We start from the raw sequence: 72,089 nt of genomic DNA, 5'->3' as shown, positions 1-72,089 counted from the left end.
CAAGCTGCTGTGGAGAAGTAAGCTGATGTAATCCCATCCACGATATCCAGAGCGAGAATCAGGTTCAGCTGTAACAGGAGCAGAATAACATCCCCAAATAATCCCCTTCCAAGAACGAGACGAGGCTACGTTTTGAAGGGTCAAGATGAACTGAGGACTGGAACACCCAGCCTGCTTTTTATTAGAAAAGGACACACACAGGACACTCCCAGGGGGAGGATAAAAACAACCAATTATACACATGGTAACACCCCCACGTCTCCTCCCCTCAGATAACCACATAACACAATTATAACGTACAATATTTTACCCCAGTTCTGGATGTACCCCAAAAACAGGGGGTACACCTTTAAGTCCAGCACCGCTTGAGAGGTCTTGGTTAGGGGAACAATCTGTCCAAAAATCAGCCCGTTTGGATGAATGGTTCGGGAGATACAGAGTTCCAAAGTTTTGACCGACCGCACAGACCAACTAGCCGAAAAGAGTTCCATGAGTTTTGGCCTTGCGGTCGGTCTCTGTTCGCACGGTAAAAAGGTACGAAAATCTTGCCATCCATTCGAATCGCGGGGTTCGCTGAAATCCCCATAGTTGATTGAGTATAACTACCGAATGGTGGGACGTTCGGTAGTTTCCGTACGAACTTATGGAGGTCTGGAGGACTCAGCGGTGTTCGCCTGTTTGCGTATCCGTTTTTAGTTCCATGCGGTTACAGGCAAACACCGCTGTTCGTACACAAGATGGCCGCGAACACGTGTAAAGTCCCGAAATGGCGGCCACCTATATTTTACATACGGAATTCGTATGGAATCAGAAGAACAGAGGAATGAAACGAATAGATGATTAAGTTGTAATTCCCTTGTTTGCTTCACATCCACCAGAGATTTGTAAGGATCTGTTACAATGGGGAGATGTGGAGATGTGGAGATGTATATATGGGAGATGGGGGGATGTGGAGATGTATATATGGGGAGATGTGGAGATGTATATATGGGGAGATGGGGAGATGTGGAGATGTATATATGGGGAGATGGGGAGATGTGGAGATGTATATATGGGGAGATGTGGAGATGTATATATGGGGAGATGTGGAGATGTATATATGGGGAGATGGGGAGATGTGGAGATGTATATATGGGGAGATGTGGAGATGTATATATGGGGAGATGTGGAGATGTATATATGGGAGATGGGGGGATGTGGAGATGTATATATGGGGAGATGGGGAGATGTGGAGATGTATATATGGGGAGATGTGGAGATGTATATATGGGGAGATGTGGAGATGTATATATGGGGAGATGGGGAGATGTGGAGATGTATATATGGGGAGATGTGGAGATGTATATATGGGGAGATGGGGAGATGTGGAGATGTATATATGGGGAGATGTATATATGGGGAGATGGGGAGATGTGGAGATGTATATATGGGGAGATGGGGAGATGTATATATGGGGAGATGGGGAGATGTATATATGGGGAGATGGGGAGATGTATAGATGGGGAGATGGGGAGATGTATATATGGGGAGATGGGGAGATGTGGAAATGTATATATGGGGAGATGTGGAGATGTATATATGGGGAGATGGGGAGATGTATATATGGGGAGATGGGGAGATGTGGAGATGTATATATGGGGAGATGGGGAAATGTGGAGATGTATATATGGGGAGATGGGAGATGTGGAGATGTATATACGGGGAGATGGGGAGATGTGGAGATGTATATATGGGGAGATGTGGAGATGTATATATGGGGAGATGGGGAGATGTGGAGATGTATATATGGGGAGATGTATATATGGGGAGATGTGGAGATGTATATATGGGGAGATGGGGAGATGTGGAGATGTGGAGATGTATATATGGGGAGATGTGGAGATGTATATATGGGGAGATGGGGAGATGTATATATGGGGAGATGGGGAGATGTATATATGGGGAGATGGGGAGATGTATATATGGGGAGATGGGGAGATGTATACATGGGGAGATGGGGAAATGTTGATATGTATATATGGGGAGATGGGGAGATGTGGAGATGTATATATGGGGAGATGTGGAGATGTATATATGGGAGATGGGGGGATGTGGAGATGTATATATGGGGAGATGGGGAGATGTGGAGATGTATATATGGGGAGATGTGGAGATGTATATATGGGGAGATGGGGAGATGTGGAGATGTATATATGGGGAGATGTGGAGATGTATATATGGGGAGATGTGGAGATGTATATATGGGGAGATGGGGAGATGTGGAGATGTATATATGGGGAGATGTGGAGATGTATATATGGGGAGATGTGGAGATGTATATATGGGGAGATGTGGAGATGTATATATGGGGAGATGGGGAGATGTGGAGATGTATATATGGGGAGATGGGGAGATGTGGAGATGTATATATGGGAGATGGGGAGATGTGGAGATGTATATATGGTGTTACAAATCGCTATTTGTAACTGGCCCTTTAAATGAGAAATTGCCCTGCTTCCCTGGATTGTGGAGAAGCATGTTTGCCAGCCTCCTGCCTCATGACTATGGCCCCTGGAAGATTGTGCCCCTGAAAACTTATTAACATTTATTGGGTGTGTATGGCCCTTTAAGAACCGTCTGGGGACATATTGTGACTTTGCTGAACAATGCCCCTTTAAGACTATGTCCCCAGACCGGTAAAATAACTTGTTCCTGGCTTTCCCCCACTTGGTTCAGTAAATAGGGCTTACTGAACCAAGTACCACACAGGCAGACCACCCAGAAGTTAAAGTGTGCAGGCAATTTACCTCCCAGGCTGTGAGGTTACTGCCGGTCAATTGCACGTGGCGGCGGCCATCTTGGTTTCCTCGAATGCGGTCAGCGGTGTATGCTAAAGATTCTGTGGAACTGAAATCGGCTACACATTTTGCCGAACACCGCTGACCCTTACCTTCTCCCATACGGAACTTGCAGCTCCAGAGACTAAGTCCCGTTCGAAATGGGACTTAGTCGTTTTTTCGCATGAAATTGACCGACCGCACAGCCCAAATCTATGGAACTGTTTTGGGCAGGAAATTTTGTGCTTGCGGTCGGTCATAAAGGACTTCCAGCTAACTTTTGATGCACTGGAGGGATTTGGCTGATTTTTGGAAGGGTTTATGTTTGATGTATGCTGAGTCTGAATGCAACTTTTATTGAAATTGGATGTATGGTTTTAAAGTTACAGTGTGTGTGTAAAAACTGTATTTTTTATTGTATGTAATAATTGGTTTAACTGTTTATCTGAGGGGAGGGAACCTGTGGGCTGTACTATGCTGTTATTGGTTAATTTCATCCTCCCCCTGGGAGTGTCCTGTGTGTACCTTATCCTAATAAAAAGCAGGCTGGGTGTTCCAGTCCTCAGACCTCTTCTGACCCTCAATACGTAGCCTTGTCTCGTTATTGGAGGGAACTGCTATATCACACTGGGGATTGCTATGCTCTGCATATTCCCCTGAGCTCTTAATCACTTAGCTCTTTTAAGAGCTTGTTCCTGTTACGCTCTCCTGGAGGAGAGGTCTTCCCCACACGGTCCTGGAGGACAGAAGCCGATCCAGGGTGGACGGAAGACGGCGCGGCTCCAGTTAAGCTACGGCGGTTGTGGAGCCTGCGGTGGTTGTGGTGTCGTCTGCAGTGCTTGGAGTCCTCTGAGAGCGCTAGGAGCATCCATCAACGGAGGGTACTCGGTCGGAGTACACGGAGCTCCGTTACATATGGGGAGATGGGGAGATGTGGAGATGTATATATGGGGAGATGGGGAGATGGGGAGATGGGGAGATGTGATACCGGAGAAACTGACGGAAGCCAAGCACAGAGAGATGGACACACGTTTCTTCAGGAAGGAAGAGATTCTTTATTGGATCACCGATCGGGACTCAGAGGGACTAATGTCACCAAAATACAGCAAGTTCTGAGCCCCGGACAATAGTGCAGGCTCCTTATATAGGCACATAACTCCTCCCATATTAAGCTCCACCCGCACATTCTCTTGACCAATCAAAACAAATAAGAATTAACTTCCTGCTTGACCGCATGGCCTGTCCAGCACAATGGAGGAGGGGAATACTATATCCTGTATTCTTGCACATGCTCCGTACACTACTGATCGTATCTTGCCTCATGCAACCAACTGATCGATACGTCAGCATATGCACGTACACATGCCACGTGGTAATCTCGGCCTACTAAATTTATTTTTACCGAGATTCCACCACATTCCCCCCTTTGATGCCTCTTGATATTTCACAATTACTTGAGGCATCACTTAACCTTAGTTTGCATACACCGCAAGTTACCTTGAACCAGACCAGACTTATCTATGATGTGAATCTTCAACACTCATCTTCCTGCATTGGTTCTCCCTGATCTAGAGCCTTATATTTATAAATTGCCATTATCTGTGCAGCAGCCTTCCTCTCTGCTATATTTTCTATCAGGCTTCGCACAGACCTAACTACTAAGGGTATAAGACACGGCAGGAGTAGACACAACATTAAAATTAATAGGACTCCACCTACCACTGCCTTAAGCCCTCCAAACCACTCATACCAGCTACCAAACCAACTACTTGGATTATACCCTTTCCATACCTGAGTAGGCACATGCGCTAGTTTAACCATATGGCTAGTAAGCTCAGCTATTGCTTGCCCTTCGTCATCTATTTGAAGACAGCAATTGCTCAGGTTAAACTTCCCACATACACCTCCCTCTACTGCCAAAAGGTAATCCAAGGCTAATCTATTTTGGTATACTGCTGTCCTCATCCTGGTATTGTGCTTCACTAGAAGATTGAGTGCTTGTGATGTCTCGTTAGTAATAATCTCAACCACTGCCTGTAATCTTATAATACGGTTGAGCATATAAATTGGGGTTCTATAACCAAAAGTACCATCCTCTGCCCACGTGGCTGGACCATAGTAATCTATAATACGCTGGGGAGGCCATTCATTATCTTCCCAGGCGCCTATCTCTATGGGTCCCCTTTTCTTCCTATGATTCACATCATACACTTTAACACCTAAAGTCTCACCTGTTTCAATAGGTAACAAGAAGAAGGATGGTTTGAGCATACCCAACACACATGCCCCTTCCCAGTCCTGTGGCAACTCCGAATAGGCTTTCTTACCTCAGATCCAGTACAAATTTGCTGGGGCTCTCCAGTTAGATGTGATGGATAAATCAAACCACACATCCTTTAAATTGGCGTATCTAGCAAACGGGTTAAATGGTTCTGAGACATTTGAAGCCGACCACCAAGTTGTATTCTTCGTATCATCATCATAAGCTTTTTGCCCTAGACAAGTTAATTCTCCTACAGAAGTATTATACATTCCTTTCCTCGCTATGCAAACATAACCTATGATGGAGGTCTTTAATCTCCACTCAGATTTACCTCTAACACTCATATGATAATCGTCTTGTGTAGATATTAATTGGTCAACTGCCTCAGAACCGGACATTACCTCCTTTGCTTCCCAAGGCCATTGGTCTCCCATGTTAGTACCTCCACACACATAGCAGTTGGTAACATTAAGACTACCGGCAATACTTTCAGCTAAATCAATGAACAGGTTTTTAGCATTATGGGGATCTTATTATCTATGCTCATCTCTTCATAAAAGGAATGGTGTAACGGAGCTCCGTGTACTCCGACCGAGTACCCTCCGTTGATGGATGCTCCTAGCGCTCTCAGAGGACTCCAAGCACTGCAGACGACACCACAACCACCGCAGGCTCCACAACCGCCGTAGCTTAACTGGAGCCGCGCCGTCTTCCTTCCACCCTGGATCGGCTTCTGTCCTCCAGGACCGTGTGGGGAAGACCTCTCCTCCAGGAGAGCATAACAGGAACAAGCTCTTACAAGAGCTAAGTGATTAAGAGCTCAGGGGAATATGCAGCGCATAGCAATCCCCAGTGTGATATAGCAGTTCCCTCCAATAACGAGACACGGCTACGTATTGAGGGTCAGAAGAGGTCTGAGGACTGGAACACCCAGCCTGCTTTTTATTAGGATAAGGTACACACAGGTCACTCCCAGGGGGAGGATGAAATTAACCAATAACAGCATAGTACAGCCCACAGGTTCCCTCCCCTCAGATAAACAGTTAAACCAATTATTACATACAATAAAAATACAGTTTTCACATACACACTGTAACTTTAAAACCATACATTCAATTTCAATAAAAGTTACATATTCAGACTCAGCATACATCAAACATAAACACTTCCAAAAATCAGCCAAATCCCTCCAGTGGATCAAAAGTTAGCTGGAAGTCCTTTATGACCGACCGCAAGCACAATTTCCTGCCCAAAACAGTTCCATAGATTTGGGCTGTGCGGCCGGTCAATTTCATGCGAAAAAAACGACTAAGTCCCATTTCGAACGGGACTTAGTCTCTGGAGCTGCAAGTTCCGTATGGAAGAAGGTAAGGGTCAGCGGTGTTCGGCAGAATGTGTAGCCGATTTCAGTTCCACAGAATCTTTAGCATACACCGCTGACCGCATTCGAGGAAACCAAGATGGCCGCCGCCACGTGCAATTGACCGGCAGTAACCTCACAGCCTGGGAGGTAAATTGCCTGCACACTTTAGCTTCTGGGTGGTCCGCCTGTGTGGTACTCGGTTCAGTAAGCCCTATTTACTGAACCAAGTGGGAGAGAGCCAGGAACAAGTTATTTTACCGGTCTGGGGACATAGTCTTAAAGGGGCATTGTTCACCAAAGTCACAATATGTCCCCAGACGGTTCTTAAAGGGCCATACACACCCAATAAATGTTAATAAGTTTTCAGGGGCACAATCTTCCAGGGGCCATAGTCATGAGGCAGGAGGCTGGCAAACATGCTTCTCCACAATCCAGGGAAGCAGGGCAATTTCTCATTTAAAGGGCCAGTTACAAATAGCGATTTGTAACACATCTCCCCTTTGGGGGGAAGACTAACCAGGCACCTGACCTTCTGTCGGTCAGTGCCTCCGTTAGTCGATCCACCAACCCACAATAAACAGATGTCCGAGTAGCCCCCCCACAACATCAAAGTACAGGAACAGCCCACCCACAACACACAGTCACTGCACCTGGGTATTTGGCTGTGGTAATGAGGCCACATGCCGAGGGTACTTGAAGGGCAGAGGCCAACTGCACTCTGCCCAGATGCCAGCTCTTCTGCTGGGGTAGCCTGCAGGACATCAGGCTCTGGACCAGGGAAAAAGGTAGGGCAGAGGCCGACTGCACTCTGCCCAGCTGCCAGCTCTTCTGCTGGGGTAGCCTGCAGGACATCAGGCTCTGGACCAGGGAAAAAGGTAGGGCAGAGGCCGACTGCACTCTGCCCAGCTGCCAGCTCTTCGGCTGGTGTAGCCTGCGGGACATCCGGCTCTGGACCAGGGACAAAGGTAGGGCAGAGGCCGACTGCACTCTGCCCAGCTGCCAGCTCATCTGCTGGGATGCTTGGGACATAGTCCGGCTCAGTAGCCAAGGGAACATGGACGTCAGTAGGGGTTAACATTGCCTCTGTTAACTCTGGTGCCACGCTAGGAGTTACCTGGGGAGGGGAATTTGTACTTACCCCCTCCTCTGGGTGTCCCGGTGAGGGTAGTTGGGGATCTGGAAAGGCTGTCCAGCATCCCTGTAGGTCAGGCACAGAGACCACGGTCCCATCTGCGCCATCTGGGAGATTGGTGTCTCCCCTTGTTAGGGTCAGCTGCCGCTGGGGAGAGGGGGTGCTGTGCTCCTTTCCCGGAAGCACAGGCTGCCGCTGGGGAGGGAGACCGCCTGTCTCCACTCCCGTAACATTGTCCTGCTGCTGGAGAGAGGGACCAACTGTCTCCGCTCTCTGTAGGACATACTGCTGCTGGGGGGGAAGGATGACACCTTCGGCCTCCTGTAACTCACACTGCTGCTGGGGAGGAAGGACGACACCTTCAGCTCCCTGGGGTTCACACTGCCGCTGGGGGGTAAGGATGACACCTTCGGCCCCCTGGGGTACACACTGCTGCTGGAGAGGGAGACCGCCTGTCTCCACTCCCTTACCATTGTCCTGTTGCTGTAGAGAGGGACCAACTGTCTCTGCTCTCTGTAGGACACACTGCTGCTGGGGGGGAAGGACGGCACCTTCGGCTCCCTGACACTCACTCTGGGGTTGGGGATCTTCCCAGTAAACCTCTACGATATCCTTCCAGCTGAAGGGCTCTAGACCTGGTTCTGCTTGTCGGGTAGGTTGGGGCTGCACGGAGCTGAGCAGGTGTAGGTAGTCTTGCTCCAGCTCCCACTCCCTTGTTACCAGGTGGGTCATGTCTTCTCTCACCTCGCGTTCGTCAGCCCAGACATACATGCCCATCCGGTAATCGTAGATGTCCCAAAACCTAAACTCCTCTGTGCTGCCGAAATCAAGCTCCTCCGCCATGGCATCCTGAAGTAGGCCAGGACCATCGTAATCATCCCCCTCCGGTAAGTCGTGCTCGGCTGTCCAGGGGGTAAGTCGGATGGTATGCCACCAGAGGGCCTGGTATGCGTTGTCTAGCCCGATCTCTCGCCATACCAGGGTCTCCAGTCTTGCCACCCACTCATCTAGGGGTTGCTCTCCCAATAGACCCATTCGCATTGCCACACGCTTCTGTAGCCGCTGCTCATCACTGGGGAGCCTCTCACCTCGCCGCCACTGGGCATCTTCCAGGGCATCATACCAGAGTTCCCTTCTGGCTGCATCCCTGTAATCTGCGGCCTCCTTCTCCTCCTCATCATGGAACGCTGTCCGCAAACCAGCTGATTCCATCCTGTTGTAGCCAGGGGCGCTGCCCAATGGCTAGCGTTGCCCTCAATTGTAACTCCAAACGTTACCAGTGTCTCTGAGCTGCTTCTCCTCGCACTAGGACGCCATCCCACGCCCCCGATGAGACTGGAGCTCCGTGTACTCCGACCGAGTACCCTCCGTTGATGGATGCTCCTAGCGCTCTCAGAGGACTCCAAGCACTGCAGACGACACCACAACCACCGCAGGCTCCACAACCGCCGTAGCTTAACTGGAGCCGCGCCGTCTTCCTTCCACCCTGGATCGGCTTCTGTCCTCCAGGACCGTGTGGGGAAGACCTCTCCTCCAGGAGAGCATAACAGGAACAAGCTCTTACAAGAGCTAAGTGATTAAAGGGACACTATAGTCACCTGAACAACTTTAGCTTAATGAAGCAGTTTTGGTGTATAGAACATGCCCCTGCAGCCTCACTGCTCAATCCTCTGCCATTTGTGAACCCTGGTCACACCTCCCTGCATGTGACTTGCACAGCCTTTCATAAACACTTCCTGTAAAGAGAGCCCTATTTAGGCTTTCTTTATTGCAAGTTCTGTTTAATAAAGATTTTCTTATCCCCTTCTATGTTAATAGCTTGCTAGACCCTGCAAGAGCCTCCTGTATGTGATTAAAGTTCAATTTAGAGATTGAGATACAATTATTTAAGGTAAATTACATCTGTTTGAAAGTGAAACCAGTTTTTTTTATGCAGGCTCTGTCAATCATAGCCAGGGGAGGTGTGGCTAGGGCTGCATAAACAGAAACAAAGTGATTTAACTCCTAAATGACAGTGATTTGAGCAGTGAAATTGCAGGGGAATGATCTATACACTAAAACTGCTTTATTGAGCTAAAGTAATTTAGGTGACTATAGTGTTCCTTTAAGAGCTCAGGGGAATATGCAGCGCATAGCAATCCCCAGTGTGATATAGCAGTTCCCTCCAATAACGAGACACGGCTACGTATTGAGGGTCAGAAGAGGTCTGAGGACTGGAACACCCAGCCTGCTTTTTATTAGGATAAGGTACACACAGGTCACTCCCAGGGGGAGGATGAAATTAACCAATAACAGCATAGTACAGCCCACAGGTTCCCTCCCCTCAGATAAACAGTTAAACCAATTATTACATACAATAAAAATACAGTTTTCACATACACACTGTAACTTTAAAACCATACATTCAATTTCAATAAAAGTTACATATTCAGACTCAGCATACATCAAACATAAACACTTCCAAAAATCAGCCAAATCCCTCCAGTGGATCAAAAGTTAGCTGGAAGTCCTTTATGACCGACCGCAAGCACAATTTCCTGCCCAAAACAGTTCCATAGATTTGGGCTGTGCGGCCGGTCAATTTCATGCGAAAAAAACGACTTTCGAACGGGACTTAGTCTCTGGAGCTGCAAGTTCCGTATGGAAGAAGGTAAGGGTCAGCGGTGTTCGGCAGAATGTGTAGCCGATTTCAGTTCCACAGAATCTTTAGCATACACCGCTGACCGCATTCGAGGAAACCAAGATGGCCGCCGCCACGTGCAATTGACCAGCAGTAACCTCACAGCCTGGGAGGTAAATTGCCTGCACACTTTAGCTTCTGGGTGGTCCGCCTGTGTGGTACTCGGTTCAGTAAGCCCTATTTACTGAACCAAGTGGGAGAGAGCCAGGAACAAGTTATTTTACCGGTCTGGGGACATAGTCTTAAAGGGGCATTGTTCACCAAAGTCACAATATGTCCCCAGACGGTTCTTAAAGGGCCATACACACCCAATAAATGTTAATAAGTTTTCAGGGGCACAATCTTCCAGGGGCCATAGTCATGAGGCAGGAGGCTGGCAAACATGCTTCTCCACAATCCAGGGAAGCAGGGCAATTTCTCATTTAAAGGGCCAGTTACAAATAGCGATTTGTAACAAATGGTATACTTGATGAGTTTGGGAGGATACCGTATCAGTCTCTATCCCTATAAACAATACTGTCCCAGGATCTAAACCCGTCCCATATATTTGAAACCCAAATAAATTACCATATTTATCTAAGAACTTGTCGGGGTTATTTATAAGTATATGGACTGGATTGCAATCCATAGACTTACAATATGGACTAGTAGGCAACTGTTACAAATCGCTATTTGTAACTGGCCCTTTAAATGAGAAATTGCCCTGCTTCCCTGGATTGTGGAGAAGCATGTTTGCCAGCCTCCTGCCTCATGACTATGGCCCCTGGAAGATTGTGCCCCTGAAAACTTATTAACATTTATTGGGTGTGTATGGCCCTTTAAGAACCGTCTGGGGACATATTGTGACTTTGCTGAACAATACCCCTTTAAGACTATGTCCCCAGACCTGTAAAATAACTTGCCCCTGGCTCTCTCCCACTTGGTTCAGTAAATAGGGCTTACTGAACCAAGTACCACACAGGCGGACCACCCAGAAGTTAAAGTGTGCAGGCAATTTACCTCCCAGGCTGTGAGGTTACTGCCGGTTAATTGCCGAGCGCTGGGTGGCCGCCATTCGGCAGCCGAACACGTGGCGGCGGCCATTTTGGTCATTCGAATGCGGTCAGCGGTGTATGCTAAAGATTCTGTGGAACTAAAATCGGCTACACATTTTGCCGAACACCGCTGACCCTTACCTTCTTCCATACTGAACTTGCAGCTCCAGAGACTAAGTCCCGTTCGAAATGGGACTTAGTCGTTTTTTCGCATGAAATTGACCGACCGCACAGCCCAAATCTATGGAACTGTTTTGGGCAGGAAATTGTGCTTGCGGTCGGTCATAAAGGGACTTCCAGCTAACTTTTGATCCACTGGAGGGATTTGGCTGATTTTTGGAAGGGTTTATGTTTGATGTATGCTGAGTCTGAATGCAACTTTTATTGAAATTGGATGTATGGTTTTAAAGTTACAGTGTGTGTGTAAAAACTGTATTTTTTATTGTATGTAATAATTGGTTTAACTGTTTATCTGAGGGGAGGGAACCTGTGGGCTGTACTATGCTGTTATTGGTTAATTTCATCCTCCCCCTGGGAGTGTCCTGTGTGTACCTTATCCTAATAAAAAGCAGGCTGGGTGTTCCAGTCCTCAGACCTCTTCTGACCCTCAATACGTAGCCTTGTCTTGTTATTGGAGGGAACTGCTATATCACACTGGGGATTGCTATGCGCTGCATATTCCCCTGAGCTCTTAATCACTTAGCTCTTTTAAGAGCTTGTTCCGGATACGCTCTCCAGGAGGAGAGATCTTCCCCACACGGTCCTGAATGCTGAAGGTTCATTCCAGGGTGGAAGGAAGACGGCGCGGCTCCAGTTAAGCTACGGCGGTTGTGGAGCCTGCGGTGGTTGTGGTGTCGTCTGCAGTGCTTGGAGTCCTCTGAGAGCGCTAGGAGCATCCATCAACGGAGGGTACTCGGTCGGGGTACACGGAGCTCCGTTACAGCAACTTACTCACAATCATGTCCTCGTCTACTGTCTGTCCCCAAGTTGCCCACCCCACACAAGACCAATATGGGCAAAAGTTATAATCTCTATTTGGGCATCTAGGACTCACATATTTATTTTTACTACTGGGACAAATATATTTATCGTTAGACCCATACGTTCTCTCCCATCTAAGATCCCCACATACATTCCACGGCTTTCTACCACTTGATATCGCCTTAAACGCATCAAATAGCAGAACACCCGAAGAATGTACGGGTTCTAATACCGACTTATTAATTAGGGTCCCCTGAGGATCTCCATTTCTGAGAGTCAACCAAGTTGTACGAGGTTGATACTCTGGACTGAAGCACTTAGGTTCTCCTACTCCTAAATGGCACACACTATATTCTATATTTAAGTATCTACATCTTGATACATCTCCTTTACACTCGTATTGCGAATGCCAAATTAGGGTTTGGGAAATATGGTTACCTGTTCTTGTAGTCTTAATGCATACCTCACAGCTAGGAGTGTCGGTACCTCTACCTTCCTGAATATAAAAATACACATATAAAAACATTATCAGAAACACATCTTTCGTCGTCATCCTCAGTCTTCGTCCGTGCGAGGGCACCTCAGCTTCCAGGGTGTAAGGGCTGCAGGGAATGGAGTTCTGCTCGTCTTCACAGGGGTCCCTTCGGGACTTTTCCTGGCTTATACACTCGTTGGTGAGCGGACAGGCTTTATTATGGCCTTCTCACTCACTTACCAAATCTCTGAAACAATAAAATTTGTAATCCACAAGGTTCCTCGTCACTCCGACTGAGTCGTGCGCTTTAACCGGATCTTGCAGGGATTCTCTGGATCTGCTGTAGCGTGCCAAGAATCGACTGCTGCTGGTTTAACCCTGGAGTGATGTATCCACGGAGTCACTTCGGCTACTTTTATCGCTGTAGGGGTAGACAAAAGAACAACATAAGGACCTCTCCACTTGGGCCCTAATGGTACATTATTCCACTCTTTAATCCACACTTGGTCTCCTGGGTGGTAACTATGAACTGGGGGATAAATATTCACAGGTAATCTATCTTGTACCCATTTCTGTACCTCCTCCATAGTCTTACCCAACTCTACAACCTGCTGCCGGGTAATTCCTTCTCCCAACTGACTCAAATCCCCCCTTAAGTTACCAAGTACGGGAGGTGGTCGCCCATACATGATTTCAAAAGGAGAGAGGCCCATCCTTCTGGTAGGTGTACTGCGGATTCGCAATAGAGCTATGGGCAAGAGAACGTTCCACTTAAGTTGGGTTTCCTGACACATTTTAGCCAACTGATTCTTAATAGTTCTATTCATTCTCTCTACCTTACCAGAATTCTGGGGTCTATATGCCGTATGAAGCCTCCACTTTATACCAAGCATATGAGTCAGTTGTTGTAGGCACTGATGAACAAAAGCTGGACCATTGTCTGATCCTATAGAGCAGGGTAGTCCATATCGGGGTATTATTTCTCGTAGCAGGAATCTCACAACTTCCCCTGCTTTCTCTGTACAAGTAGGTACACACAACTACCAGCAGGTAGCGATGTCCACCAGATTTAGGCATTACTGTATAGTCAATTTGTAAATCGGACATGGGGAGTCCCCCCATAAACTGGACTCCTGGTGGCTTTACTGGTCCTTGCCTTGCATTATTTTTAGCACACGTTACACATCTTCGTACAATGGCCTGAGTCAAGTTGGACAATCTTGGTATGTAGAAATGTTTTCTGAGGGATTCTTCTGTACTATCTCTCCCAGAATGTGTCCCGTTGTGATAGTTTTGGACTGTTACAAATCGCTATTTGTAACTGGTCCTTTAAATGGAAAATTGCCCTGCTTCCCTGGATTGTGGAGAAGCCTATTTCCCAGCCTCCTTCCTCATGACTATGGCCCCTGGAAGATTGTGCCCCTGAAAATGTATTAACTTTTATTGGGTGTGTATGGCCCTTTAAGAACCGTCTGGGGACATATTGTGACTTTGCTGAACAATGCCCCTTTAAGACTATGTCCCCAGACCTGTAAAATAACTTGTTCCTGGCTCTCTCCCACTTGGTTCAGTAAATGGGGCTTACTGAACCAAGTACCACACAGGCGGACCACCCAGAAGTTAAAGTGTGCAGGCAATTTACCTCCCAGGCTGTGAGGTTACTGCAGGTTAATTGCCGAGCGCTGGGTGGCCGCCATTCGGCAGCCGAACACGTGGCGGCGGCCATTTTGGTCATATGAATGCGGTCAGCGGTGTATGCTAAAGATTCTGTGGAACTAAAATCGGCTACACATTTTGCCGAACACCGCTGACCCTTACCTTCCCCATACTGAACTTGCAGCTCCAGAGACTAAGTCCCGTTCGAAATGGGACTTAGTCGTTTTTTTCGCATGAAATTGACCGACCGCACAGCCCAAATCTATGGAACTGTTTTGGGCAGGAAAATGTGCTTGCGGTCGGTCATAAAGGGACTTCCAGCTAACTTTTGATCCACTGGAGGGATTTGGCTGATTTTTGGAAGTGTTTATGTTTGATGTATGCTGAGTCTGAATATGCAACTTTTATTGAAATTGAATGTATGGTTTTAAAGTTACAGTGTGTATGTGAAAACTGTATTTTTATTGTATGTAATAATTGGTTTAACTGTTTATCTGAGGGGAGGGAACCTGTGGGCTGTACTATGCTGTTATTGGTTAATTTCATCCTCCCCCTGGGAGTGTCCTGTGTGTACCTTATCCTAATAAAAGCCAGGCTGGGTGTTCCAGCATCTCAGACCTCTTCTGACCCTCAATACGTAGCCTTGTCTCGTTATTGGAGGGAACTGCTATATCACACTGGGGATTGCTATGCTCTGCATATTCCCCTGAGCTCTTAATCACTTAGCTCTTTTAAGAGCTTGTTCCAGATACGCTCTCCTGGAGGAGAGGTCTTCCCCACACGGTCCTGGAGGACAGAAGCCGATCCAGGGTGGAAGGAAGACGGCGCGGCTCCAGTTAAGCTACGGCGGTTGTGGAGCCTGCGGTGGTTGTGGTGTCGTCTGCAGTGCTTGGAGTCCTCTGAGAGCGCTAGGAGCATCCATCAACGGAGGGTACTCGGTCGGAGTACACGGAGCTCCGTTACATGGACCATTTCTACCACTAGTGATGCTGGAATGACTATTCTTCCATCTTCTAACTGATACCATTTGTTCTCCAAATACTTTCCAGGTTCAGTCTTTAACCACTCCTCTTCTTGAGCTGTATAAACTGGAGTCCATTGAGACAGTGGAGTTGGTATAAGAGCAGCTATATGCCCCACATACTCCTGTCTTCCCGATTTAGCGGCACGCTTAGCTGCACTATCTGCCATCCGATTTCCTTTGGTTACATCACCATCTCCTCTCAGATGCGCTCGACAATGTATAATACCGACTTCTTTCGGCTCCCACACTGCTTCCAATAGTTGTAGGATTTCAGCTGCGTACTTGATTTCTTTGCCTTCTGAATTCAATAGTCCTCTTTCTTTATACAAAGCTCCGTGGGCATGAGTGGTTAAAAACGCATACTTGGAGTCCGTGTAGATGTTCACTCTTAAACCTTCAGCCAATTGTAACGCTCGTGTCAGTGCTATCAATTCTGCCTTTTGTGCTGATGTTCCTTTTGCCAGTGGCCGAGCTTCTATCACCTTGTCTATCGTCGTTACTGCATATCCTGCATAGCGGATCCCTTCTTTCACATAACTACTGCCGTCGGTGTAATATTGAACATCGGGGTTCTGGATGGGAAAATCACGAAGATCTGGTCTACTTGAAAATACTTCATCCATTACTTCCAAACAATCATGTTGACTTTCAGTAGGTTGTGGCAAAAGGATAGCTGGATTTAAGGTATTTACAGTCTCTAAATGCACTCTTGGGTTTTCACACAACATTGCTTGATACTTGGTCATACGGCTGTTGCTAAACCAATGATTTCCTTTGTAATCCAACAACGTCTGTACTGCATGTGGGACTCGTACATAAAGTTCTTGACCCAGAGTGAGTTTATCGGCTTCAGCTACTAGCAGGGCGGCTGCAGCTACGGCTCTTAGACAAGGTGGAAGTCCGCTGGCCACTGCATCCAGTTGTTTAGACATGTAGGCAACAGGTCTTTGCCATGATCCCAAGTACTGTGTCAATACTCCCACAGCCATTCTTCTTTGCTCATGTACATACAGGTAGAATGGTCGTGTGTGATCAGGTAGACCTAATGCTGGGGCACTCATCAAAGCCTTCTTCACATCTTCAAATGCTGTTTGCTGTTCTTGAGTCCATAAGAAGGGGTCGTGCTCTGTACCTTTGATAGCTGCATACAGAGGTTTTGCCAGTATCGCGTAGCTGGGAATCCATATCCTACAGAAGCCTGCTGCCCCCAAGAATTCTCGCACTTGTCTTCTGTTCTTGGGTATCGGTATTTGACATACAGCTTCTTTTCTCTCTGGTCCCATAATTCTTTGACCTTCAGAGATATGGAATCCCAGATATTTGACAATTGGCAAACACAGCTGAGCCTTCTTTCTAGACACCTTGTATCCTGCCTTCCAGAGAATGTGTAGTAGATCGTGCGTTGCTTGCTGACATATTTCCTTTGCTATCAACAAGTCATCTACATATTGTAACAATACATACTCTCCTGGGATGGACTCGAAATCCAATAGATCTTGACTTAGAGCTGAACCAAATAGGGTAGGTGAATTTTTAAACCCTTGGGGCAGTCTTGTCCAGGTCATTTGGCGTTTTGAGCCCGTTACAGCGTTTTCCCATTGGAAAGCGAAGATACATTGACTTTCTGCGGCAATTTGGAGGCAAAAGAAGGCATCTTTGAGGTCTAGGACTGTAAAGTAAGTAGCCCCGCCCGGAATTAAAGCAAGCAGGTTATATGGATTGGGCACAACTGGATGTATACTAACAACCGCATCATTGACTGCTCTCAAGTCCTGTACAGGTCGATACTCATCTGTACCGGGCTTTTGAACAGGCAGCAATGGGGTGTTCCAGGGGGAAGTACAGAATTTTAGGATACCATACCGTATGAACTTATCCAGATAGGATTGGATGTTCTTCTTAGCCTTCTGCGGGATGTGATATTGCCGTAGGCTCACTGGATAAACCCCAAGTTTTAGTTCGATTTTAATAGGTGGAATATTGCGGGCCAGTCCTGGTGGGTTGTTCTCTGCCCAAACTCCTGGTATGTTGAATAAGGACTCATCACTCCTAGGGTTTTGGCTAGTCAACGCTGCATAAAGTCGCCACTCTTCTTCCTTTGGTACGGATAATGTCATAATACCTGAAGGTCCATTAAACTTTAAGGATGTTGTTCCATTTGGTAGGAACGTAATCTGCGCTTGTAACTTAGATAGCATATCACGTCCCAGCAATTGGACTGGACATTCAGGCATATAAAGGAATTGATGTTTTACTACGTGGCCTCCCAATGTACAGAGTCGACTTTTAAGAACCGGTTTTGCAGCACTTCTTCCAGTTGCTCCTATTACAGTAATAGTTCTTCCAGATGGAGGAGCAACTAGGTCAGTCACCACCGAATGTTCAGCACCAGTGTCGATCATGAACGTACTCCTTTTCCCCCCTATTGATACATCGACCATAGGCTCCGCTCGACCAAGGGGTATGGAGCCCGGTCGCTATCAATAGTCCTCCATGACCGTGTCAGCCAATCCTACAAAGTCCCTACCTTCTCTATCGCGGGACCTTTGCGCTGCTGGATAGTACCTATCTTCCCTTACACTTCCTCTGTTCCCATTACTCCCTCTATTACCATTGCTCCCTCCGGGGCCTCCTCTACCTCTCGCTCTGCCTCTAAAGTTTCCGTAACCTGCCCTGGGTAGGTCTCTCTCGTACTGCTCTCTTTGCGGACACTCATTTCTCCAATGCCCTTCTTCCTTGCAATACGCGCACTGATTCCTACTCAAAGGCTCCCTATTCCATCTACTATCGCCTCTATCTGGGCCCCGTCTATCTACGCCTGCGATCGCTACCGCTAGCATATCAGCCTTTTTACGCATCTTGCGCTCTTCCTCTTTCTTTGTCTCTGTTTCCCTGTTCATGTATACTTTATTTGCTACCTCCATTAGTTGGGTGATAGACATTCCCGCAAACCCTTCTAACTTTTGTAGCTTGCGCTTAATATCTCCGTAAGCTTGGCTGACAAAGGCGGAGTTTACCATTCGGGAATTATCAGCGTCTTCCGGATTAAAGGGGGTATACAAGCGGTATGCCTCCAATAATCGGTCATAAAAGACACTGGGCGCTTCATCACTTTTCTGAATCACCTCAACTGTCTTCGACATATTAATAGCTTTCTTTCCTCCGGCTTTCATGCCAGCAATTATAGCGTCTCTATAGGCTTTGAGTTGAACCATATCTGCGCCATTAACATTCCAATCGGGATCGGTATTAGGGTAATGTGTTGCGGCCCATGCTGCCGGATTGGCTTGATTTAAAGCACGGGCTCTATCCTCCAGCGCTTTAATGGCCGCTTGGTTAATCCTTGTCCTTTCCTCATTATTAAACAATGTCATTAATAACTGCTGGCAATCAGCCCATGTCGGATTATGTGTCTGAACTATCGAGGTGAACAGATCGGTCATAGCTTGTGGTTTCTCAGTGTACGAGGAATTGTGGGTCTTCCAATTCAAGAGATCGGTAGTCGTGAACGGGACATATACGAAGACTGGGTCAGCATGTGCCATTTGACCTGCGGCATCGAGATAGGCTGACCCAGGATTCAGACGAAGAGGCATCTGATAATGCTTAAGTTGTTGGGTACCGGTCAGTTGTCTGGTTAGTATAGGGCTACGTGAAGGGGCGTCAGTTATGGGTTCCAGTCGGGGGGAAATAAGGCATGAGGATGTGGGAGCTTGATTTTGGGAAAAGCTAGTAAATAGAATACTCCCAGCCGAGCTAGAAGAAGCTTGACCGGAAGTTTGAAGTGGCGCCAAATCAGGATATTCAGATCTAACGGGGGTTGGTTCTGGTTCCGGTAGGGGAGTTTTAATACGAGGGGGGGTGGATTCTGTACTGGAGGAGGAAGCGGAAGTGGATGAGGGCAATGAGGGGAGGGGTATAGAACTTCCTGCACTCGCGTCACCTCTTCCTATAGGGAAGTAAGGGGGCGGCAAAGGGATCTCGGACTCAGGGGGCGTGTCCAAAATGGGCCTAACCACAGTCCTAGTGGACAAACAAGTCCTGGCCACCATGAGGCGACATTGCTCCTCGTGGCATATCTGAATCCATTTTGGCGAGTCGTTTACGGCCTGTTTCCAACAATCAATATATGGAAACTGTCCGTAAAGTTCAGGCCTACCTGACACAGCCACGTGTACACGCTGTATCAGGGTTGGATCCAAACTACCACGTGGCGGCCATGCCGCAACCAAAATAGGCCACTCCCTAGTGCACAAAGTGACCAAACGTACAGGAGACATTTTAACCCCAAAATCACATGTTTTAAATCCCTTTTTAAAATGCTTTACCATACAACCTAAGGGATCCAAAATCGTTGACTCCGACGCGCCCATACTTATCAATGGAACGTCGTTGACAACGAATATTATGTACGCTTTCTATTCAACAGTCACACCCGTTTCCTCTGGCAACAGCACCACGTGGTACGGTTACCAAGTGAAACGTACACAATAACACAATAAACACTCAGGGAATTCCCGTACACACACAGCTGTTACACCAGTCACTAAATAATCAATATTATGCCCTTTGGCGAAACTATACAGTCACCCACGCTATAATTCTCTATATATGAATTACCCGTTGTAACAGATCCTTCCAACTTAGTCTTTTCTTTTGTTCGGTTCATGCCTCTGTTCGCCTGATTTCGTGCGAAGTCCGTATGTGAAATATAGGTGGCCGCCATTTCGGGACTTTACACGTGTTCGCGGCCATCTTGTGTACGAACAGCGGTGTTTGCCTGTAACCGCATGGAACTAAAAACGGATACGCAAACAGGCGAACACCGCTGAGTCCTCCAGACCTCCATAAGTTCGCACAGAACTACCGAACACTCCACCATTCGGTAGTTACACTCAGTCATCTATGGGGATTTCAGCGAACCCCGCGATTCGGATGGATGACAAGATTTTCATACCGTTTTACCGTGCGAACAGAGACCGACCGCAAGGCCAAAACTCATGGAACTATTTTCGGCTAGTTGGTCTGTGCGGTCGGTCAAAACTTTGAAACTCTGTAACTCCCGAACCGTTCATCCAATCGGGCTGATTTTTGGACAGAGTGTTCCCCTAACGAAGATCTCTCAAGCGGTGCCGGATTTAAAGGTGTACCCCCTGTTTTTGGGGTACATCCAGAACTGGGGTAAAATATTGTATGTTCTAATTGTGTTATGTGGTTATCTGAGGGGAGGAGACGTGGGGGTGTTACCCTGTGCATAATTGGTTGTTTTCATCCTCCCCCTGGGAGTGTCCTGTGTGTACCCTTTTCTAATAAAAAGCAGGCTGGGTGTCCCAGTCCTCAGTTCATCTTGACCCTTCATAACGTAGCCTCGTCTCGTTCTTGAAAGGGGATTGTTTGGGAAGGTTATTCTGTTCCTGTTGCAGCTGAACCTGATTTTCGCTCTGGATATCGTGGATGGGATTACATCAGCCTACTTCTCCACAGCAGCTTGCAGGGAAAAAGGACGTCTCCAACGGCAGAAACCCTCTCTCTATCTGGGTAGCCGTTACATTGGTGGCAGCGGTGGGATGGTCCTTTTATCCAAAGAGCAAGTGCTGAATGGAGTCTCAGTATGCCAAGCTGAAAAGACCCACACTAAAGGATTTATTGGAGAATCGTGGTAGGAGTGCCAGCAACAGACCACGGAGGGAGCTGATAGCTGACCTGCTGGAGCTGGACGAGATGGATAGGTCCATGGAGGTAACGGAACCCAGGGCACCCATCAGTGAGGACGATGTGATTACGGCAATTGTGCAGCGGAGATTAGCGTTGTATCCAGTCACGTCTACGGAGCTAATAACCCAACTGCTCCGGGAAACAAGGGAAGAGATCCAAACCAAGAGGGATCAAGAAATGGAACTGGTAAGAGCCAGACAGCTCACTACACAGACAGTTCCTACCCCGCTACCCACTACTACAGTAAAGAAAATTCCCTTCAATGCATTTAAAACCTTTGCGGAAAATGAAGAGGAAATTGATGGGTATTTGGCGGACTTTGAAAGACAGTGCTCGCTACATCAAATACCGCCAGGGCAATGGGTCACTATCCTGGCGGGAAAACTATCAGGAAAAGCTAGTGAGGCTTTTCGAGCGCTCACTACAGAGGAGATCACGCAGTACCAAACAGTAAAAGAGGCACTGCTCACCAGGTATGCGGTAACCCCAGAAGCCTACCGTCGCCGCTTCCGGGAGTCCAAAAAGAAAGCTGTGGACTCCCACATGGAATGGGCCAACCGACTACAAAGAGTGGCATCACATTGGGTCCAAGGGTGTAAGGCCAACACCGGAGAGGAGATATTGCAATTGTTCTTAATGGAACATTTCTTCCAAAATTTGGCTGCGGACCTACAAGACTGGGTACGAGACCGGCGCCCCGCTAATTTAAATGAGGCGGCTCGGCTGGCCGATGAATACGCCGAGACAAGGAGAGTAAGCCAGGGTACTCCACGACCAGCTCATAAGATAGAGCCACGTACCCCAGCCGCTGTCTCACGCCCAGAGTTTCGAGCTCCAGTCCCACCAGGACCACCCCGTCCTCAGGGACCTACCAACTACCCCCGAGATTTGTCGAAAGTGACGTGCCATCACTGCGGCAACCTCGGACATATTGCTCGATATTGTCCCCTAAGATCCAATAGCAACAATTGGAGACGCACAACTCCCAACGCAGAGGCCCCTGCATCACGACCCTCTGCGGCTCACTGTGTGGAAGCTGAAATGGGCCCTGAGGAATGCCTGGGGATTTTGTATGAAGCAGATCCCATACAAGCTGCTTCGCCAGATAACCGACAGCATCATCGGCAGGAAGTTCGGGTGAATGGACAAACAGCACAAGGCCTAAGAGACACCGGGGCTACCATCACGTTGATCCAAAAACACCTAGTAAAGCCAGAGAATGTGTCTACCCGCACTGTTGCTGTTCGGGTCGCAGGGGGCGCTGTTTTTCGCTTGCCCACTGCCCGAGTACACTTAGACTGGGGAGTCGGATCGGGGAAAACCACAGTTGGCATTATGGACAACTTGCCTGCCGAGGTCGTCTTGGGAAATGACATTGGCCCCTTGACCTCAGCATATTTGCCCACACCTGCTGCCGCTTGTCCCGTAACCACCCGCTCACAGGCCCGTGTCACAGATGACCCTAATACAGGCCGGGAGACCCAGGTAAGCCAAGCACCCACATGTAACCCCACTACAACAAGCAGGCCCATAGCTTGGGACACCCCAGAGGAGTTTGGGAGGGAAACTAGAGAGGACCCCACCCTCCAAAAGTATCGAGAATTAGCAGACAGTAGGGAGGGCAAACAGGAACGTTTCCTATGGGATGGGGACAGGTTGTACAGACTGACGGAAGGGAAAAAGAGAGGCTGTCCCCCTTCGCAGAAGCGCCAACTAGTGGTACCCAGAAAGTACCGGTTGGAGCTTCTCCGAATCGGCCACGACATTCCGTTGGCAGGGCATCTAGGGGGTAACCGTACCACCTTCCGGATCACCCAGACCTTCTTTTGGCCGGGGATCTCAAAGGATGTACGACGTTACTGCAGCACTTGTGACGTATGCCAACGGGTAGGGAAGAGAGGAGATCACCCTAAAGCTCGACTGTTACCTATGCCTGTGATCGAGGAACCATTTAGCAGGGTGGCAGTCGACCTAGTGGGACCCCTACCTAACCCCAGTCCCTCTGGTAAGAAATACATCCTTACCGTAGTGGACTATGCTACTCGCTACCCGGAAGCTGTCGCTCTGACGAATATCCAGGCTGACACTGTCGCCAGTGCTCTAGTCGGGATATTCACCCGAGTGGGATTTCCTCAGGAAATCTTGTCCGATAGAGGGACCCAGTTTACCGCAGACCTAACCCAGCAGCTATGGAAGGTTTGTAGTATTAAACCCCTACTTAGTTCCCCGTACCACCCTCAGACTAACGGTCTCTGTGAACGTTTTAACGGTACCCTAAAGCAATTGCTACGGACCTTTACAGCGGAATACAAAGATTGGGAACGATTCTTGCCGCACCTCCTGTTCGCTTATCGGGAGGTGCCACAGGAATCCACAGGGTTCTCTCCCTTTGAACTGCTCTATGGCCGGAGAGTACGAGGCCCTCTCGACCTCATCCGAGAGCACTGGGAGGGAGAGACAGAACATGAGGGTGTCCCCATCGTGCCATATGTACTAGAAATGCGGGACCGTATGGAACAGTTAGCCCGGATGGCACGGGACCATCTCCATGCGGCCCAGGGCCGGCAGAAACGTTGGTACGATCAGGGCGCCCGCCAGCGAACGTTCCAAGTAGGCCAGAAGGTGCTGGTGCTTAGACCTGTCAAAGGGAATAAGCTCCAGACCTCCTGGCAGGGCCCTTACAAAGTGGTAGCACAGGTATGTGACACCACCTATGTAATTGCCAGCAGCAAAGATGAAAGGATCCAGAAGTCCTTTCACGTAAATTTATTAAAAGAATATCAAGAAAGGCCCGAGGATATAGCAGCCATATGTATACCAGCCACTGAAGACCCTGACAGCTTACCCATACCCGACCTTTTAGCTAACTCGGAACCTAAGACCCTGCTCAATACCATACAGCTAGGGGAGCGGTTAACCCCCGCTGAAAAGGGACAGATCCGACAACTGCTGACTGAAAAGAGGTTGACGTTTTCCCAAGAGCCCGGATACACCCCCTTAGCAACTCACTATGTAGAGACCCCAGGTCAAACTCCTCTCCGGCAAACTCCCTATAGGATCCCTGAGGCAGTAAAAGATGAGATGAGGAAGGAAATCCAGGAGATGCTAAGACTAGGAGTGATAGAGCCATCTGACAGCCCGTGGGCCTCACCGGTGGTCCTAGTCCCCAAAAAGGATGGGACTACCCGGTTCTGTGTCGATTATCGACGTCTCAATGACAAAACCCTGACAGACGCATATCCCATGCCCCGAGTAGACGAGCTATTAGATCGTATTGCCAGGGGACGTTATCTGACCACCATCGATTTGTGTAAAGGGTATTGGCAGATTCCCCTGGCCAAGGAGGCTATCCCTAAGTCGGCCTTTGTCACCCCATTTGGCTTGTACCAATTTAAGGTCCTCTCATTTGGGATGAAAAACGCCCCGGCTACATTTCAGCGCTTAGTGGACCGCCTCCTTGATGGCTTCCAGGATTTCGCCTGCGCGTACCTGGATGACATTGCGATTTATAACGAAACCTGGGGAGAGCACTTAAGGCATGTAGAGGCCGTACTGGATCAGATTCGGGCCGCAGGGTTGACTCTGAAACCAGAAAAGTGTAACTTCGGCATGGCAGAAGTCCAGTACCTGGGACATCGAGTGGGATGTGGGAAGCAGCGCCCAGAACCCGCTAAAATTGAAGCTGTAGCTAACTGGCCCACACCCCACACCAAAACTCAAGTATTAGCATTTTTGGGGACCGCAGGATATTATAGGAGGTTTGTCCCTGACTATAGTACCATCGCAAAACCATTAACAGACCTAACCAAAAAGAACTTGCCTAGGATAGTCCTGTGGTCTCCCGCCTGTGAAACAGCCTTTCAGGCCCTAAAGAATGCTCTGATTCATGCACCTGTCCTGTTTGCCCCCGTCCCTAACAAAAGATTTGTCGTTCATACAGATGCATCCATGTATGGACTGGGGGCAGTTCTAAGCCAGGTCGGAGAAGATGGAGGCGAGCACCCTGTCGCGTATCTCAGTAGGAAACTGTTACCTAGAGAAGTGAGCTACGCGGCAGTGGAAAAGGAATGCTTAGCCCTGGTCTGGGCATTAAAGAAACTCACCGCATATTTGTACGGACAGGAATTTACACTAATCACCGACCATAACCCCCTGGTGTGGTTAAACAGAGTAGCTGGAGATAATGGACGCTTGTTGAGATGGAGCCTAGCACTGCAACCCTACAACTTTTCCATTCAATACCGCCCGGGCAGGTTTAACGGGAATGCCGATGGTCTGTCCAGACAAACAGAACTATTACCCTAACAAGGGACCGGACAGCCCCAAGTTGACCCGAAAAGGATCAATCCGGGTCTGCCGGAGTGTTCCACAAAAGGGGAGCAGTGTAACAGATCCTTCCAACTTAGTCTTTTCTTTTGTTCGGTTCATGCCTCTGTTCGCCTGATTTCGTGCGAAGTCCGTATGTGAAATATAGGTGGCCGCCATTTCGGGACTTTACACGTGTTCGCGGCCATCTTGTGTACGAACAGCGGTGTTTGCCTGTAACCGCATGGAACTAAAAACGGATACGCAAACAGGCGAACACCGCTGAGTCCTCCAGACCTCCATAAGTTCGCACAGAAACTACCGAACACTCCACCATTCGGTAGTTACACTCAGTCATCTATGGGGATTTCAGCGAACCCCGCGATTCGGATGGATGACAAGATTTTCATACCGTTTTACCGTGCGAACAGAGACCGACCGCAAGGCCAAAACTCATGGAACTATTTTCGGCTAGTTGGTCTGTGCGGTCGGTCAAAACTTTGAAACTCTGTAACTCCCGAACCGTTCATCCAATCGGGCTGATTTTTGGACAGAGTGTTCCCCTAACGAAGATCTCTCAAGCGGTGCCGGATTTAAAGGTGTACCCCCTGTTTTTGGGGTACATCCAGAACTGGGGTAAAATATTGTATGTTCTAATTGTGTTATGTGGTTATCTGAGGGGAGGAGACGTGGGGGTGTTACCCTGTGCATAATTGGTTGTTTTCATCCTCCCCCTGGGAGTGTCCTGTGTGTACCCTTTTCTAATAAAAAGCAGGCTGGGTGTCCCAGTCCTCAGTTCATCTTGACCCTTCATAACGTAGCCTCGTCTCGTTCTTGAAAGGGGATTGTTTGGGAAGGTTATTCTGTTCCTGTTGCAGCTGAACCTGATTTTCGCTCTGGATATCGTGGATGGGATTACATCAGCCTACTTCTCCACAGCAGCTTGCAGGGAAAAAGGACGTCTCCAACGGCAGAAACCCTCTCTCTATCTGGGTAGCCGTTACACCCGTCTATAACACACCCCAGTAACATCGTCTTTTACAAATAGCGGTTACAGTACGGTTAGCATAGGTCAAAGCACAATTTAAGGTCACAATACAATTATTAGTGGTTATGGTGTTAAACATGCAATAGACGACAATGATTAGTACTTATATACAGTGTCAGTAAATATACAGGGTTATGGTACCGTGCACTATGATACAGCAACACACTATTAACACTCTCGCTAGACGGCTGAGCTCGCGCTATCTAACAAGATATACACTTTACTAACAATCTTTAACACATATACAATCCCAACTAAACTATTGGCCAGTACCTTGAATGGACTACCTAAAACTATGTACACCCGTTTTGGTTAGCCACACTGCCCAAGAACCACATATAGCAAACTAGAGGGCGGAATTTACAACAGAACCCTCTTAGTCTATTTACTTTATCAAAAATCTAGTGGGTTCCAAATTTACACGCCTTCCCACTTAGCCAAGATAGGTTGAGATCTAGCGAACCGAATTTACACAGGCGCCGCTTAGTCTCCCGGTCCCTCCGACCTAGCGAACGTAATATACACCCTAGAACGCTAGTCTAGACAAGACACCGGTGTCCGGCTAGGGCTATTTACACAGGACCCCGCCTGACTCCAAACCAAATCAAACGGTCTTACTAAAGAGCGTTCGATTGAGCGGTGCGCCTTCGCTCCTTCCCTCCGACAGAGGGGGCAGATTCCATACACAGATTGAAACCCCTTTTGGGCCTACCGCACAATCGGTATACCCCTAGTGGGTCTGCCGTCTAAAACAGCAGTTGTCTTACCTCCTCGTTCCTGAACCTGAGTTCACACTCATCGACGGGGACACCCCAGCACTTCTTACGTAGAGGCCGATGATCTCCTGGACAACAGACCAGTGGCGCCGAGACGAAGGGAGGTCCACGCAGAAGTTCAGGGGTGCAGCCGTAGAGAACGTGGGCAAAGATAGACCGTCTCACGCCTCTGCCTCTCAGCTACCGTTGAACGATGAGCTTCCCGGCCAATGCACCAAATGATACCGGAGAAACTGACGGAAGCCAAGCACAGAGAGATGGACACAGGTTTCTTCAGGAAGGAAGAGATTCTTTATTGGATCACCGTTCGGGACTCAGAGGGACTAATGTCACCAAAATACAGCAAGTTCTGAGCCCCGGACAATAGTGCAGGCTCCTTATATAGGCACATAACTCCTCCCATATTAAGCTCCACCCGCACATTCTCTTGACCAATCAAAACAAATAAGAATTAACTTCCTGCTTGACCGCATGGCCTGTCCAGCACAATGGAGGAGGGGAATACTATATCCTGTATTCTTGCACATGCTCTGTACACTACTGATCGTATCTTGCCTCGTGCAACCAACTGATCGATCCGTCAGCATATGCACGTACACATGCCACGTGGTAATCTCGGCCTACTAAATTTATTTTTACCGAGATTCCACCACAGATGTATATATGGGGAGATGTGGAGATGTGTATATATGGGGAGATGGGGAGATGTAGAGATGTATATATGGGGAGATGTGGAGATGTATATATGGGGAGATGGGGAGATGTAGAGATGTATATATGGGGAGATGGGGAGATGTTGTAACGGCTACCCAGGTAGAGTGAGGGTATCTGCCGTTGAAGACGTCCTTTTTCCCTGCAAGCTGCTGTGGAGAAGTAAGCTGATGTAATCCCATCCACGATATCCAGAGCGAGAATCAGGTTCAGCTGTAACAGGAGCAGAATAACATCCCCAAATAATCCCCTTCCAAGAACGAGACGAGGCTACGTTTTGAAGGGTCAAGATGAACTGAGGACTGGAACACCCAGCCTGCTTTTTATTAGGAAAAGGCACACACAGGACACTCCCAGGGGGAGGATAAAAACAACCAATTATACACAGGGTAACACCCCCACGTCTCCTCCCCTCAGATAACCACATAACACAATTGTAGCGAAAGCCACTTCGCCACTGTGGTTTGGAGGGGGCTGCTTGCCCGCCTCTTACCCTGTGACTACGGTCCCTGGGCGATTTGGCCCTTTATGCACGGTATTTGGGCATACTGTGGGTTATTGGGCTGCCCCAGGATTATGGGCCCTCTCATCAGCCCATACGAAACTTAAACCCCATGGCGTTTGAACTGTGTTTGTGGCATCTAAACGCTGTTTGGATATGTTGAGCGCTTAGATCCAAGCCATCTGGGGATGGGTTGAATGTGGGGGTTCTGTTTAGTATAACAGGAGTTATGTATTTTTATGTCTTTTGGTGGTTGCTGGTAACATGTGCTTAATGGAGGCTGTGTTTGTCCCTGGATATAATTAAATCAGCTTCTCCATTGTCTCCAGGATAGAGGATTCTGGGGAACTAGTTTGAGCTTCTAAAAACCATGCTTCCAGAAGGTCAAATGCACATTTGTACTAACTTTTGAACCCCTGGTCCAATTCGTATGATTTTTGAGTATGTTGTTCCCCCGAATGGATTGATTGTGTATATGTATTTTTATGCGAATGTGATGTATATTTTGGGAGTTATGAATGTTGTGTAAAAACTGTATTTTCCCTACCTAGGATAATTGTATTTTCCTGTGTGTACAGATAATTAGTTTACAGGTAGAGGGGAGGGCTATGTGTGGGATGTAACTATTGTGTGATTGGTTAATGTACGTTACTGTGTGTGTCCCTCCCCTTCATGGGAGCACCTAATAAAAAGGGCTGCAAGCTAGCAGCCAGAGAGTTCTATTTTTTACCCTCAACTTGAGTCCTGTCTCTTATTGGGGGAATCTGCTACAAGGGATTGCTATGCTAGGCATATTCCCTTGCTATAATCACTGAGCTCTTGTAAGAGCTTGTTCCTGCTTCGTTCTGAAGGGAGATAGCTGCAGCCTGCGGTGCTTATGGTGTCTGGTGGAGTGCTTGGAGTCCTCTGGAAGCGCTAGGAGCATCTTTCAACGGAGGTACCCAGTCGGGGTGCCAGTGGATCCGTTACATTGGTGGCAAGTGGTGGGATGGCGTTCTAGTGCGAGGAGAAGCAGCTCAGAGACACCGGTAACGTGTGGAGTTGTGCAGCGTCCCTATCTTCAGCAACATAATGGAACCAGCAGTGGCTACAGCAAGCATGGCGTATAGCTACTCCGTACTAGAGTTTGGCACGATGGTAGGGTTGCGCCTGAAGTTTTACGGACCCAATCCAGAGGAGAAATACGTGCGGTTCGTGTGGGACATGGTGACCCAGAACCTACAACACAGGGCGTTGAGGGAAGGCCAGTGGGCACGTTGGGAGAAACTCCAGCCACAGGTAGAGTGGGACGAGGAAGAAACCGAGGTGGCCGGTGGAGATGGGACCGAGGTCTCTCTACCGGCCCTACAGGGATGCTGGGCACCCGGCCCAGATCCCCAGCGGCAGTATGTTTTACAGGGAGGGGAGACAGTCGGTCTCACTCCCCAGTGGCAGAATGTGTTATTGGAGGAAGAGACAACCGGTCTCCCTCCCCAACAGCGACCAGAGGTACCCGAGGTAGAGGACCTCATAGACTGGTCCTGGGAGGTCCCCCTGCAGGCAGGTGGAGATGGGACCGAGATCTCTCCAACGGCCCTACAGGGATGCTGGGCAACCGGCCCAGATCCCCAACTAGAGCTGGAGTTACAGAAAGTGGAGAGCATCGACCTCCCCCCCCAGCAGCAGCCGGAGTACCAGGGGGAGGTAAGTGATATTTCTCCTCCCCAGTCAACTCCTTTGTTCCCTGACCCCCCAGCAGAAGAGCTGGCAACTGGGCAGAGCGCCGCTGGCCTCTGTCCTCCCTTGTTTCCTTCCCCTGAGCCTGACTTTCTACAGGCTGCCTCAGCGGAAGAGCTGGCAACTGGGCAGAGCGCCGCTGGCCTCTGTCCTTCCTTTTTTCCTTACCCTGAGACTACCCCAGCTCTGACCCCGGAGCAGAGCACATCGGGCATCTGGCCCCCAAGTACTCACAGCCATTTGCCCAGCAAGGCCGAGGGTGCCACAGTTTCACCCCACAACTTGGGACCTACAGGCCAGTATGACTTATTGTTGGGGGGCTATTCTGTGAATTCTTTATTGTGGGGGGGCTACACTGCTAAATTTGTTTTGTGGGTTAGACCCTCTGTGAACTATGTACCGTGGGTGGGCCATTCTGTGAATTCTTTATTGTGGGGGGGGCTACACTGCTAAATTTGTTTTGTGGGTGGGCTACTCTGCTAATTTTGTTTTATGGGTGGGCTGCCCGACTAATCTAGGTACTGACCGGCAGAAGGTCAGGTACCTGGTTAGTCTACCCCCGAATGGGAAGATATGTAGCGAAAGCCACTTCGCCACTGTGGTTTGGAGGGGGCTGCTTGCCCGCCTCTTACCCTGTGACTACGGTCCCTGGGCGATTTGGCCCTTTATGCACGGTATTTGGGCATACTGTGGGTTATTGGGCTGCCCCAGGATTATGGGCCCTCTCATCAGCCCATACGAAACTTAAACCCCATGGCGTTTGAACTGTGTTTGTGGCATCTAAACGCTGTTTGGATATGTTGAGCGCTCAGATCCAAGCCATCTGGGGATGGGTTGAATGTGTGGGTTCTGTTTAGTATAACAGGAGTTATGTATTTTTATGTCTTTTGGTGGTTGCTGGTAACATGTGCTTAATGGAGGCTGTGTTTGTCCCTGGATATAATTAAATCAGCTTCTCCATTGTCTCCAGGATAGAGGATTCTGGGGAACTAGTTTGAGCTTCTAAAAACCATGCTTCCAGAAGGTCAAATGCACATTTGTACTAACTTTTGAACCCCTGGTCCAATTCGTATGATTTTTGAGTATGTTGTTCCCCCGAATGGATTGATTGTGTATATGTATTTTTATGCGAATGTGATGTATATTTTGGGAGTTATGAATGTTGTGTAAAAACTGTATTTTCCCTACCTAGGATAATTGTATTTTCCTGTGTGTACAGATAATTAGTTTACAGGTAGAGGGGAGGGCTATGTGTGGGATGTAACTATTGTGTTATTGGTTAATGTACGTTACTGTGTGTGTCCCTCCCCTTCATGGGAGCACCTAATAAAAAGGGCTGCAAGCTAGCAGCCAGAGAGTTCTATTTTTTACCCTCAACTTGAGTCCTGTCTCTTATTGGGGAAATCTGCTACAAGGGATTGCTATGCTAGGCATATTCCCTTGCTATAATCACTGAGCTCTTGTAAGAGCTTGTTCCTGCTTCGTTCTGAAGGGAGATAGCTGCAGCCTGCGGTGCTTATGGTGTCTGGTGGAGTGCTTGGAGTCCTCTGGAAGCGCTAGGAGCATCTTTCAACGGAGGTACCCAGTCGGGGTGCCAGTGGATCCGTTACAACAATTATAACGTACAATATTTTACCCCAGTTCTGGATGTACCCCAAAAACAGGGGGTACACCTTTAAGTCCAGCACCGCTTGAGAGGTCTTGGTTAGGGGAACAATCTGTCCAAAAATCAGCCCGTTTGGATGAATGGTTCGGGAGATACAGAGTTCCAAAGTTTTGACCGACCGCACAGACCAACTAGCCGAAAATAGTTCCATGAGTTTTGGCCTTGCGGTCGGTCTCTGTTCGCACGGTAAAAAGGTACGAAAATCTTGCCATCCATTCGAATCGTGGGGTTCGCTGAAATCCCCATAGACGATTGAGTATAACTACCGAACGGTGGGACGTTCGGTAGTTTCCGTACGAACTTATGGAGGTCTGGAGGACTCAGCGGTGTTCGCCTGTTTGCGTATCCGTTTTTAGTTCCATGCGGTTACAGGCAAACACCGCTGTTCGTGCACAAGATGGCCGCGCACACGTGTAAAGTCCCGAAATGGCGGCCACCTATATTTTACACACGGAATTCGTACGGAATCATACGAACAGAGGAATGAAACGAATAGATGATTAAGTTGTAATTCCCTTGCTTGCTTCACATCCACCAGAGATTTGTAAGGATCTGTTACACTGCTCCCCTTTTGTGGAACACTCCGGCAGACCCGGATTGATCCTTTTCGGGTCAACTTGGGGCTGTCCGGTCCCTTGTTAGGGCAATAGTTCTGTTTGCCTGGACAGTCCATCGGCATTCCCATTAAACCTGCCAGGGCGGTATTGAATGGAGAAGTTGTAGGGTTGCAGTGCTAGGCTCCATCTCAATAAACGTCCATTATCTCCAGCTACTCTATTCAGCCATACCAGGGGGTTATGGTCGGTGATTAGTGTAAATTCTTGTCCGTACAAATATGGGGTGAGTTTCTTTAGTGCCCAGACCAGGGCTAAGCATTCCTTTTCCACTGCCGCGTAACTCACTTCTCTAGGTAACAGTTTTCTACTGAGATACGCGACAGGGTGCTCGCCTCCATCTTCTCCGACCTGGCTTAGAACTGCCCCCAGTCCATACATGTATATACACCTTTAAGTCCAGCACCGCTTGAGAGGTCTTGGTTAGGGGAACAATCTGTCCAAAAATCAGCCCGTTTGGATGAATGGTTCGGGAGATACAGAGTTCCAAAGTTTTGACCGACCGCACAGAGCAACTAGCCGAAAATAGTTCCATGAGTTTTGGCCTTGCGGTCGGTCTCTGTTCGCACGGTAAAAAGGTACGAAAATCTTGCCATCCATTCGAATCGTGGGGTTCGCTGAAATCCCCATAGACGATTGAGTATAACTACCGAACGGTGGGACGTTCGGTAGTTTCCGTACGAACTTATGGAGGTCTGGAGGACTCAGCGGTGTTCGCCTGTTTGCGTATCCGTTTTTAGTTCCATGCGGTTACAGGCAAACACCGCTGTTCGTGCACAAGATGGCCGCGCACACGTGTAAAGTCCCGAAATGGCGGCCACCTATATTTTACACACGGAATTCGTACGGAATCATACGAACAGAGGAATGAAACGAATAGATGATTAAGTTGTAATTCCCTTGCTTGCTTCACAGCCACCAGAGACTTGTAAGGATCTGTTACAGATGTATATATGGGGAGATGGGGAGATGTATATATGGGGAGATGTATATATGGGGAGATGGGGAGATGTGGAGATGTATATATGGGGAGATGGGGAGATGTGGAGATGTATATATGGGGAGATGTGGAGATGTATATATGGGGAGATGGGGAGATGTGGAGATGTATATATGGGGAGATGTATATATGGGGAGATGTGGAGATGTATATATGGGGAGATGGGGAGATGTGGAGATGTATATATGGGGAGATGTGGAGATGTATATATGGGGAGATGTATATATGGGGAGATGTATATATGGGGAGATGGGGAAATGGGGAGATGTATATATGGGGAGATGGGGAGATGTATAGATGGGGAGATGTATATATGGGGAGATGGGGAGATGTGGAGATGTATATATGGGGAGATGTGGAGATGTATATATGGGGAGATGTATCTATGGGGAGATGTATATATGGGGAGATGGGGAGATGTATATATGGGGAGATGGGGAGATGTATATATGGGGAGATGGGGAGATGTGGAGATGTATATATGGGGAGATGGGGAGATGTATATATGGGGAGATGGGGAGATGTGGAGATGTATATATGGGGAGATGTGGAGATGTATATATGGGGAGATGGGGAGATGTATATATGGGGAGATGTGGAGATGTATATATGGGGAGATGTGGAGATGTATATATGGGGAGATGGGGAGATGTGGAGATGTATATATGGGGAGATGGCGAGATGTGGAGATGTATATATGGGGAGATGTGGAGATGTATATATGGGGAGATGGGGAGATGTGGAGATGTATATATGGGGAGATGTGGAGATGTATATATGGGGAGATGTGGAGATGTATATATGGGGAGATGGGGAGATGTGGAGATGTATATATGGGGAGATGGGGAGATGTGGAGATGTATATATGGGGAGATGTGGAGATGTATATATGGGGAGATGGGGAGATGTGGAGATGTATATATGGGGAGATGGGGAGATGTGGAGATGTATATATGGAGAGATGTGGAGATGTATATATGGAGAGATGGGGAGATGTATATATGGGGAGATGGAGAGATGTGGAGATGTATATATGGGGAGATGTGGAGATGTATATATGGGGAGATGTGGAGATGTATATATGGGGAGATGGGGAGATGTGGAGATGTATATATGGGGAGATGGGGAGATGTGGAGATGTATATATGGGGAGATGGGGGAGATGTGGAGATGTATATATGGGGAGATGTGGAGATGGGGGAGATGGGGAGATGTGGAGATGTATATATTGGTAGATGGGGAGATGTGGAGATGTATATATGGGGAGATGGGGAGATGTATATATGGGGAGATGGGGAGATGCATATATGGGGAGATGTGGAGATGTATATATGGGGAGATGGGGAGATGCGGAGATGTATATATGGGGAGATGGGGAGATGTGGAGATGTATATGTGGGGAGATGGGGAGATGTGGAGATGTATATATGGGGAGATGTGGATATGTATATATGGGGAGATGTATATATGGGGAGATGGGGAGATGTGGAGATGTATATATGGGGAGATGTGGAGATGTATATATGGGGAGATGGGGAGATGTGGAGATGTATATATGGGGAGATGTGGAGATGTATATATGGGGAGATGGGGAGATGTATATATGGGGAGATGGGGAGATGTAGAGATGTATATATGGGGAGATGTAGAGATGTATATATGGGGAGATGGGGAGATGTATATATGGGGAGATGGGGAGATGTAGAGATGTATATATGGAGAGATGTAGAGATGTATATATGGGGAGATGGGGAGATGTAGAGATGTATATGTAACGGCTACCCAGGTATTGAGAGGGTATCTGCCGCTGGAGACGTCCTTTTCCCTGCAAGCTGCTGTGGAGAAGTAAAGCTGGTACAATCCCATCCACGATATCCAGAGAGAGTCAGGTTCAGCTGTAAACAGGAGCAGAGTAATCTTCCCAAATAATCCCCTTCCAAGAACGAGACGAGGCTACGTTTTGAAGGGTCAAGATGAACTGAGGACTGGAACACCCAGCCTGCTTTTTATAAAGAACAGATACATACAGGACACTCCCAGGGGGAGGATGAAAACAACCAATAATACGTATGGTAACACCCCCACGTCTCCTCCCCTCAGATAACCACATAACATAATTAAAATGTCCACATTTTTACACAAGTTCTGGATGTACCCCAAAAACAGGGGGTACAGCTTTAAATCCGGTAGCGCTGGATAGCTCTCCTTCAGGGGAACAATATGTCCAAAAATCAGCCCATTCGGATGTATAGTTCGGGAGATACAGAGTTCCAAAGTTTTGACCGACCGCACAGACCAACTAGCCGAAATTAGTTCCATGAGTTTTGGCCTTGCGGTCGGTCTCCGTTCGCACGGTAAAAAGATCCGAAAACCTGGTCATCCATACGAATCTCGGTGGTCGCTGAAATCCCCATAGATGGTTAAGCATAACTACCGAATGGTGGGACGTTCGGTAGTTTTAGTACGAATTTACGGAGGTCTGGAGGACTCAGCGGTATTCGCCTGTTTGGGTATCCGTTTTCAGTTCCATGCGTTTACAGGCAAATACCGCTGTTCGTGCACAAGATGGCCGCGAACACGTGTAAAAGTCCCGAAATGGCGGCCACCTATACTTTACACACGGAATTCGTACTGAATCATGCGAACGGTTTATTCTTTCGAATCCTCTTATATTTTACACTGTGGATTCACTTAAATCATGCGAACAGGAGACAATGAAATGAATAGAGGTTTAAACTGTAATTCCCTTGTTTGCTTCACAGTTACCAGGGACTTGTAAGGATCCGTTACACTGCTCCCCTTTTTGTGGAACACTCCGGCAGACCCGGATTGATCCTTTTCGGGTCAACTTGGGGCTGTCCGGTCTGCTGCAACGGTAAAAGTTCAGTTTGCCTGGATAATCCATCAGCGTTTCCATTGAAGCGGCCTGGGCGATACTGAATGCAGAAATTATATGGCTGTAGTGCTAAGCTCCATCTTAGTAAGCGTCCATTGTCTCCAGCTACTCGGTTCAGCCATACCAGGGGGTTATGATCGGTGATCAGGGTAAACTCCTGTCCATATAAGTAGGGTGTAAGTTTCTTTAGGGCCCAAACTAGGGCTAAACATTCTTTTTCCACTGCCGCGTAACTCACTTCTCTGGGCAATAGTTTTCTGCTGAGATACGCGACAGGGTGTTCTCCCCCATCTTCTCCGATCTGGCTCAGAACTGCCCCCAGTCCATACATGGATGCTGTAACGGAGCTCCGTGTACCCCGACCGAGTACCCTCCGTTGATGGATGCTCCTAGCGCTCTCAGAGGACTCCAAGCACTGCAGACGACACCACAACCACCGCAGACTCCACAACCGCCGTAGCTTAACTGGAGCCGCGCCGTCTTCCTTCCACCCTGGATCGGCTTCTGTCCTCCAGGACCGTGTGGGGAAGACCTCTCCTCCAGGAGAGCGTATCTGGAACAAGCTCTTAAAAGAGCTAAGTGATTAAGAGCTCAGGGGAATATGCAGAGCATAGCAATCCCCAGTGTGATATAGCAGTTCCCTCCAATAACGAGACACGGCTACGTATTGAGGGTCAGAAGAGGTCTGAGGACTGGAACACCCAGCCTGCTTTTTATTAGGATAAGGTACACACAGGACACTCCCAGGGGGAGGATGAAATTAACCAATAACAGCGTAGTACAGCCACAGGTTCCCTCCCCTCAGATAAACAGTTAAACCAATTATTACATACAATAAAAATACAGTTTTTACACACACACTGTAACTTTAAAACCATACATCCAATTTCAATAAAAGTTGCATATTCAGACTCAGCATGCATCAAACATAAACACTTCCAAAAATCAGCCAAATCCCTCCAGTGGATCAAAAGTTAGCTGGAAGTCCTTTATGACCGACCGCAAGCACAATTTCCTGCCCAAAACAGTTCCATAGATTTGGGCTGTGCGGTCGGTCAATTTCATGCGAAAAAAACGACTAAGTCCCATTTCGAACGGGACTTAGTCTCTGGAGCTGCAAGTTCAGTATGGGGAAGGTAAGGGTCAGCGGTGTTCGGCAAAATGTGTAGCCGATTTTAGTTCCACAGAATCTTTAGCATACACCGCTGACCGCATTCATATGACCAAAATGGCCGCCGCCACGTGTTCGGCTGCCGAATGGCGGCCACCCAGCGCTCGGCAATTAACCTGCAGTAACCTCACAGCCTGGGAGGTAAATTGCCTGCACACTTTAACTTCTGGGTGGTCCGCCTGTGTGGTACTTGGTTCAGTAAGCCCCATTTACTGAACCAAGTGGGAGAGAGCCAGGAAAAAGTTATTTTACAGGTCTGGGGACATAGTCTTAAAGGGGCATTGTTCAGCAAAGTCACAATATGTCCCCAGACGGTTCTTAAAGGGCCATACACACCCAATAAAAGTTAATACATTTTCAGGGGCACAATCTTCCAGGGGCCATAGTCATGAGGAAGGAGGCTGGGAAATAGGCTTCTCCACAATCCAGGGAAGCAGGGCAATTTTCCATTTAAAGGACCAGTTACAAATAGCGATTTGTAACAGTCCAAAACTATCACAACGGGACACATTCTGGGAGAGATAGTACAGAAGAATCCCTCAGAAAACATTTCTACATACCAAGATTGTCCAACTTGACTCAGGCCATTGTACGAAGATGTGTAACGTGTGCTAAAAATAATGCAAGGCAAGGACCAGTAAAGCCACCAGGAGTCCAGTTTATGGGGGGACTCCCCATGTCCGATTTACAAATTGACTATACAGTAATGCCTAAATCTGGTGGACATCGCTACCTGCTGGTAGTTGTGTGTACCTACTTGTACAGAGAAAGCAGGGGAAGTTGTGAGATTCCTGCTACGAGAAATAATACCCCGATATGGACTACCCTGCTCTATAGGATCAGACAATGGTCCAGCTTTTGTTCATCAGTGCCTACAACAACTGACTCATATGCTTGGTATAAAGTGGAGGCTTCATACGGCATATAGACCCCAGAATTCTGGTAAGGTAGAGAGAATGAATAGAACTATTAAGAATCAGTTGGCTAAAATGTGTCAGGAAACCCAACTTAAGTGGAACGTTCTCTTGCCCATAGCTCTATTGCGAATACAGATGCATCTGTATGGACGACAAATCTTTTGTTAGGAACGGGGGCAGATAGAACAGGTGCATTGATCAGAGCATTTTTCAGGGCTTGAAAGGCTGTCTCACAGGCCGGAGACCACAGGACTACCCTAGGCAAGTTCTTTTTCGTTAAGTCGGTCAGGGGTTTAGCGATAGTACTATAGTCCGGGACAAATTTCCTATAGTATCCTGCTGTCCCTAGGAATGCCAATACCTGCGTCTTGGTGTGGGGTGTGGGCCAGTTAGCTACCGCCTCAATCTTAGCGGGTTCCGGGCGTTGTTTCCCACATCCTACCCTGTGTCCCAGGTATTGGACTTCGGCCATGCCGAAGTTAAATTTTTCTGGTTTCAGAGTCAGGCCTGCGGCCCGAATCTGATCCAGTACAGCCTCTACATGTCGCAAGTGTTCCCCCCATGTTTCACTATAGATCGCTATGTCATCCAGGTATGCGCAGGCAAAGTCCTGGAAGCCATCAAGAAGTCTATCCACCAAGCGCTGAAAGGTAGCTGGGGCGTTCTTCATCCCAAATGGCATGACCTTAAATTGGTACAGGCCAAATGGGGTGACGAACGCCGACTTGGGGATAGCCTCCTTGGCCAGGGGGATCTGCCAGTATCCCTTGCATAGATCAATGGTGGTCAGATACCTCCCCCTGGCAATGCGGTCTAATAGTTCGTCCACTCGGGGCATGGGGTACGCATCTGTCACGGTACGGTCATTGAGTCGCCTATAGTCTACACAAAATCTAGTAGCTCCGTCCTTTTTGGGTACTAGGACTACGGGTGAAGCCCAGGGGCTGTCAGATGGCTCTATGACTCCTAACCTTAGCATCTCTTGTACTTCCTTCTTCATTTCTCCCCTGACTGCCTCAGGGATTCGATATGGGGTCTGCCTAAGAGGTACTTGTCCTGGGGTCTCGACATGGTGGGTCGCTAGCGTGGTGTACCCTGGTTCCTGAGCGAACGTTAATTTTTTTTCCATTATCAACTGTCTAAGTTGGCCCTTTTCGGCTGCGGTTAGCCGCTCCCCTAGTTGGATGGTGTCCAGTAAGCTAGGGGATTTTCTGGGTGCTAACAGGTCTGGGATAGGTAGGCTGTCGGGGTCCTCGGTAGCAGAAATGCATATAGCGGCAATATCCTCTGGCCTCTCTTGGTATTCTTTTAGTAAATTTACATGAAAGGTTTTCTGGATTCTCTCATCTTTATTGCTGGCAATCACATAAGTAGTGTCGCAGATCTGCGCTACTACTTTGTAAGGGCCCTGCCAGGATGTCTGGAGTTTATTTCCCTTTACCGGTCTAAGTACCAGCACTTTCTGACCCACCTGGAAGGTTCTCTGTCGGGCGCCCCTATCATACCAACGCTTCTGTCGACCCTGGGCCGCATGGAGATGGTCCCGTGCCATCCGGGCCAACTGCTCCATGCGGTCCCGCATCTCCAGAACATACGGTACAATAGGGATCCCTTCAGATTCCATCTCCCCTTCCCAATGCTCCCGGATGAGGTCGAGGGGACCTCGTACCCTTCTTCCGTAGAGCAGTTCGAACGGGGAGAACCCAGTGGATTCCTGCGGCACCTCTCGATATGCAAACAAGAGGTGTGGCAAGAATCGCTCCCAGTCTCTGTATTCCGCGGTAAAGGTCCTCAGCAACTGTTTCAAGGTACCATTAAAGCGCTCGCAGAGACCGTTTGTCTGGGGGTGGTAGGGTGAGCTGAGGAGGTTTTGAATACCGCAGACCTTCCATAACTGTTGGGTCAGATCTGCGGTAAATTGAGTCCCCCTATCAGATAGTATTTCTCGGGGAAAACCTACTCTAGTGAATATCCCCACTAAGGCACTGGCGACAGTGTCGGCCTGAATATTTGTCAGGGCGATGGCTTCCGGGTAGCGGGTAGCGTAGTCCACCACAGTGAGTATATATTTCTTACCGGATGGGCTAGGGTTAGGTAGGGGCCCCACCAGGTCGACTGCCACCCGGCTAAACGGTTCCTCGATTATGGGCATAGGTGACAGTCGAGCTTTAGGGTGATCCCCTCTCTTCCCTACCCTCTGGCATATGTCGCAGGTACTGCAGTAGCGCCGCACATCCTTGGAAATCCCCGGCCAGAAGAAGGTCTGGGCGATTCGATAGGTTGTGCGGTTACCCCCCAAATGTCCTGCTAGGGGAATATCATGGCCAATTCGGAGAAGCTCCAACCGGTACTTTCTGGGTACCACTAGTTGGCGTTTCTGTGAAGGGGCACAGCCCTTCTTCCTACTCACAGTCAGTCGGTATAACCTGTCATGTTCCCATACAAAACGTTCATGCTCATCCACCCCACTAGCGGCTATCTCCCGGTACGTCTGCAGGGTGGGGTCCTCTCTAGTCTCCCTCCCAAACTCTTCTGGGGTGTCCCAAGTTAATGGCTTCTCCCTTATGTGTGACCTACGTGTCTGTGTGTTGCTTACCTGGGTCTCCTGGCCTGTGGTGGCGTCATCGGTAAGCCTGCTCTGAGCTCGGGTGGTTACGGGGCAGGCTGCATCTGTGGTGGGCAAGTAGGCTGAAGTCAGAGGGCCAATATCGTTGCCCAAGACGACCTCAGCAGGTAGATTATCCATGATGCCCACCGTGGTCTTTCCTGACCCAACCCTCCAGTCCAAGTGTACCTGGGCTGTGGGTAAACGAAATACAGCCCCCCCTGCAACACGGACAGCAACGGTGTGTTTGGCCAAATGCTCTGGCTTTACCAAGTGTCGCTGCACCAAAGTAATGGTAGCCCCCGTATCTCTCAATCCTTGGGCTATTTGTCCATTCACGCGTACCTCTTGCCTATGGTGCTGTCGATTATCTGGGGAGGCGGCTTGTATCGGATCTGCCTCATACAAAATGCCCAAGCATTCCTCGGGGCCCATTTTGGCCTCTACACAGTGGGCAGCAGAGGTACGTGTGGTGTTGTTCTCTGTGGAGTTGCGCCTCCAATTATTATTAGCGGCTGGTCCTAGCGGGCAATACCTTGCGATATGTCCAGGGTTGTTGCACCGGTGACAGGTGATCCTATGCGAGTCTCGGGGGTAGTTGTTGTGTCCTTGAGGCCGAGCTGGCCCTGGTGGTATGGGAGCTCGGAACTCTGGTCGAGACGAGGCAGCCGGGGGCTGTTGCTCCACTTTGATAGCTGGCCTTGGGGTATTTTGGCTTACTCTCCTACTTTCGGCGTACTTGTCTGCCAGCTGAGCTGCCTCCTTTAAATTGCTAGGGCGTCTGTCCCTTACCCAATCCTGCAGGTCAGCAGATACACCTTGGAAGAAGTGTTCCAATAAAAACAGTTGTAATACTTCTTCTCCCGTGCTAGCGTTGCAGCCTTGCATCCAGTGTGATGCCACTCGCTGTAACCTATTAGCCCATTCCATGTGGGAGTCCACAGCTTTCTTTTTGGACTCCCGGAAGCGGCGACGGTATGTCTCTGGGGTTACCGCGTACCGGCGGAGTAGTGCCTCTTTTACTTTTTGGTACTGTGCAATCTCCTCTGTAGTCAGTGCTCGAAAAGCCTCATTTGCTTTTCCTGATAGCTTCCCAGCCAAAATAGTGACCCATTGCTCTGGTGGTACTTGGTGTAGGGAGCACTGCCTTTCAAAGTCTGCCAAATAACCGTCAATTTCTTCTTCACTTTCCACAAAGGTTTTAAAAGCAGTAAATGGAATTTTCTTTACTGCAGCATTGTGTGTAGGAGTAGGAACTGTATGTGTAATAGGCTGGTTAGCCCTTACCAGTGCCGTGTCTTGCTCCTTCTTAGTTTGTATTTCTTCCCTTGTTTCTCGGATCAGTTGGTTTATTAGCTCCACGGACGTGGCTGGGTATAAAGATAATCTCCGCCGTACAATTGCAGTAATCTCATCGTCTTCGCTGACGGGTGCCATGGGCTCAGTGACTTCCATGGACCTATCCATCTCATCTAGCTCCAGTAGGTCTGCTATCAGCTCTCTCCGTGGTCTGTTACTGGCGCTCCTACCACGACTCTCCAATAGATCTTTCAATGTGGGCCTTTTTAGCTTGGCATACTGTGTCTCCATTCAGGGCTTGCTCCTTGGATGAAAGGACCATCCCACCGCTGCCAACCAATGTAACGGCTACCCAGGTATTGAGAGGGTATCTGCCGCTGGAGACGTCCTTTTCCCTGCAAGCTGCTGTGGAGAAGTAAAGCTGGTACAATCCCATCCACGATATCCAGAGAGAGTCAGGTTCAGCTGTAAACAGGAGCAGAGTAATCTTCCCAAATAATCCCCTTCCAAGAACGAGACAAGGCTACGTTTTGAAGGGTCAAGATGAACTGAGGACTGGAACACCCAGCCTGCTTTTTATTAGGAACAGATACATACAGGACACTCCCAGGGGGAGGATGAAAACAACCAATAATACGTATGGTAACACCCCCACGTCTCCTCCCCTCAGATAACCACATAACATAATTAAAATGTCCACATTTTTACACAAGTTCTGGATGTACCCCAAAAACAGGGGGTACAGCTTTAAATCCGGTAGCGCTGGATAGCTCTCCTTCAGGGGAACAATATGTCCAAAAATCAGCCCATTCGGATGTATAGTTCGGGAGATACAGAGTTCCAAAGTTTTGACCGACCGCACAGACCAACTAGCCGAAATTAGTTCCATGAGTTTTGGCCTTGCGGTCGGTCTCCGTTCGCACGGTAAAAAGATCCGAAAACCTGGTCATCCATACGAATCTCGGTGGTCGCTGAAATCCCCATAGATGGTTAAGCATAACTACCGAATGGTGGGACGTTCGGTAGTTTTAGTACGAATTTACGGAGGTCTGGAGGACTCAGCGGTATTCGCCTGTTTGGGTATCCGTTTTCAGTTCCATGCGTTTACAGGCAAATACCGCTGTTCGTGCACAAGATGGCCGCGAACACGTGTAAAAGTCCCGAAATGGCGGCCACCTATACTTTACACACGGAATTCGTACTGAATCATGCGAACGGTTTATTCTTTCGAATCCTCTTATATTTTACACTGTGGATTCACTTAAATCATGCGAACAGGAGACAATGAAATGAATAGAGGTTTAAACTGTAATTCCCTTGTTTGCTTCACAGTTACCAGGGACTTGTAAGGATCCGTTACAGTATATATGGGGAGATGTGGAGATGTATATATGGGGAGATGTGGAGATGTATATATGGGGAGATGTGGAGATGTATATATGGGGAGATGTGGAGATGTATATATGGGGAGATGTGGAGATGTATATATGGGGAGATGTGGAGATGTATATATGGGGAGATGGGGAGATGTATAAATGGGGAGATGGGGAGATGTGGAGATGTATATATGGGGAGATGGGGAGATGTATATATGTGGAGATGTATATATGATGAGATGTGGAGATGTATATATGGGGAGATGTGGAGATGTATATATGGGGAGATGGGGAGATGTGGAGGACTGGAACACCCAGCCTGCTTTTTATTAGGATAAGGTACACACAGGACACTCCCAGGGGGAGGATGAAATTAACCAATAACAGCATAGTACAGCCCACAGGTTCCCTCCCCTCAGATAAACAGTTAAACCAATTATTACATACAATAAAAATACAGTTTTTACACACACACTGTAACTTTAAAACCATACATCCAATTTCAATAAAAATGCATATTCAGACTCAGCATACATCAAACATAAACCCTTCCAAAAATCAGCCAAATCCCTCCAGTGGATCAAAAGTTAGCTGGAAGTCCCTTTATGACCGACCGCAAGCACATTTTCCTGCCCAAAACAGTTCCATAGATTTGGGCTGTGCGGTCGGTCAATTTCATGCGAAAAAACGACTAAGTCCCATTTCGAACGGGACAGTCTCTGGAGCTGCAAGTTCCGTATGGGAGAAGGTAAGGGTCAGCGGTGTTCGGCAGAATGTGTAGCCGATTTTGGTTCCACAGAATCTTTAGCATACACCGCTGACCGCATTCGAGGAAACCAAGATGGCCGCCGCCACGTGCAATTGACCGGCAGTAACCTCACAGCCTGGGAGGTAAATTGCCTGCACACTTTAGCTTCTGGGTGGTCCGCCTGTGTGGTACTTGGTTCAGTAAGCCCTATTTACTGAACCAAGTGGGGGAAAGCCAGGAACAAGTTATTTTACCGGTCTGGGGACATAGTCTTAAAGGGGCATTGTTCAGCAAAGTCACAATATGTCCCCAGACGGTTCTTAAAGGGCCATACACACCCAATAAATGTTAATAAGTTTTCAGGGGCACAATCTTCCAGGGGCCGTAGTCATGAGGCAGGAGGCTGGCAAACATGCTTCTCCACAATCCAGGGAAGCAGGGCAATTTCTCATTTAAAGGGCCAGTTACAAATAGCGATTTGTAACAGTATATATGGGGAGATGTAGAGATGTATATATGGGGAGATGGGGAGATGGGGAGATGTAGAGATGTATATATGGGGAGATGGGGAGATGTAGAGATGTATATATGGAGAGATGTATATATTGGGAGATGGGGAGATGTAGAGATGTATATATGGGTAGATGGGGAGATGGGGAGATGTAGAGATGTATATATGGCGAGATGGGGAGATGTAGAGATGTATATATGGGGAGATGGGGAGATGTAGAGATGTATATGTATATATGGGGAGATGGGGAGATGTAGAGATGTATATATGGGGAGATGGGGAGATGTAGAGATGTATATATGGGGAGATGGGGAGATGTATATATGGAGAGATGGAGAGATGTCAAGGAAGCAAGCTGAAGGGTCAGTGTTAGTACCCGCTTAGGGGGGTCTGCCTTGACGTTGGCAGTCGGGCATTCCCTCCAATGGCCGTCTAAATATACATAGGGATTAAGGAGAAATGTATATATATATGTATATATGGGTAGATGGGGAGATGGGGAGATGTAGAGATGTATATATGGCGAGATGGGGAGATGTAGAGATGTATATATGGGGAGATGGGGAGATGTAGAGATGTATATATGGGGAGATGGGGAGATGTGGAGATGTAAATATGGGGAGATGGGGAGATTTAGAGATGTATATATGGGGAGATGTAGAGATGTATTTATGGGGAGATGTAGAGATGTATATATGGGGAGATGTAGAGATGTATATATGGGGAGATGTAGAGATGTATATATGGGGAGATGTAGAGATGTATATATGGGGAGATGTAGAGATGTATATATGGGGAGATGTAGAGATGTATATATGGGGAGATGGGGAGATGTAGAGATGTATATATGGGAGATGGGGAGATGTATATATGGGGAGATGGGGAGATGGGGAGATTTAGAGATGTATATATGGGGAGATGGGGAGATGTAGAGATGTATATATGGGGAGATGGGGAGATGGGGAGCTGTGGAGATGTATATATGGGGAGATGGGGAGATGTGGAGATGTATATATGGGGAGATGGGGAGATGTGGAGATGTATATATGGGGAGATGGGGAGATGTAGAGATGTATACATGGGGAGATTGGGAGATGTATATATGGGGAGATGGGGAGATGTATATATGGGGAGATGGGGAGATGTAGAGATGTATATATGGGGAGATGGGGAGATGTATATATGGGGAGATGGGGAGATGTGGAGATGTAAATATGGGGAGATGGGGAGATTTAGAGATGTATATATGGGGAGATGTAGAGATGTATATATGGGGAGATGTAGAGATGTATATATGGGGAGATGTAGAGATGTATATATGGGGAGATGTAGAGATGTATATATGGGGAGATGTAGAGATGTATATATGGGGAGATGGGGAGATGTAGAGATGTATATATGGGAGATGGGGAGATGTATAGATGGGGAGATGGGGAGATTTAGAGATGTATATATGGGGAGATGGGGAGATGTAGAGATGTATATATGGGGAGATGGGGAGCTGTGGAGATGTATATATGGGGAGATGGGGAGATGTGGAGATGTATATATGGGGAGATGGGGAGATGTGGAGATGTAGAGATGTATATATGGGGAGATGTATATATGGGGAAATGTAGAGATGTATATACATCTCTACTGTAGCGGAGAGCCAATCTTGCACAGCTATTCTCCACTAGAGATCCCAGTGAGGCTCAGGAACAAGGTGATGATCAATCCACAGGCAAGGTTTCTAGCAGGTAGAGTAATACAGCAATATCCCCATCGCAATCCCAATAACTGGACGACACACAGTTTCAGGAGTAGAACTGACAAGCTTTATTTCACAGTTCCTTATAAAGCCCTCTCCCATGCAAGGGAGGAGGTTCTATCACTTAAGACATTATCCAATCTACAAGCAGTAGCCTCCCACAGATCTCCTCCCCTCCTCTAGCATCATAATCCCCTTAGCAGGTACATAGTTTTCCCCGAGTTTTGGATGTACCCTAAATACTTGGGGTACATCCACAAATCTAATATCCCCAGATAGCTCTATTCTGGGGGACTGTAACGGCTACCCAGATAGAGAGAGGGTTTCTGCCGTTGAAGACGTCCTTTTTCCCTGCAAGCTGCTGTGGAGAAGTAGGCTGATGTAATCCCATCCACGATATCCAGAGTGAGGAGCAGGTTCAGCTGTAAACAGGAGCAGAATAATATTCCCAAATAATCCCCTTCCAAGAACGAGACGAGGCTACGTTTTGAAGGGTCAAGATGAACTGAGGACTGGAACACCCAGCCTGCTTTTTATTAGAAATAGATACACACAGAACACTCCCAGGGGGAGGATGAAAACAACCAATAATAAAGATGGTAACACCCCCACGTCTCCTCCCCTCAGATAACTACATAACCCAATTAAAATGTCCACATTTTTCCACTAGTTCTGGATGTACCCCAAAAACAGGGGGTACAGCTTTAAATCCGGTAGCGCTGGATAGCTCTCCTTCAGGGGGACAATATATCCAAAAATCACCCCATTCGGATGTACAGTTCGGGAGATACAACGTTCCAAAGTTTTGACCGACCGCACAGACCAACTAGCCGAAATTAGTTCCATGAGTTTTGGCCTTGCGGTCGGTCTCCGTTCGCACGGTAAAAAGGTATGATACTCTGGCCATCCATGCGAATCGCGGGGTTCGCTGGAATCCCCATAGATGATTGCATATAACTACCGAACGAGGGGACGTTCGTAAGTTTCCGTACGAACTTATGGAGGTCTGGAGGATTCAGCGGTGTTCGCCTGTTTGCGTATCCGTTTTCAGTTCCATGCGATTGCAGGCAAACACCGCTGTTCGCACACAAGATGGCCGCGAACACGTGGAAAGTCCCGAAATGGCGGCCACCTCTGCATTACACGTGAAATTCGCACGGAACCAGACGAACAGAGGAATGGAGCGAATGGATGTGTAAATTGTAATTCCCTGGTTTGTTTCACATCCACCAGAGGTTGTTAGGGATCTGTTACACTGCTCCCCTTTTGTGGAACACTCCGGCAGACCCGGATTGATCCTTTTCGGGTCAACTTGGGGCTGTCCGGTCCTTTGTTAGGGCAATAGTTCTGTTTGTCTGGACAGACCGTCCGCGTTCCCATTAAACTTGCCAGGGCGGTATTGGATGGAGAAATTGTATGGCTGTAGTGCGAGACTCCATCTCAGTAAGCGTCCATTATCTCCAGCTACTCTGTTCAGCCATACAAGGGGGTTATGATCAGTAATTAAGGTGAATTCTTGACCATACAGATATGGGGTTAATTTCTTTAGGGCCCAGACCAGGGCTAAGCACTCTTTTTCCACTGCCGCGTAACTCACTTCTCTAGGTAACAGTTTTCTGCTGAGATACGCGACAGGGTGTTCGCCCCCGTCTTCGCCGACCTGGCTTAGCACTGCCCCCAGTCCGTACATGGACGCATCTGTGTGGACGACAAATCTTTTGTTAGGGACGGGGGCAGATAAAACAGGTGCATTGATCAAGGCTTGTTTCAAGGTTTGGAAGGCTGTTTCACAGGCGGGAGACCACAGGACTACTCTAGGTAAATTCTTCTTTGTTAAATCTGTCAAGGGTTTGGCGATGGCGCTGTAGTCAGGGACAAATCTCCTGTAGTACCCTGCTGTCCCTAAAAAAGCTAACACTTGTGTCTTAGTGTGGGGTGTGGGCCAATTGGCTACGGCCTCTATTTTAGCGGGTTCTGGTCGTTGTTTCCCACAACCCACCCGGTGTCCCAAATACTGGACTTCAGCCATGCCAAAGTTACACTTCTCCGGCTTTAGAGTTAGGCCGGCGGCCCTAATCTGATCCAACACAGTCTCTATGTGTTGTAGGTGTTCCCCCCAAGTCTCGCTATAGATCGCAATGTCATCCAGGTATGCGCAAGCGAAGTCCTGGAAGCCATCAAGGAGGCGGTCCACTAAGCGCTGAAAAGTAGCTGGGGCGTTTTTCATCCCGAAAGGCATGACCTTAAACTGGTATAGGCCAAACGGGGTGACAAACGCCGACTTAGGGATAGCGTCCTTGGCCAGGGGAATCTGCCAGTACCCCTTGCACAAGTCAATGGTGGTCAGATAGCGTCCCCTGGCAATGCGATCCAATAGCTCGTCTACTCGGGGCATGGGGTATGCGTCTGTCACAGTTCGGTCGTTGAGGCGTCGGTAATCGACACAGAACCGGGTCGTCCCGTCCTTTTTGGGGACTAGGACGACGGGAGATGCCCAGGGACTGTCGGATGGCTCTATAACCCCTAGTTTTAACATTTCCTGAATCTCCTTCCTCATCTCTTCTTTTACAGCCTCGGGAATTCTATAGGGAGTTTGTCGGAGCGGGGCTTGTCCTGGGGTTTCTACGTAATGGGTCGCTACAGGTGTGTAACCTGGCTCCTGGGAAAAGGTTAATCTCTTTTCAACTAGTAGTTGCTGGAGTTGTTCTCGTTCTTTGGGAGTTAATCGCTCCCCTAGCTGTACTGTATTAAGCAGAGTTTTGGACTCGGGGTTGGCTAATAGATCAGGGATGGGGAGACTGTCAGGGTCCTCAGTGGCGGGGATGCATATGGCGGCTATGTCTTCGGGCCGTTCTTGGTATTCCTTTAATAGGTTTATATGAAAGGACTTCTGTATCTTTTCGTCCTTGCTACTGGCAATGATATAGGTGGTGTCACAGACCTGGGCTACTACTTTGTAGGGGCCTTGCCAGGAGGTCTGCAATTTATTTCCTCGAACGGGTTTAAGTACTAGAACTTTCTGTCCTACCTGGAATGTTCTCAGCCTAGCGTTCCGATCGTACCAATGTTTCTGCCGACCCTGGGCCGCATGGAGATGATCCCGGGCCATCCGGGCTAACTGTTCCATACGGTCCCGCATTTCTAGCACATATGGTACGATGGGGACACCTTCGTGTTCCGTCTCTCCCTCCCAGTGCTCTCGGATGAGGTCGAGAGGGCCTCGCACCCTCCGTCCATAGAGCAGTTCAAAGGGAGAGAACCCAGTGGACTCCTGCGGCACCTCCCGGTAAGCAAACAGGAGGTGTGGCAAAAATCGCTCCCAGTCTCTGTATTCCGCCGTAAAGGTCCGTAGCAATTGCTTTAGGGTACCATTAAAGCGTTCACAGAGACCGTTAGTCTGGGGGTGGTACGGTGAACTAAGTAGGGGCTTAATACCACAGACCTTCCACAACTGCTGGGTTAAGTCTGCGGTAAACTGGGTCCCTCTGTCCGACAAGATTTCCTGGGGAAATCCTACTCTGGTGAATATCCCGACTAGCGCACTAGCGACAGTGTCAGCCTGGATATTCGTCAGAGCGACGGCTTCTGGGTAGCGGGTGGCATAGTCCACCACGGTAAGAATGTATTTCTTACCAGAGGGACTGGGGTTAGGTAGGGGTCCTACTAGATCGACTGCCACCCTGCTAAATGGTTCCTCGATCACAGGCATAGGGGACAGTCGAGCTTTCGGATGATCCCCTCTCTTCCCCACCCTCTGGCATACATCACACGTGCTACAGTAACGGCGCACGTCCTTCGAGATTCCTGGCCAAAAGAAGGTCTGAGTGATTCTGTATGTTGTGCGGTTACCCCCTAGATGTCCTGCTAACGGAATGTCGTGGCCAATTCGGAGAAGCTCCAATCGGTACTTTCTAGGTACCACTAATTGGCGCTTCTGCGAAGGAGCACAGCCTCTCTTCCTGCCTTCGGTTAATCTGTATAATCGGTCCCCTTCCCATATAAAACGTTCCCGCTCATCCCCTCTATTGTCAGCTAGTTCTCGGTACTTTCGGAGGGTGGGGTCCTGTCTAGTTTCCCTCCCAAACTCCTCTGGGGTGTCCCAAGCTAGCGGTCTATCTGTAGTGTCATTGCTAGGTGTCTGTCGGTGGCTTACCTGGGTCTCCCGACCTGTTGGCGGATCGTTCTCGATACGGGTCTGTGAGCGGGTGGTCACGGGGCAAGCCGCAGCAGTAGTGGGTAAAAAGGCCGAGGCTAGAGGGCCAATATCATTGCCCAACACGACCTCAGCGGGTAGGTTGTCCATAATGCCCACCGTGGTCTTTCCTGACCCGACTCCCCAATCCAAGTGTACCCGGGCGGTGGGTAAGCGAAAAACAGCCCCCCCTGCGACCCGAACAGCAACAGTACGGTTAGACACAAGTTCTGGTTTCACCAGATGCTTTTGTATTAAAGTGATGGTAGCGCCAGTGTCCCTTAGGCCTTGTGCTATCTGTCCATTTACACGCACCTCCTGACGGTGGTGCTGGCGATTATCTGGGGAAGCCGCTTGTATGGGGTTGGCCTCATATAATATTCCCAGGCATTCCTCAGGGCTCCCTTCAATTTCCAGGCAGTGAGCAGCAGCGGGGCGTGAAGATGGGCTTTCGTTGTTAGATGTGCGCCTCCAATTATTATTGGCTGATCCCAACGGGCAAACACGGGCAATATGTCCCAGGTTGCCGCAGCGATGACACGTCACTCTGTAGGATTCCCGGGGCTGGTTGTTAGACCCTTGAGGACGTGGAGGTCCTGGGGGTACCGGGGCCCGGAATTCTGTGCGTGCAGCGTATGTTGGGGTGCGGGCCTCTGTTCTAGGTGCTGGTCGTGTAGTACCTTGGCTCACTTTTCTCGTTTCCACATATTCGTCCGCTAGTCGTGCTGCCTCATTTAAGTTGGCTGGGCGGCGATCTCTCACCCAATCCTGTGTATCTGCCGCCAAATCTTGGAAGAAATGTTCCATCAAGAACAATTGTAGCACTTCTTCTCCGGTGTTAGCATTGCACCCTTGCATCCAATGTGATGCCACCCTTTGTAGCTTGTTTGCCCATTCCATGTGGGAGTCCGCTGCCTTCTTTTTGGACTCCCGGAAGCGACGGCGATATGCCTCTGGGGTGACTGCGTATCGGGTGAGTAGTGCGGCTTTCACCCGCTGATATTGTGTGATATCTTCGGCCGTGAGTGCCCGAAAAGCCTCATTTGCTTTTCCTGAAAGTTTTCCAGCCAGAATAGTAACCCATTGGTCTGGGGGTATCTGGTGCAGTGAGCACTGCCGCTCAAAATCTGCCAAATACCCATCAATCTCTTCCTCATTTTCTGCAAACGCTTTAAATGCAGTAAATGGTATTTTCCTCCCTGCAGCAACGGGAGGAGGAGTAGGAACTATATGTGTACTAGCTTGTTGCGCCAATACATGTTCCGTGTCTTGCCTCCTCTTAGTCTCGATCTCCTCTTTTGCGTTCTTGAACAGTCTGTCTAATAGCTCCGTGGTCTTTTCCGGATATAATGCTAATCTTCGCTGTACAATAGCAGTGAGTACATCGTTCTCGCTGACCGGTGCAATAGGTTCAGTTACCTCCATGGATCTATCCATTTCGTCCAGCTCCAGTAGGTCAGCTATCAGCTCTCTCCTTGGTCTGTTACTAGCACTCCTACCACGATTTTCCAATAGATCTTTCAGTGTGGGTCTTTTCAGCTTGGCATACTGAGACTCCATTCAGCACTTGCTCCTTGGGCAAAAAGAACCATCCCACCGCTGCCACCAATGTAACGGCTACCCAGATAGAGAGAGGGTTTCTGCCGTTGAAGACGTCCTTTTTCCCTGCAAGCTGCTGTGGAGAAGTAGGCTGATGTAATCCCATCCACGATATCCAGAGTGAGGAGCAGGTTCAGCTGTAAACAGGAGCAGAATAATATTCCCAAATAATCCCCTTCCAAGAACGAGACGAGGCTACGTTTTGAAGGGTCAAGATGAACTGAGGACTGGAACACCCAGCCTGCTTTTTATTAGAAATAGATACACACAGAACACTCCCAGGGGGAGGATGAAAACAACCAATAATAAAGATGGTAACACCCCCACGTCTCCTCCCCTCAGATAACTACATAACCCAATTAAAATGTCCACATTTTTCCACTAGTTCTGGATGTACCCCAAAAACAGGGGGTACAGCTTTAAATCCGGTAGCGCTGGATAGCTCTCCTTCAGGGGGACAATATATCCAAAAATCACCCCATTCGGATGTACAGTTCGGGAGATACAACGTTCCAAAGTTTTGACCGACCGCACAGACCAACTAGCCGAAATTAGTTCCATGAGTTTTGGCCTTGCGGTCGGTCTCCGTTCGCACGGTAAAAAGGTATGATACTCTGGCCATCCATGCGAATCGCGGGGTTCGCTGGAATCCCCATAGATGATTGCATATAACTACCGAACGAGGGGACGTTCGGTAGTTTCCGTACGAACTTATGGAGGTCTGGAGGATTCAGCGGTGTTCGCCTGTTTGCGTATCCGTTTTCAGTTCCATGCGATTGCAGGCAAACACCGCTGTTCGCACACAAGATGGCCGCGAACACGTGGAAAGTCCCGAAATGGCGGCCACCTCTGCATTACACGTGAAATTCGCACGGAACCAGACGAACAGAGGAATGGAGCGAATGGATGTGTAAATTGTAATTCCCTGGTTTGTTTCACATCCACCAGAGGTTGTTAGGGATCTGTTACAGGGACCAACATACTTTAAAATCAGCCCATTCGGATAAAGCGTTCAGGAGTTATGGGACTTTGAAGTTTGGACCGACCGCAGAGGTAAAGTATCCGAAAACAGTTCCATGCATTTTGGCCCTGCGGTCGGTCATAAACAGGCGAATACAAATGGGTGAAATATTGCTGTTAAGTGGCCTGACGGGGAGTCGGATGAATCCCCTAGTTCGTGGGGTTCTTCCTACCGAACGGCGGGCCGTTCGGTAGTTTCCCCACGAAGTATTAGGAGTCTGGAGGTCTCAGCGGTGGTTGCCTAGTCAAGTGTCCGATTTCGGTTCCAGACACTCGACGGCAAAACACCGCTGTTCGGCAGTTTAAGATGGCCGCCGCCACGTGTTCGTATCCCGAATGGCGGCCACCCAGAGGACAAAGACCACACTGCACGAATAGGTAATTACCCGTTTGCAACATTGTTGCAAACGGTAATTGAAGGCACACTTTACACAGGGTGGTCTGGTTGTTCGGTAGTTTCATTCCCTTGTTTTATATGAATGATTCTACCGAACAACTAGAGGAATACAGTTCTTTACATACATTCAACTGTCCATATAACCGGATACCATGATTTCTATACATGTTCACACACATCAAACCAGCAATATGACCAAATACAATTATTCTCATACATGTTGTGGGACAGCCCGGTACCAATCCGCTACATCTACATCTCCCCATCTCCCCATATATACATCTCCCCATCTCCCCATATATACATCTCCCCATATATACATCTCTCCATCTCCCCATATATACATCTCCCCAGGGGAGATGGAGAGATGTATATATGAGGAGATGTATATATGGGGAGATGTAAAGATGTATATATGGGGAGATGGGGAGATGTATATATGGGGAGATGGGGAGATGTAGAGATGTATATATGGGGACATGGGGAGATGGGGAGATGTATATATGGGGAGATGGAGAGATGTATATATGGGGAGATGTATATATGGGGACATGGGGAGATGTAGAGATGTATATATGGGGAGATGTAGAGATGTATATATGGGGAGATGGGGAGATGGATATATGGGGAGATGGGGAGATGTATATATGGGGAGGTGGGGAGATGGGGAGATGTAGAGATGTATACATGGGGAGATAAGGAAATGAATATATGGGGAGATGGGGAGATGTATATATGGGGAGATGGGGAGATGTAGAGATGTAGAGATGTATATATGGGGAGATGTAGAGATGTATATATGGGGAAATGTAGAGATGTATATACATCTCTACATCTCCCCATCTCCCCATATATACATCTCCCCATCTCCCCATATATACATCTCCCCATATATACATCTCTCCATCTCCCCATATATACATCTCCCCAGGGGAGATGGAGAGATGTATATATGGGGAGATGTATATATGGGGAGATGGGGAGATGTATATATGGGGAGGTGGGGAGATGGGGAGATGTATAGATGGGGAGATGTAGAGATGTATATATGGGGAGATGTAGAGATGTATATATGGGGAGATGGGGAGATGTAGAGATGTATATATGGGGAGATGGGGAGATGTATATATGGGGAGATGGGAAGATGTATATATGGGGAGATGTATATATGGGGAGATGGGGAGATGTATATATGGGGAGATGTAGAGATGTATATATGGGGAGATGGGGAGATGTATATATGGGACGATGGGGAGATGGGGAGATGTATATATGGGGCGATGTATATATGGGGCGATGTATTTATGGGGAGATGTATATATGGGGAGATGTGGAGATGTATAGATGGGGAGATGGGGAGATGTATATATGGGGAGATGGGGAGATGTATATATGGGGAGATGGAGAGATGTATATATGGGGAGATGGGGAGATGTATATATGGGGAGATGTATATATGGGGAGATGGGGAGATGTATATATGGGGAGATGTATATATGGGGAGATGGGGAGATGTATATATGGGGAGGTGGGGAGATGTAGAGATGTATATATGGGGAGATGAGGAGATGTATATATGGGGAGATGGGGAGATGTAGAGATGTATATAAGGGGAGATGGGGAGATGTAGAGATGTATATATGGGGAGATGTATATATGGGGAGATGGGGAGATGTATATATGGGGAGATGTAGAGATGTATATATGGGGAGATGGGGAGATGTAGAGATGTATATATGGGGAGATGGGGAGATTTATATATGGGGAGATGTATATATGGGGAGATGTATATATGGGGAGATGTATATATGGGGAGATGTATATATGGGGAGGTGGGGAGATGTAGAGATGTATATATGGGGAGATGGGGAGATGTATATATGGGGAGATGGGGAGATGTATATATGGGGAGATGGGGAGATGTATATATGGGGAGATGTAGAGATGTATCTATGGGGAGATGGGGAGATGTAGAGATGTATATATGGGGAGATGTAGAGATGTATATATGGGGAGATGGGGAGATGTAGAGATGGGGAGATGTATATATGGGGAGATGTAGAGATGTATATATGGGGAGATGGGGAGATGTATATATGGGGAGATGGGGAGATGGGGAGATGTAGAGATGTATATATGGGGACATGGGGAGATGGGGAGATGTATATATGGGGAGATGGAGAGATGTATATATGGGGAGATGTATATATGGGGACATGGGGAGATGTAGAGATGTATATATGGGGAGATGGGGAGATGGATATATGGGGAGATGGGGAGATGGGGAGATGTATATATGGGGAGGTGGGGAGATGTAAAGATGTATATATGGGGAGATGGGGAGATCTATATATGGGGAGATGTATATATGGGGAGATGTATATATGGGGAGATGTATATATGGGGAGGTGGGGAGATGTAGAGATGTATATATGGGGAGATGGGGAGATGTAGAGATGTATATATGGGGAGATGGGGAGATGTAGAGATGTATATAAGGGGAGATGGGGAGATGTAGAGATGTATATATGGGGAGATGGGGAGATGTATATATGGGGAGATGGGGAGATGTAGAGATGTATATATGGGGAGATGTATATATGGGGAGATGTATATATGGGGAGATGTAGAGATGTATATATGGGGAGATGTATATATGGGGAGATGGGGAGATGTAGAGATGTATATATGGGGAGATGGGGAGATTTATATATGGGGAGATGTATATATGGGGAGATGGGGAGATGTATATATGGGGAGATGGGGAGATGTAGAGATGTATATATGGGGAGATGGGGAAATGTATATATGGGGAGATGTATATATGGGGAGATGGGGAGATGTAGAGATGTATATATGGGGAGATGGGGAGATGTAGAGATGTATATATGGGGAGATGGGGAGATGTATATATGGGGAGATGGGGAGATGTAGAGATGTGTATATATAAGGAGATGGGGAGATGTATATATGGGGAGATGTAGAGATGTATATATGGGGAGATGTATATATGGGGAGATGGGGAGATGTATATATGGGGAGGTGGGGAGATGGGGAGATGTATATATGGGGAGGTGGGGAGATGTATATGTAACAGATCCTTACAAATCTCTGGTGGATGTGAAGCAAACAAGGGAATTACAACTTAATCATCTATTCGTTTCATTCCTCTGTTCGTCTGATTCCGTACGAATTCCGTATGTAAAATATAGGTGGCCGCCATTTCGGGACTTTACACGTGTTCGCGGCCATCTTGTGTACGAACAGCGGTGTTTGCCTGTAACCGCATGGAACTAAAAACGGATACGCAAACAGGCGAACACCGCGGAGTCCTCCAGACCTCCATAAGTTCGTACGGAAACTACCGAACGTCCCACCATTCGGTAGTTATACTCAATCATCTATGGGGATTTCAGCGAACCCCGCGATTCGAATGGATGGCAAGATTTTCGTACCTTTTTACCGTGCGAACAGAGACCGACCGCAAGGCCAAAACTCATGGAACTCTTTTCGGCTAGTTGGTCTGTGCGGTCGGTCAAAACTTTGGAACTCTGTATCTCCCGAACCATTCATCCAAACGGGCTGATTTTTGGACAGATTGTTCCCCTAACCAAGACCTCTCAAGCGGTGCTGGACTTAAAGGTGTAACCCCTGTTTTTGGGGTACATCCAGAACTGGGGTAAAATATTGTACGTTATAATTGTGTTATGTGGTTATCTGAGGGGAGGAGACGTGGGGGTGTTACCATGTGTATAATTGGTTGTTTTTATCCTCCCCCTGGGAGTGTCCTGTGTGTGCCCTTTTCTAATAAAAAGCAGGCTGGGTGTTCCAGTCCTCAGTTCATCTTGACCCTTCAAAACGTAGCCTCGTCTCGTTCTTGGAAGGGGATTATTTGGGGATGTTATTCTGCTCCTGTTACAGCGGAACCTGATTCTCGCTCTGGATATCGTGGATGGGATTACATCAGCTTACTTCTCCACAGCAGCTTGCAGGGAAAAAGGACGTCTTCAACGGCAGATACCCTCTCTCTATCTGGGTAGCCGTTACAGTATATATGGGGAGATGGGGAGATGGGGAGATGTAGAGATGTATAGATGGGGAGATGTGTGGCGAAACCAACCTCGCCACTGGGCCCTGGAGAAGCCTGTTTGCTAGCCTCCTACCTGCTGACTATGGCCCCTGGGTTATTTGGGGCATATTGTACTGTATATCGCTGCTACTGGCCCTTTTAACAGCATCTATGGACATATTGGGACTTTTGGGACTACTGTCCCTTTAAGACTGTGATACATATTCTAGTATATTGCCTGTAATATTATATGTGTATATGTGTATTAAGTTTAACCTGGTATATGTATGCAGCATTCATCTGATTGTTCGGTAGAATCACTCCATTTATTATATTGAGTGAAACTACCGAACAACCAGACCACCCAGGAATAAGTGTGCCTCCAATTACAGTTTGCAACAATGTTGCGAACGGGTAATTGGCAATCAGTGTAATGTATTCTTTTCCTCTGGGTGGCCGCCATTCGGGAAACAAACACGTGGCGGCGGCCATCTTAAACTACCGAACAGCGGTGTTTTGCCGTCGAGTGTCTGGAACTAAAATCGGACACTTGACTAGGCAAACACCGCTGAGACCTCCATACTTCCAGAAATTCGTATGGAAACTACCGAATGACCCGCCGTTCGGTAGAAAGAAACCCACAAACAAGGGAATTCATTAAAACCCTCTCCAGGCTCTATAACACAGGCAATTCGTCTGTTTTCATTCCCTTGTTTGTGACCGACCGCAGGGCCAAAATGCATGGAACTGTTTTCGGATACTTTACCCATGCGGTCGGTCAAATCTTTGGAACCCCATATCTCCCGAACCATTCATCCGAATTACTTGAATTTTGGATATGTTGTCCCCCTGAATAAGGGCTATCCAGCGATGCTGGATTTAAAGGTGTACCCCCGGGTTTTGGGGTACATCCAGAACTTGGCTGAAAAAGTGTTCCGGATAATTGGGTTTAATGTTATCTGAGGGGAGGGGATGTGTGGGCTGAACCATGTATGTGATTGGTTATTTTATGCCTCCCCCTGGGTGTGGCCTGTATGTGTATTATTGTAATAAAAGCCAGGCTGGATGAGACAGTCCAGAGTTCCTGTTTTACCCTCAAAGTGATGTGTCGTCTCATTATTGGGGGAAGGATTTATTGTATGCTGTTCCAGTTGACTGCTAGGAGTGCAAGCCTATTCATATGGTTCCTATTCAATGGTCTACAGCATTCATATGCTTGGGAGAATTTAAAAGGTTTCTCGGATTCGGTGATTGTGGTGTCTGCCAGAGTGCTTGGAGTCCTCAGGAAGCACTAGGAGCATCCATTAATGGAGGTACCAAGTCGGGGTGCCAGGTGATCCGTTACAAGATGTATATATGGGGAGATGGGGAGATGTATATATGGGGAGATGTATATATGGGGAGATGGGGAGATGTAGAGATGTATAGATGGGGAGATGGGGAGATGTATATATGGGGAGATGGGGAGATGTATATATAAGGAGATGGGGAGATGTATATATAAGGAGATGGGGAGATGTATATATGGGGAGATGTATATATGGGGAGATGGGGAGATGTATATATGGGGAGGTGGGGAGATGGGGAGATGTATAGATGGGGAGATGTAGAGATGTATATATGGGGAGATGTAGAGATGTATATATGGGGAGATGGGGAGATGTAGAGATGTATATATGGGGAGATGGGGAGATGTATATATGGGGAGATGGGAAGATGTATATATGGGGAGATGTATATATGGGGAGATGGGGAGATGTATATATGGGGAGATGTAGAGATGTATATATGGGGAGATGGGGAGATGTATATATGGGACGATGGGGAGATGGGGAGATGTATATATGGGGCGATGTATTTATGGGGAGATGTATATATGGGGAGATGTGGAGATGTATAGATGGGGAGATGGGGAGATGTATATATGGGGAGATGGGGAGATGTATATATGGGGAGATGGAGAGATGTATATATGGGGAGATGGGGAGATGTATATATGGGGAGATGTATATATGGGGAGATGGGGAGATGTATATATGGGGAGGTGGGGAGATGTAGAGATGTATATATGGGGAGATGAGGAGATGTATATATGGGGAGATGGGGAGATGTAGAGATGTATATAAGGGGAGATGGGGAGATGTAGAGATGTATATATGGGGAGATGTATATATGGGGAGATGGGGAGATGTATATATGGGGAGATGTAGAGATGTATATATGGGGAGATGGGGAGATGTAGAGATGTATATATGGGGAGATGGGGAGATTTATATATGGGGAGATGTATATATGGGGAGATGTATATATGGGGAGATGTATATATGGGGAGATGTATATATGGGGAGATGTATATATGGGGAGGTGGGGAGATGTAGAGATGTATATATGGGGAGATGGGGAGATGTATATATGGGGAGATGGGGAGATGTATATATGGGGAGATGGGGAGATGTATATATGGGGAGATGTAGAGATGTATCTATGGGGAGATGGGGAGATGTAGAGATGTATATATGGGGAGATGTAGAGATGTATATATGGGGAGATGGGGAGATGTAGAGATGGGGAGATGTATATATGGGGAGATGTAGAGATGTATATATGGGGAGATGGGGAGATGTATATATGGGGAGATGGGGAGATGGGGAGATGTAGAGATGTATATATGGGGACATGGGGAGATGGGGAGATGTATATATGGGGAGATGGAGAGATGTATATATGGGGAGATGTATATATGGGGACATGGGGAGATGTAGAGATGTATATATGGGGAGATGGGGAGATGGATATATGGGGAGATGGGGAGATGGGGAGATGTATATATGGGGAGGTGGGGAGATGTAAAGATGTATATATGGGGAGATGGGGAGATCTATATATGGGGAGATGTATATATGGGGAGATGTATATATGGGGAGATGTATATATGGGGAGGTGGGGAGATGTAGAGATGTATATATGGGGAGATGGGGAGATGTAGAGATGTATATATGGGGAGATGGGGAGATGTAGAGATGTATATAAGGGGAGATGGGGAGATGTAGAGATGTATATATGGGGAGATGGGGAGATGTATATATGGGGAGATGGGGAGATGTAGAGATGTATATATGGGGAGATGTATATATGGGGAGATGTATATATGGGGAGATGTAGAGATGTATATATGGGGAGATGTATATATGGGGAGATGGGGAGATGTAGAGATGTATATATGGGGAGATGGGGAGATTTATATATGGGGAGATGTATATATGGGGAGATGGGGAGATGTATATATGGGGAGATGGGGAGATGTAGAGATGTATATATGGGGAGATGGGGAAATGTATATATGGGGAGATGTATATATGGGGAGATGGGGAGATGTATATATGGGGAGGTGGGGAGATGGGGAGATGTATAGATGGGGAGATGTAGAGATGTATATATGGGGAGATGTAGAGATGTATATATGGGGAGATGGGGAGATGTAGAGATGTATATATGGGGAGATGGGGAGATGTATATATGGGGAGATGGGAAGATGTATATATGGGGAGATGTATATATGGGGAGATGGGGAGATGTATATATGGGGAGATGTAGAGATGTATATATGGGGAGATGGGGAGATGTATATATGGGACGATGGGGAGATGGGGAGATGTATATATGGGGCGATGTATATATGGGGCGATGTATTTATGGGGAGATGTATATATGGGGAGATGTGGAGATGTATAGATGGGGAGATGGGGAGATGTATATATGGGGAGATGGGGAGATGTATATATGGGGAGATGGAGAGATGTATATATGGGGAGATGGGGAGATGTATATATGGGGAGATGTATATATGGGGAGGTGGGGAGATGTAGAGATGTATATATGGGGAGATGAGGAGATGTATATATGGGGAGATGGGGAGATGTAGAGATGTATATAAGGGGAGATGGGGAGATGTAGAGATGTATATATGGGGAGATGTATATATGGGGAGATGGGGAGATGTATATATGGGGAGATGTAGAGATGTATATATGGGGAGATGGGGAGATGTAGAGATGTATATATGGGGAGATGGGGAGATTTATATATGGGGAGATGTATATATGGGGAGATGTATATATGGGGAGATGTATATATGGGGAGATGTATATATGGGGAGATGTATATATGGGGAGGTGGGGAGATGTAGAGATGTATATATGGGGAGATGGGGAGATGTATATATGGGGAGATGGGGAGATGTATATATGGGGAGATGGGGAGATGTATATATGGGGAGATGTAGAGATGTATCTATGGGGAGATGGGGAGATGTAGAGATGTATATATGGGGAGATGTAGAGATGTATATATGGGGAGATGGGGAGATGTAGAGATGGGGAGATGTATATATGGGGAGATGTAGAGATGTATATATGGGGAGATGGGGAGATGTATATATGGGGAGATGTGGAGATGGGGAGATGTAGAGATGTATATATGGGGACATGGGGAGATGGGGAGATGTATATATGGGGAGATGGAGAGATGTATATATGGGGAGATGTATATATGGGGACATGGGGAGATGTAGAGATGTATATATGGGGAGATGGGGAGATGGATATATGGGGAGATGGGGAGATGGGGAGATGTATATATGGGGAGGTGGGGAGATGTAAAGATGTATATATGGGGAGATGGGGAGATCTATATATGGGGAGATGTATATATGGGGAGATGTATATATGGGGAGATGTATATATGGGGAGGTGGGGAGATGTAGAGATGTATATATGGGGAGATGGGGAGATGTAGAGATGTATATATGGGGAGATGGGGAGATGTAGAGATGTATATAAGGGGAGATGGGGAGATGTAGAGATGTATATATGGGGAGATGGGGAGATGTATATATGGGGAGATGGGGAGATGTAGAGATGTATATATGGGGAGATGTATATATGGGGAGATGTATATATGGGGAGATGTAGAGATGTATATATGGGGAGATGTATATATGGGGAGATGGGGAGATGTAGAGATGTATATATGGGGAGATGGGGAGATTTATATATGGGGAGATGTATATATGGGGAGATGGGGAGATGTATATATGGGGAGATGGGGAGATGTAGAGATGTATATATGGGGAGATGGGGAAATGTATATATGGGGAGATGTATATATGGGGAGATGGGGAGATGTATATATGGGGAGGTGGGGAGATGGGGAGATGTATAGATGGGGAGATGTAGAGATGTATATATGGGGAGATGTAGAGATGTATATATGGGGAGATGGGGAGATGTAGAGATGTATATATGGGGAGATGGGGAGATGTATATATGGGGAGATGGGAAGATGTATATATGGGGAGATGTATATATGGGGAGATGGGGAGATGTATATATGGGGAGATGTAGAGATGTATATATGGGGAGATGGGGAGATGTATATATGGGACGATGGGGAGATGGGGAGATGTATATATGGGGCGATGTATATATGGGGCGATGTATTTATGGGGAGATGTATATATGGGGAGATGTGGAGATGTATAGATGGGGAGATGGGGAGATGTATATATGGGGAGATGGGGAGATGTATATATGGGGAGATGGAGAGATGTATATATGGGGAGATGGGGAGATGTATATATGGGGAGATGTATATATGGGGAGATGGGGAGATGTATATATGGGGAGGTGGGGAGATGTAGAGATGTATATATGGGGAGATGAGGAGATGTATATATGGGGAGATGGGGAGATGTAGAGATGTATATAAGGGGAGATGGGGAGATGTAGAGATGTATATATGGGGAGATGTATATATGGGGAGATGGGGAGATGTATATATGGGGAGATGTAGAGATGTATATATGGGGAGATGGGGAGATGTAGAGATGTATATATGGGGAGATGGGGAGATTTATATATGGGGAGATGTATATATGGGGAGATGTATATATGGGGAGATGTATATATGGGGAGATGTATATATGGGGAGATGTATATATGGGGAGGTGGGGAGATGTAGAGATGTATATATGGGGAGATGGGGAGATGTATATATGGGGAGATGGGGAGATGTATATATGGGGAGATGGGGAGATGTATATATGGGGAGATGTAGAGATGTATCTATGGGGAGATGGGGAGATGTAGAGATGTATATATGGGGAGATGTAGAGATGTATATATGGGGAGATGGGGAGATGTAGAGATGGGGAGATGTATATATGGGGAGATGTAGAGATGTATATATGGGGAGATGGGGAGATGTATATATGGGGAGATGGGGAGATGGGGAGATGTAGAGATGTATATATGGGGACATGGGGAGATGTATATATGGGGAGATGGAGAGATGTATATATGGGGAGATGTATATATGGGGACATGGGGAGATGTAGAGATGTATATATGGGGAGATGGGGAGATGGATATATGGGGAGATGGGGAGATGGGGAGATGTATATATGGGGAGGTGGGGAGATGTAAAGATGTATATATGGGGAGATGGGGAGATCTATATATGGGGAGATGTATATATGGGGAGATGTATATATGGGGAGATGTATATATGGGGAGGTGGGGAGATGTAGAGATGTATATATGGGGAGATGGGGAGATGTAGAGATGTATATATGGGGAGATGGGGAGATGTAGAGATGTATATAAGGGGAGATGGGGAGATGTAGAGATGTATATATGGGGAGATGGGGAGATGTATATATGGGGAGATGGGGAGATGTAGAGATGTATATATGGGGAGATGTATATATGGGGAGATGTATATATGGGGAGATGTAGAGATGTATATATGGGGAGATGTATATATGGGGAGATGGGGAGATGTAGAGATGTATATATGGGGAGATGGGGAGATTTATATATGGGGAGATGTATATATGGGGAGATGGGGAGATGTATATATGGGGAGATGGGGAGATGTAGAGATGTATATATGGGGAGATGGGGAAATGTATATATGGGGAGATGTATATATGGGGAGATGGGGAGATGTAGAGATGTATATATGGGGAGATGGGGAGATGTAGAGATGTATATATGGGGAGATGGGGAGATGTATATATGGGGAGATGGGGAGATGTAGAGATGTGTATATATAAGGAGATGGGGAGATGTATATATGGGGAGATGTAGAGATGTATATATGGGGAGATGTATATATGGGGAGATGGGGAGATGTATATATGGGGAGGTGGGGAGATGGGGAGATGTATATATGGGGAGGTGGGGAGATGTATATGTAACAGATCCTTACAAATCTCTGGTGGATGTGAAGCAAACAAGGGAATTACAACTTAATCATCTATTCGTTTCATTCCTCTGTTCGTCTGATTCCGTACGAATTCCGTATGTAAAATATAGGTGGCCGCCATTTCGGGACTTTACACGTGTTCGCGGCCATCTTGTGTACGAACAGCGGTGTTTGCCTGTAACCGCATGGAACTAAAAACGGATACGCAAACAGGCGAACACCGCGGAGTCCTCCAGACCTCCATAAGTTCGTACGGAAACTACCGAACGTCCCACCATTCGGTAGTTATACTCAATCATCTATGGGGATTTCAGCGAACCCCGCGATTCGAATGGATGGCAAGATTTTCGTACCTTTTTACCGTGCGAACAGAGACCGACCGCAAGGCCAAAACTCATGGAACTCTTTTCGGCTAGTTGGTCTGTGCGGTCGGTCAAAACTTTGGAACTCTGTATCTCCCGAACCATTCATCCAAACGGGCTGATTTTTGGACAGATTGTTCCCCTAACCAAGACCTCTCAAGCGGTGCTGGACTTAAAGGTGTACCCCCTGTTTTTGGGGTACATCCAGAACTGGGGTAAAATATTGTACGTTATAATTGTGTTATGTGGTTATCTGAGGGGAGGAGACGTGGGGGTGTTACCATGTGTATAATTGGTTGTTTTTATCCTCCCCCTGGGAGTGTCCTGTGTGTGCCCTTTTCTAATAAAAAGCAGGCTGGGTGTTCCAGTCCTCAGTTCATCTTGACCCTTCAAAACGTAGCCTCGTCTCGTTCTTGGAAGGGGATTATTTGGGGATGTTATTCTGCTCCTGTTACAGCTGAACCTGATTCTCGCTCTGGATATCGTGGATGGGATTACATCAGCTTACTTCTCCACAGCAGCTTGCAGGGAAAAAGGACGTCTTCAACGGCAGATACCCTCTCTCTATCTGGGTAGCCGTTACAGTATATATGGGGAGATGGGGAGATGGGGAGATGTAGAGATGTATAGATGGGGAGATGTGTGGCGAAACCAACCTCGCCACTGGGCCCTGGAGAAGCCTGTTTGCTAGCCTCCTACCTGCTGACTATGGCCCCTGGGTTATTTGGGGCATATTGTACTGTATATCGCTGCTACTGGCCCTTTTAACAGCATCTATGGACATATTGGGACTTTTGGGACTACTGTCCCTTTAAGACTGTGATACATATTCTAGTATATTGCCTGTAATATTATATGTGTATATGTGTATTAAGTTTAACCTGGTATATGTATGCAGCATTCATCTGATTGTTCGGTAGAATCACTCCATTTATTATATTGAGTGAAACTACCGAACAACCAGACCACCCAGGAATAAGTGTGCCTCCAATTACAGTTTGCAACAATGTTGCGAACGGGTAATTGGCAATCAGTGTAATGTATTCTTTTCCTCTGGGTGGCCGCCATTCGGGAAACAAACACGTGGCGGCGGCCATCTTAAACTACCGAACAGCGGTGTTTTGCCGTCGAGTGTCTGGAACTAAAATCGGACACTTGACTAGGCAAACACCGCTGAGACCTCCATACTTCCAGAAATTCGTATGGAAACTACCGAATGACCCGCCGTTCGGTAGAAAGAAACCCACAAACAAGGGAATTCATTAAAACCCTCTCCAGGCTCTATAACACAGGCAATTCGTCTGTTTTCATTCCCTTGTTTGTGACCGACCGCAGGGCCAAAATGCATGGAACTGTTTTCGGATACTTTACCCATGCGGTCGGTCAAATCTTTGGAACCCCATATCTCCCGAACCATTCATCCGAATTACTTGAATTTTGGATATGTTGTCCCCCTGAATAAGGGCTATCCAGCGATGCTGGATTTAAAGGTGTACCCCCGGGTTTTGGGGTACATCCAGAACTTGGCTGAAAAAGTGTTCCGGATAATTGGGTTTAATGTTATCTGAGGGGAGGGGATGTGTGGGCTGAACCATGTATGTGATTGGTTATTTTATGCCTCCCCCTGGGTGTGGCCTGTATGTGTATTATTGTAATAAAAGCCAGGCTGGATGAGACAGTCCAGAGTTCCTGTTTTACCCTCAAAGTGATGTGTCGTCTCATTATTGGGGGAAGGATTTATTGTATGCTGTTCCAGTTGACTGCTAGGAGTGCAAGCCTATTCATATGGTTCCTATTCAATGGTCTACAGCATTCATATGCTTGGGAGAATTTAAAAGGTTTCTCGGATTCGGTGATTGTGGTGTCTGCCAGAGTGCTTGGAGTCCTCAGGAAGCACTAGGAGCATCCATTAATGGAGGTACCAAGTCGGGGTGCCAGGTGATCCGTTACAAGATGTATATATGGGGAGATGGGGAGATGTATATATGGGGAGATGTATATATGGGGAGATGGGGAGATGTAGAGATGTATAGATGGGGAGATGGGGAGATGTATATATGGGGAGATGGGGAGATGTATATATAAGGAGATGGGGAGATGTATATATAAGGAGATGGGGAGATGTATATATGGGGAGATGGGGAGATGGGGAGATGTGCATATGGGGAGATGTAGAGATGTATATATGGGGAGATGTATAGATGGGGAGATGTAGAGATGTATATATGGGGACATGGGGAGATGTATATATGGGGAGATGTAGAGATGTATATATGGGGACATGCGGAGATGGATATATGGGGAGATGTATATATGGGGAGATGGGGAGATGTAGAGATGTATATATGGGGAGATGGGGAGATGTAGAGATGTATATATGGGGAGATGTAGAGATGTATATATGGGGAGATGGGGAGATGTATATATGGGGAGATGTATATATGGGGAGATGTATATATGGGGACATGGGGAGATGTATATATGGGGAGATGGGGAGATGTAGAGATGTATATATGGGGAGATGGGGAGATGGGGAGATGTATATATGGGGAGATGGGGAGATGTATATATGGGGAGATGTAGAGATGTATATATGGGGAGATGGGGAGATGTATATATGGGGAGATGGGGAGATGTATATATGGGGAGATGGGGAGATGTAGAGATGTGTATATATGGGGAGATGGGGAGATGTATATATGGGGAGATGGGGAGATGTAGAGATGTATATATAAGGAGATGGGGAGATGTATATATGGGGAGATGGGGAGATGTAGAGATGTATATATGGGGAGATGGGGAGATGTATATATGGGGAGATGTATATATGGGGAGATGGGGAGATGGGGAGATGTATAGATGGGGAGATGTATATATGGGGAGGTGGGGAGATGTAGAGATGTATATATGGGGAGATGTAGAGATGTATAGATGGGGAGATGGGGAGATGTATATATGGGGAGATGTAGAGATGTATATATGGGGAGATGGGGAGATGTAGAGATGGGGAGATGTAGAGATGTATATATGGGGAGATGTAGAGATGTATATATGGGGAGATGTATATATGGGGAGATGTAGAGATGTATATATGGGGAGATGTATATATGGGGAGATGGGGAGATGTATATATGGGGAGATGTAGAGATGTATATATGGGGAGATGGGGAGATGTATATATGGGGAGATGTATATATGGGGAGATGGGGAGATGTATATATGGGGAGATGGGGAGATGTAGAGATGTATATATGGGGAGATGGGGAGATGTATATATGGGGAGATGTATATATGGGGAGATGGGGAGATGTATATATGGGGAGATGGGGAGATGTAGAGATGTATATATGGGGAGATGTATATATGGGGAGGTGGGGAGATGTATATATGGCAGGGGCGGACTGACCGGTCGGGCACTTCGGACATGGTCCGAGGGCCCGGCCGGGAGGGGGGCCCACCATCAGGGGGCCCGGCCGCCCCTTTAAATGCTGCAGCCGCCTGAGTGCTCTCTTAAGAGCCTCAGGCGGCTGCAACTTCTCACCTCCCCTCCCCGGTAGCTGTGCGGTCCGCGGTGCCCGGCCGGAGTGATAGGAAGGTGCTCAGTGTGCACCTTCCTGTCAGTCCGGCCGGGTACAGGAAACAGAAACTTCAGTTCCGCGCGGAACAGGAGTTTCTGTTTCCTGTACCCGGCCGGACTGACAGGAAGGTGCACACTCAGTGTGCACCTTCCTATCACTCCGGCCGGGCGCGCGGACCGCACAGCAGCTCGGCCACGCTACAGGTGGGGGTGGTGGGGGGCAAAAAAGAGGAGGAGAGGGGAGGGGTGGGCAAAAAGAGGAGGGGAGGGGTGGGCAAAAAGAGGAGGGGAGGGGTGGGCAAAAAGAGGAGGGGAGGGGTGGGCAAAAAGAGGAGGGGAGGGGTGGGCAAAAAGAGGAGGGGTGGGGGGTTCAAAATGAGAACGGGAGGGGAGGGGGGGCAAAATGAGAAAGGGAGGGGGGGCAAAATGAGAAAGGGAGGGGGGGCAAAATGAGAAGGGGAGGGGGGGCAAAAAGAGAAAGGGAGGGGAGGGGGGGGAGGGGGGCAAAACGAGAAAGGGAGAGGGAGCAAAAGGAGAAAGGGAGGGAAGGGGGGGCAAAAAGAAAAGGGGAGGGGGGCAATAAGGGAAGGGAGGGGGGCAAAAAGAGAAACGGAGGGGAGGGGGTAAAAAGAAAAGGGGGGGTAAGAAGAGAGGAGGGGGGAGTAAGAAGAGAGGGGGAGTAAGAAGAGGGGGAGGGGGGAGTAAGAAGGGGGTAAGAAGAGGGGGAGGGGGAAGTAAGAAGGGGGTAAGAAGAGGGGGGGGAGTAAGAAGAGGGGGAGGGGGGAGTAAGAAGGGGGTAAGAAGAGGGGGAGGGAAGAGCAAGAAGGGGGGAGGGAAGAGTAAGAAGGGGGAGGGAAGAGTAAGAAGGGGGAGGGAAGAGTAAGAAGGGGGGAGGGAAGAGTAAGAAGGGGGGAGGGAAGAGTAAGAAGGGGGGAGGGAAGGGTAAGAAGAGGGGGAGGGGGTAAGAAGAGGGGGGGCGGGAGTAAGAAGGGGGTAAGAAGAGGGGGAGGGGGGAGTAAGAAGAGGAGGGGGGAGTAAGAAGAGGGAGGAGTAAGAAGAGGGAGGAGTAAGAAGAGGGGGAGGGGGGGTAAGAGGGGTAGGGGGGAGTAAGAGGAGGGCAATTGCCCCCTCCCCTGTCCGCAGGCACCGTGCAGGCAGCCGGCAGGGGAGGGAGGAAGGGAGGAAGAGAGGACCCGGGAGCTCAGCCTGCAGCTCCTCTGGGTCCTTCTTGCGCGAGCACAGATCATTGCCGCGGTTACCACGGCAACGTTACGGCTCTGGCGAAAGTAAACTCTAGCCCTGGAGCTACGGGCTAGAGTTCACTCTCAACACTGTGACCACCAGGGATTCCTGGTGGTTGCAGTGGTGAGAGTGAACTCTAGCCCCATAAACACACTACCCCCACACACCATACACATTTACACACATTGCCTCACACACACACACATACACTGCCCACCCATACACAAACAGCCCCCCATACTAACATTGCCACACACATACACAGCCCCCTCATACACACATTGCCCCACACACCCTACACATTCACACACTACACCCCCTCACACACACTACACCCCCTCACACACACTACACCCCCTCACACACACTGCACCCCTTACACATTGCACCACTGCTCCTATACCCTACAACAGCCTCATATCCCAGCAGACCCCAGGTAAGTTGTCAAACTGTTCTTAAACGGTTTGACTACTTACTCTGGGAGGGGGGCCCGGCCCTCCTTGCACCATAACGACTACACAGAGCAGTAGTGGTTATTGTGCATGGATTATTTCTTTAAATAATCTCCAAGTGACCCAGTAGCCAGCAAGCCAGCCAGCCCACAGGCCAGCCAGCCAGCCCACAGGCCACCAGTTAGGCTTACAGCCAGCAAGCCCACAGCCTGCCAACCACAGCCAGCAAGCCACAGCCAGCAAGCCAACAGCCTGCTAGCCGCAGCCAGCAAGCCCACGGCCTGCCGGCAGTAGCCAGCAAGCCCACAGCCTGCCAGCCGCAGCCAGTAAGCCCACAGCCTTCCAGCAAGCCCACAGACTGCCAGCCAACAACAGTAATTAAGGTAAGAGGAGCCAACTTGGCCTAGGTATCAGCGAGCTATGTTGTGTTGCTATATTGTGAATAGTGTTGGAGAGACCCCCCTCCAGGCCCCATTAGACTCCATTGTAGTCTCTAATGGGACCTGGAGGAAATTCTTTCTAACACACTCTCTAAAGGACACTGAGATAGCCTCTGCTAGAATTCTCCCCCCCCCCTCCATGGCCCACTAGCCCTCAATTGTAGTCTCTACTGGGGCCTGGAGGCGACTGTTTCCAGCAGGGACACTGAGATGGCCTCTGTTAGAAAGACCCCCTTCCAAGCCTATTAGACTTTATTGTAGTCTCTAATAGGGCCTGGAGGGGATTCTTTCTAACACACTCTCTAAAGGACACTGAGATAGCCTCTGCTAGAAAGACCCCCCTCCATGGCCCATTAGCCCTCAATTGTAGTCTCTACTGGGGCCTTGAAGGGATTATTGCACTTTTGTTCCTTGTGCCTAAAGATTGTGTAGGGTGTGGCTGGAGGCGGTGCATGGAGGCGGGACATGGGTGGCGCTTGCTACGGAGTATGGGTGGGGCCTGTAAGGGGGCCCTTGATTTATTTTGCCCGGGGGCCCTGAGGGTTCTCAGTCCGCCCCTGATATATGGGGAGATGTAGAGATGTATATATGGGGAGATGGGGAGATGTAGAGATGTATAGATGGGGAGATGTATATATGGGGAGATGGGGAGATGTAGAGATGTATAGATGGGGAGATGGGGAGATGTATATATGGGGAGATGGGGAGATGTATATATGGGGA

Source organism: Pelobates fuscus, chromosome 5 (assembly GCF_036172605.1).
Source record: "Pelobates fuscus isolate aPelFus1 chromosome 5, aPelFus1.pri, whole genome shotgun sequence".
Classification (NCBI taxonomy): Eukaryota; Metazoa; Chordata; class Amphibia; order Anura; family Pelobatidae; genus Pelobates; species Pelobates fuscus.
This window is presented reverse-complemented; position numbering follows the sequence as displayed.